This window comes from Vipera ursinii (assembly GCF_947247035.1).
Source record: "Vipera ursinii genome assembly, chromosome: 2".
NCBI lineage: Eukaryota > Metazoa > Chordata > Lepidosauria > Squamata > Viperidae > Vipera > Vipera ursinii.
In genome coordinates this window covers 30,881,317-30,953,405 of record NC_139513.1, presented here as the reverse complement: position 1 = coordinate 30,953,405, position 72,089 = coordinate 30,881,317, and positions in this window count along the sequence as shown.

Here is a 72,089-nt window from a genome sequence, read left to right as displayed (position 1 = left end):
CATAGCATAGCATAGCATAGCATAGCATAGCATGATAAGAAGAGTATTGATGCTTTTGAACTTTGGGTTGGGGAGGACTCCTATGAGAGTCCAGGTCCAAATTATTCTACTCAGGCACTTTATACAAGAGACTTTGGGTTCTGGAGAAGGCTATAATGCTGGGAAAGGTAGAAGAAAAAAAGAAAAAGAGGATAATCAGCAACATGCTGGATAGATTGAAGTCCTGAAAGTTGGGAATCATGGAGAAAAAGCTATCTGTGGGGTCACTAAGAGTTGACAGTGACAAGGTGGCACATAATCAATTAGTCAATCAATCAATGTTCTTGAGTATAATTAGCCCAGTATAAGCTAATTTCTATTGTGGTTATTCCTTATTTACAAATTATTAAAATTTCAGATCTACTGTAATTGTAGAATGACTAAACTAGGTAAAGGTAAAGGTAAAGGTTCCCCCACACATGTGTGCTAGTCGTTTCCGACTCTAGGGGCCAGTGCTCATCTCTGTTTCAAAGCCGAAGAGCCAGCGCTTGTCCGAGGACGTCTCCGTGGTCATGTGGCTGGCATGACTAGACGCCAAAGGCGCACGGAACGCTGTTACCTTCCCACCAGAGTGGTCCCTATTTTTCTACTTGCATTTTTACGTACTTTCGAACTGCTAGGTTGGCAGAAGCTGGGACGAGTAACAGGCGCTTAGTCTGCTACGCGGCACTCGGGATTCGACCCGCCAAACTGCCGACCTTCTGATCGACAAGCTCAGCATCCTAACCCACTGAGCCACCGCGTCCCTATGACTAAACTAGACTATTGCATAAAGGCATGACCAAGCCACGCAGTGTTTAGCATATTTGTATAACAACAATAACAACAAGAGTATTATCTTGTAATTAGCTGATTAACAGAGGTATTAAAAATAATTCCATCTGAGCTTGTGTTGTCAATTGTTCTAAAGAATAAGGTGACAAAATATTTGTTTTTAATGCCATTAGTTTTACACAGGGATACAACGAACAAAACTTATTGTAAAAATGGAGTGTTGGTGTCATGGTTCCAGCGTTAGTAAATTCTAATACCATCATCTCAAATTATAATGTTTTAGCAAAGCTCATGTCTGAAACTTAATATTCTAGACAGGTATCATAGGAATATGTTGAAAATAGGCAGGTGTTTTTAGAATTTTGAAACACTGCATTAATTCAGAATGCAGACTTTATGCAAATTATTTTTGCATAATTATGGAAATTAAAATTAATGTCTGGATGCTGAGCATTTTGGCAGTGTATTGAGGCCTTCCTGTTGGATAACTTTTGGTAAAGTACTTTTGTAAGACAAGCTGAACAGGAGGCATTGTATATACTGGGAAAATCAAGGCCATTCTCCATTACCTCTAAATAGACAGCTCATGTACAATGATATCAATTACTTGTTCAAAGTAATAAATCAGCTTGCATGTCAAGTTATTTTAGAAGAGGGAAATGACCAGTCAGCATTTTAAAAGACCATACAAGGAACAAAGTACCTTTGCATGACTCAAAGATGTAAAGTTTAACGTTAAACAATAAAGCAAAAACCAATGAGAAATGTACATATCAATACGTTAAATCAATGTTTCTCAGAATTGTAGGAGTTGAAGTCCAGATATCTACAAGTTGCCAAGGGTGAGAAGCACTGCTTTAAACCAATAAGAAATTGAGCTATGGATATTTTTAAGTCAGCGTTTCTCAAACTTATCAACTTTAAGACTTCAACACCCAGAATTGCTCAGCCATCAAGGATCAACAAATTTTAGCTGCCAGGTAGTGGAGAACCTTAGGGCCAGACTGGACAAAAAGACTGCTTGCTTTGCTTTCCAAAGACCTCAGAAACACTGCCATTATTTCCTGCATTTGCTGCTTCTGTTTCCTCATTTGCTAGCATTGGTTTTCCTAAGCATCTTTCTTTTTCTTTTGAATGCTGTTTATTTATTCCTCTGATTGTTTTAATATGTGTAGTAATCTTAGGTTGCTTTGCCTTCTGATTATAAATTTAATTAAAAAATATCTCTGTTTAATAATTCTTTAATTTCCTGTTCCTCCTTGTTTGTACCTGATTGTATTAGATTTTTCAGTATGGAAAGATAGTTCATCTTTTCGTCTTTGGCTGGAAATAAATTTTAGCTATCTTAAGGCAGCTAAACACAGCTATTAAAGAACTGTGATTCTTACCTGAAAGATACCGAGGAAGTACTAGCAATTTTACTACGGTTATAATTACAGATAGTCCTTGACTTATGACCACAGTGATGTTCAAAATTCCCATTACTAAGCAAGGTAGTTGTGTGAATTATGCTACGTTTTCTGCCATGGTTATTAAGTGAATCACTGCAGCTGTTAAATGATTCATGCAGTCATTAAGTGAATGTGGCTTACCCTGTTGACTTGATGGGAGCGGGCTGGGAATGTCACAAATGGCAATCATGTGACTTCAGGATGCCACAGATATGGTAGCTACTACATACCAGTTGCCAAGCACCCGAATTTTGACCATAGGACTGTAGGGATGCTGTGACAATCGCAAAGGTGAGGACCGGTTGCATATCACTCTTTTCAGTGTCATTGTATCTCCTAACTCTTGGGCCGTTCGCAGTCGGTGTTGACAGGAGGGCAGAGGTCCGCCCCGAGGTCTCTCGTTTGTGGAGTTCCTCAGGGGTCGGTCCTCTCTCCCCTACTGTTCAATATCTATATGAAGCCGCTGGGTGAGATCATTCGTGGTTTTGGGGTGGGGTATCATCAGTACGCTGATGATACCCAACTTTTTCTTTCTACCCCAAACCAACTCAGTGATGCCCTCCACGTGATGTCCCTTTGCCTGGAGGCGGTTCGGGTTTGGATGGAGAGGAACAGGCTCTGACTCAATCCTGCCAAGACTGAGTGGCTGTGCGTACAGGCATCTCGAGTGGATCATTCTATTCCACCTTTAATGATGGGGGGTGAGGTGTTACCCCCCGTCGATAGGGCTCGCAACTTGGGTGTCCTCCTGGATTCATGGCTCAGTTTTGAAGATCATATAGGAGCCATGACCAGGGGGGCTTTTGCCCAGGTTCGCCTGGTGCGCCAGTTGTGGCCCTATCTGGACCGAGATGCCTTGCGCACAGTCACTCATGCGCTCGTGACCTCCCGGTTAGACTACTATAACGCTCTCTACATGGGGCTGCCCTTGAGGACCACTCGGAGGCTTCAACTGGTGCAGAATGCAGCCGTGCGAGTTGTGATGGGGGCTCCCCGATACTCCCACGTAACACCTCTGCTCTGCGAGCTGCATTGGCTTCCAGTTGCCCTCCGGGTGAGATTCAAGTTGCTGGTGATGACCTATAAAGCCCTAAATGGCTTGGGTCCGGGATATGTGAGGGAACACCTGCTGCCGGCATCAAGTTCCCTTCGTCCTGTGCGCTCCCACAGGGAGGGCCTTCTCAGGGTGCTGTCGGCAAAGGATTGCCGGAGGGCGACACCCAGGGGGAGGGCCTTCTCTGTGGGTGCGCCTGCCCTTTGGAACCAGTTACCCGTAGAGCTCAGGACTGCCCCAGATTTTCGTTCGTTCCGCCAGGACCTGAAGACCTGGCTCTTTGAGCTTTCTGGCCAGGACTGAGAACTTTTAATTTTTAACCTATTGTAATTGGGGTTTTTAATTAGAGTTAAGGGTTTTAGATTTAATCAAGGATAATTTAATTTATTTTAATTTGTTATTAACTTTTGTATTGTTATATTGTCTTAATTGCCTTGTGAACCGCCCTGGGTCCTACGGGAGAAGGGCGGTATATAAGTTTAAATAATAAATAAATAAATAAATAAATAAATAAATAAATAAATAAATAAATAAATAAATAAATAAATAAATGGTTGTTAAATGAATGGCTGTAATTTGAGGACTATCTGTATGGTGAATTGTTCCCTGCATGTGAACATGTTTGTTCTAAAGGCTATACTAAAGTTCGGTAATACCAGCTTTAAAAATTTAATCCCCTTCTTAGTAAACTTGTCCTCACTTCTTTCTGTTCCTCTCCCTTCTGTTACCTGGGGATGCTTCTTTTGATCATTGCATCTTAAGGGAGTAAAATGCTAATTGACAAGCATTATTCCAGTTCAAAGGAATGTATATGAAAAGGTTTCATAAAATACTTCATTGTGGGAACACAACCAATTCCTTTCAAGTTTTCTAGCCAGAGCAAAAGCCATATACAAATACAAGGACCATAGCTATTCAGGTAACATCACAAGAAAAGGTCTGTTTTATTTTATTACATTTTCCATGCTTGATAGTTTGGACTCTCTCCAGTCACCCGCCAGCACCAGGTTAACATATATAGCACAGGTAGTCCTTTTCTTATGACCATAGTTCAATCCCAAATTTCTGTTGCTAAGTGAGACATCTGTTGTGAGTTTTGCCCCATTTTATAACTTTTCTTGCCGCAGTTGTTAAGTGAATTGTTAAGTTAATAACACAGTGAATCTGGCTTCCCCGGATTGACTTTGCTTGTCAGAAGGTCACAAGAGGTGATCCCAGGATCCCGGGACCCTGCAAATGCCATAAAGGTGAGTCAGTTGGCAAGGGCCTGAATTTTGACCATGTGATCATGGGGATGCTGAAACAGTCCTAAGTGTGAAAAGAAGTTCATAAGTCACTTTTTTCAGTGCCGCCGTAACTTCGAACAGTCACTAAGCAAACTACTATAAGTCATTATAGAAACAATGGATAATCGGCATTGATTTGAAATAGCTCTACCACAGTTTGCCTCCTGCCTTATCTTCAATCACTTGAGCTTACAGAAAACCATGCATGGGTTTACATTCCCCAAGGATTGTTTAGGTTACCTTCCTTGGGGAAAATTAAGGGGTGTGACATGAGAGCAGTGTTCCAACATCTCCAAAGAAGAGGGAGTCAAGCTATTCTCCAAAGCACCTGAAGGCAGAACAAGAAGCAATGGATGAAAACTGATCAAAGACAGAAGCAACCTAGAACTAAGGAGAAATTTCCTGACAGTTAGAACAAATAATCAGTGGAACAACCTGCCTCCAGAAGTGGTGAATGCTCCAACACTGGAAGTTTTTGAGAAGAGACTGGACAGCCATTTATCTGAAATGGTCTAGGGCAGACATGTCAAACTTGTAATGTCACGTGACATCGCACAACATATCGGGACGGTTTTGCTGTTGCTGGAGCTTGACTAGATGACCTCCAAGCTCCCTTCCAACTTTTTTATTACTATTACTATTTAAAAAGGGACGCGGTGGCTCAGTGGGTTAGGATGCTGAGCTTGTTGATCAGAAGGTCGGCAGTTTGGCGGGTCGAATCCTGAGTGCCGCGTAACAGAGTGAGCGCCTGTTACTCATCCCAGCTTCTGCCAACCTAACAGTTTGAAACATGTAAAAATGCAAGTAGGAAAAATAGGGACCACTACGGTGGGAAGGTAACAGTGTGCGCCTTTGGCGTCTAGTCATGCTGGAAGCTGCAATTTCTTGATGTATTTTGCAAAGCTTTTGGACATACAGTAGTTCCCAGTGCCCTGATGACATAGGGTATCACTGTTACATATTTCATCCATAATTGCGCAGTTTCGATGGCCAAGTCATGGTATTTCATAATTTTTTTCAGTTCTTTTTCTTTGACTCTGGCATCTCCTGGTACAGCAATATCAATCAACTGTATGCTTCGGTTCTCTATGACTGCAATATCTGGCATGTTGTGTTCCAAATGGCAATCTGTCTATATTCGGAAGTCCCACAAGATCTTCACCCTCTCCTTCTCTACAACTTTTTCCACCCTATGTTCCCACGACTTTTCGAACACAGGCAAATCGTATTTTTTACACAATGCCCAGTGGATTAGTTTAGCAACTTGGTCATGTCTAGCTTTGTAATCAGTTTGCGCGATTTTGCTGCACTCATATATTAAATGTGAAACAGTTTCAACTTTGTCATTGCAAAGTCAACAATTTGGATTGTCAGTAGATTTTTGTATCTTCACTTTCATTGCACTAGTTTGTAGTGCTTGTTCTTGAACAGCCAGTATTAAGCCTTCTGTTTCTTTCTTGATGGTTCCCATCTTAAGCCAAGCCCATGTCAAGTTGTTATCACATTTTCCTTCAATGTTTTTCAAATGCTGTCCATGCAAAGCTTTGGTTTTCCATCTATTTAATCTGTCATCCAGCTGTTTTTCCTTATATTCTGCCTTTGTTTCTGTTATTTTTATAATGCAGCATGCAGCAATTTTTCTATACTTTGATTTACATAGTCATTCAATCTTCGTTTTTCTTCTTCTACAGTTTGGTGGATTTGCAGTAATTTATTATTATTATTATTATTATTATTATTATTATTATTATTATTATTATTCAGCAATGAGAAGACATATGAGAAGGGCAATACATTGTTATACAAAAGTAGCAATAGCAATAGTACTTAGACTTATATACTGCTTCATAGTGCTTTACAGCCCCTCTCTAAGCGGTTTACAAAGTTAGCATATTGCCTCCAACAGTTTTACTGACCTCGGAAGGATGGAAGTCTGAGTCAAGTTTGAGCCCTGTCAGGTTTGAACTGCTGGCAGTGGGCAGGGTTAGCTTGCAATACTGCATTCTAAGCACTGCGCCACCAGGGCTCCAGATTCCTGAACTGCTTCTTCGATCTTTGCTTTATTGTGAGTAGTTTCCACAAAATATTAAAAGATTTGTCTTCACAGTTTGATTTGTCTTTCACAAGTTTGTTTTCACTGGTACAATCAGTACTGGACAACTGAGTTGACGGATACACTTGGGGACTGAAGCTAGTATAGTGGTGATTATTCCACTGGTTGTGATAAATTTGCCAGCATCGACACAATCAAGGTCAGTATCACCTCCCATGCATCTCTCTCCATAGAGATGCCTAGAGTTGTACATGTACTTTTTTCTCCTGCAGTGTCAGTAATAGCATCTGCAGCTTTCCCTAGCTTGTCAGGTAAAATTGCTGGAATATACAATAAAGGCTAAGGAATTTGAGTTAAGGCATTTTGGCAGAAATCATCTAGCTTAGAGAAGATATAAAAGGTATGCTTAATGAGTATAGGCAGTCCTCAATTTAGGAGCACAATTGAAATCAGAATTTTCATTGCTAACTACAAAGCAGTTGTAAAGTGAGTCTCCCTTTATTTTACGATCTTGTTAAGTGAATCACTGCAGTTGTGAGTGAATCATGCAATTGTTAAGTGACTTTGTTTGTTGGAAGCCAGTTGGAAAACTCACAAAGGGCAACCCCATGTCCACCCCATTTGCAGCTATTGCAAATACATTCCTGGTATCAAGCTCCCAAATTTTGATCCTATGTCTGTGGGGATGCTCCAATAGTTGCAAGTGCAAGGACCAGTCCCAAATTACACTTTTCAGTGCCGTTGTAACTTCAGGAGTTGCTAAACAAATGGTTATTTATTTATTTATTTATTTATTTATTTATTTAATTTGTATACCGCCCTTTTCCCGAAGGACTCAGGGCAGTGAACAGGGCAATACATAATAAAAACAAGATACAAAAATTAAAAATTATTAAAAGTAATTAAACAACGATGCCCATAATAAATTAGTACAGATTAAAAGTTAAGTTAATTTATAAAACCCAACCCCATCCCATCAGGTCAGGCCGACTTGTTCAAAAAGGTGGGTTTTAAGATTGTGCCGGAAGGAGCGGAGATCAGGTGCCATCCGGAGCTCGACCGGAAGATGGTTCCATAAATCTGGTGCACCCACAGAGAATGCCCTCCCCCTGGGGGCAACCAGTCGGCATTCTTTGACCGGTGGCACCCTGAGGAGGCCCTCTCTGTGGGAGCGTACTAGGCGGAGGGAAGTTGACGCCGGCCGCAGGTGCTCTCCTAGGTATTCTGGACCCATGCCATGTAGGGCTTTGTAGGTCATTACTAACACCTTGAACCTCACCCGGAAGACAACTGGAAGCCAATGCAGCTCGCGGAGCAAAGGTGTGACATGGGAGTGTCGGGAAACTCCCAACACAACTCTCGCGGCTGCATTCTGTACCAGTTGGAGCCTCCGGGTGGTCTTCAAGGGTAGCCCCATGTAGAGAGCGTTGCAGTAGTCAAGACGAGAGGTCACGAGCACATGAGTGACCGTACGTAAGGCATCCCGGTCTAGATAGGGCCACAACTGGCGCACCAGGCGGACCTGGGCGAAGGCCCCCCTAGTCACAGCTACTATATGGTCTTCTAGGGAAAGCTGAGGACTATCAGTATGTTAATATACTAAGGCAACAGTCCAAGCCTATAAGTGATCCAGTTGCAGTTCATTATAACAGTCATGTTCTAAAAGTGTAATACCTTTCCAACATATGCATTCTAAGTTTCTTTCACTTCCTTTTCTAATTTTCTACAATGTATTTCTCTCATTTCCTCCATCCCTTAGTCATAAGGTATTGTCTTACCATGCATAAAGCTTGAAAAGCCAAACTATCTTCCTATTAATCAATTATTATTTTTTGTTGATCAACAAATTGCAGATCTTTTACCATGTTATACTTCCACCCCTCTGCTAATTGGATTTCCCCCCCCCCAAAATTAATGAAAGTGTAATTGGTGCAAATTTCACAGCTCTCTGTCTAGCATTCATTTTATTGAGCAGAAGTCCAAATTTTAACTCATTCTCTAAAGAGCCCAGTATCCTTTTGGGATGTGAGTTTTTCTTGACATTGAAAAAATGGCAGTTTGTTTTCATTCAAGCCATTAATAAAAACATAATATAGGTAGTCCTTGACTTACAACAATTTGTTTAGTGACTTTTTCAAGTGACAACAACACTGAAAAAAGCAACTTGTGACTGTTTTTTCACACTTACAACCATTGCAGCATCCCCATGGTCACATGATCAAAATTCAGACACTTGGCAACTGACTCATATTTATGATGGTTGCCATGTCCTGAAGTCATATGATCCCCTTTCATGACCTTTTGACAAGCAAAGTCAATGGGGAAGCCAGATTCACTTAACAACCATGTTACCAATTTAACAACTGCAATGATTCACTTAACAACTGTGGCAAGAAAGATCATAAAATGGGGCAAAACTCACTTAACAACTATCTCACTTAGCAATAGAAATTGTGGCCTTAATTGTGGTTATAACTTAAGGACTGTTCTGTCCCAGCCTACGCGAGTACTGCTCAACTGCTTACTCATGAGGCAAACCCCTTTGCATTGAACAATGTAAGAAAGTGTAAGAAAATATACCCCTTTTATTTTGATGTAGCTTTTATGGAATAAACTCCAACCAGTCCTTTAGCTGTTGAAACGGACGAGATTCAGTCTCTGAGTTCTCAGCAGGAAAGCTCAATGTTCAAGTCACTCAAACATACAGAAATCCGACAAACCTGGTTAAATGTCCAAGAATCCTGAGGCAAGAAATCCAATGACAGAAACACAAAGCCTTAGTATGAATGGTTGCCTTCAGCAACCAGCCCCTCTCATGCCTCTCCTCTTTATAGTCCAGCCAGGGGTTGGCTTCTTAGAGTCTTTTACTTTTCCTGGAGAGCTGCCCCACTGCCCTCCGTTGTCCTGCACGCCTTTCGTGTCTGCGCATCCGTGCTTCTGGAACAGACCTTAGCTGTTTCTCCTCTTCACTCAGTTCAGGGCCCCAAACCAGCTGTCTCTCTGCCTGAGATTGAGTAGATGGGCCCAGTGTCACATCTAGCTCTGAGTCTTCTTCCTCTACAGACTCCGATGTGAACCCAGGCAACCTTTAACCCTCATCTGAATTATCTGACCCAACTGCCAGATCCGCTGGCAGGTGAAAACTCACAACAAGGACCACCTGTATGTGTCTATTCCATAGATTGCGAGATACCTTTTTCCCAGCGGTGGGATTCAGCTGGTTCGCACCACTTCGGTAGAACCGGTAGCTATGTTTTTGTTTCCCAGGCCCGGGACGGACTTCTAAAAGCGGCATCCATACAGAGAACTAATTGTTCACATATCTGAATCCCACCACTGCTTTTTCCTCATCTGGCAAATGCATACATGTCTATGTCTACTTCCTCCTAGAAATAGCTTTATTTCACATTCAAACAGCATTGCTATTATAGAATAGAACAGCAGAAGAATGATATAACATGAATAGTTGCATGAAGTTACATATAATGCTACTTTTCAAGCGGAAAATATAACTAAATCCTCTTCAGTAGTAAATAACTTTCTGACAAGTTTTTTTTGTTCTAAAACAGGCATCTTTAAAATATTAGAACATAATTTGGTATGATATGTTCTTCCTTAAGAATGTATACTTTGAATAGATGATACCTACTGTACACAGTTTTTATATCTTAAAAAGTACAAGTTCGATAACATTGCCACAGTGTTACATCAAAAAATTGTTATAAGCCCAAATAAAAGCACAACAATACTAAAGAAAAAAAAATCAATAGCATATAGAAAAAGGGAACATAAAGTTTAATGTGCTAAATGTACAAGGCCCTGGCAGGTTGGGAGGTTAGAAAGAAGGCACGTAGACACCCTTCTTGAAATTAGAGCTGCCAAGATTGACAAGGTATTTTAGAAATACATTTGGACAATGGAGACAATACTGCAAAAACAGGTCTAAACATTAACTTAGAATAGTACAAAGGGCCATTGGGGCCTATAACTTTGAACAGCGAAATTGCACGAGTGAGAAGAAAGATGAATAACATACAAACTGGTAAAGGAAAATTTATTCCAACTATGTCACTCCACTCTTAAAAAACAGTCATTCATGCAAATTTAAGCCCCGTGAAGTCATACGGATTTTAAATAAGAATACTTAATCACCTACTTAATTCTCTTGCTGAAGTCACTGGATGGGCTTATTCCTCTAACTAGATCAACTTCTCTATCCCTACAAACATGGAGCTAAAGAATGCTAAGCAAAGAAAGTTGTACAAAAAACTTCCCTCTCTACCCCCCCCCATTACAGACTTATGACATTTATCCTTACTCCTTTGGGATGGCATTGACTGTCAATCTAAATAAATATTAAAGCAGTCAAGGAAAACAATTTTTAGAGATGCTTTCAATCCTGATCATACCGGTGATCTTTACAAGTTATTTTGTGGGTTTATCTCATAATATGGAAAGGATTGGCATCAGGTACCTGAAGATCATATCTATTTCTAGTGTGATACCCAAAATTATGGGAGATGTATAATTTGGCTAAAATCCCACTAGGACAGCTGTGTCAAACTGCTGGCCCGTGAAACTGCACCCACCCAATTGCCAGCATTGGCAAAAAAGTTGTGATATATTGCAACATGTCACATGATGTTACGATTTTGACACCCCTGCAATAGGGTGTCCAGGATCTGAAGGGTGTCTCAACCTAAGAATGTGAGTATCTGAGAATTATCCGGTTTCCAAAGGCAGTTAGCAACTGCAATACCACTTAGATTTATATACCGCTTCATAGTGCCTTACAGCCCTCTCTAAGTGTATTGCCCCCAACAATCTGGGTCCTCATTTTATCAACCTTGGAAGGATGGAAGGCTGAGTCAGCCTTGAGACCAGTCAGGATTGAATTCCTGACAGTGAGGAGTGAGTTAACCTGCAACACTGCATTGTAATCACTGTAATAAGTATCATTAAAAGATAAGTGCAATAATAAAGGTAAAGGTAAAGGTACAGGTTCCCCCGCACATGCGTGCTAGTCGTTTCCAACTCTAGGGGCCAGTGCTCAACTCCGTTTCAAAGCTGAAGAGCCAGCATATGTCCGAGGATGTCTCTGTGGTCATGTGGCCGGCATGATTAGACACCAAAGGCGCACGGAACGCTGTTACCTTCCCACCATAGTGGTCTCTATTTTTCTACTTGCATTTTTACGTGCTTTCGAACTGCTAGGTTGGCAGAAGCTGGGACGAGTAACAGGCGCTCACTCTGTTACATGGCACTCAGGATTCGACCCACCAAACTGCCGACCTTCTGATCGACAAGCTCAGCTTGAGCCACCGCGGCCCTAAGTGCAATAATACGTACCATGAAAAGATGGGGAAGAGGGGAGCACAAAGCATGGGGGAGTCCCAAAGGTGCTTTTCGAAAAGGCAACTGGAGTTTCTTTGAAGATGTTTCTTTCTCATCCAAGGAACTTCTTCAGATTCAAGCAAAAACAAAGAAAGTCCAGTCGTGTTTTGAAAAAGCACCTTTGGAACAACCATGATCTGGACGACTGAGAATCTTCATGTGCCAGAAAGAGGTGCAGTCTTCTCTTAATCTGATAGCGCCTCCAGAGTGGTGCAGCCTTGTTGGGCAAGGCCCTTGCAGAAAGTTAGGAGGGGGTTGGTGCTGACCTCATCCCAGGAGGGTACAATGTTCCAAAGGTTAGGAGCCACAGCAGAAAAAGCTCTTCTCCTAGACCCTGTCAGCCAAAAAACCGCATGCCCCCTCTTCCTGGATGGATGGGGCAAGCCAATCTCATTGGGGATGGGGGGGGGAGAGTGAGACGGTTCTTCAGATTTACTACTAATTATCACTATGAATTTTAGAAATGCCATGGAAAGCAAAGTGTCAATATGAGATCTTGTTCTATTTTTTTTATTATGAAGGAACAGAATGGAAATTGGGATTGTGACAATATTTAGATAAGACACAAATCATGTGGGGTTGGTCATTATATTACCCCCAAAGAGGAATGAGCACAGAAAACATTAAATAATTTAACAGTCATAAAGAAAGCAGTTGATACATTATCAGGACATAAGAGCTAACCCATTTTTAATGTGCCAGTGAAGTAATCTGAACTAAAGACATAGAGAACAAAAGAGCACATAAGCCTGCCGTTTACATTATGTGGATAATACATATGTCCATAAAGACACTGACAGACATTTTATGGCTTCCTTGCATTGTCGGGAATGATAATCGGGAAAGTATCAGCGTAATGTCAAGGAGACTGAGGTTTTTGTTCGCACTTTTAAGAAAATTATTACCAAGAATCAATATGTCAAGGTTTAAAAGTTTTTTTTAAAAAAGCATAGAACAAGGAGTAGAGAAAATGGATGAGAAAGTAATCACCCCTTAAATATGGCACCGATACATGAATCAATGGGGTGAAGAGTTGATGGGTTGCTAATGATCCAGGAATGCACAGCTGGTGGCTTCATGCGTGCGTTTGCTCCCCTAAGCTCTTCAGTGTAGCTCCAGGTAATTGTGTCCCCAAACTGCATCTTAATGTAACCGAAGAGGAAGATTATTACTTTTTACTTATTGCTCCTGGAACTCAAGCAATATACACTATATATAAGTATTTATACATATATGTGTATGTGTGCCTTGGTGGAGCAGTGGGCTAATGCCTCCTTAAGTAACACCAGCTGCCTGCAATTAGTGCAGGTTCGCATCCCACCAGGCTCAAGGTTGACTCAGCCTTCCATCCTTCCGAGGTAGGTAAAATGAGGACCCAGATTGTTGGGGGCAATTAAGCTGACTTTGTAATAATGCTGCTTGGGGGGTGTATGAAAGCCCTAATAAGCAGGCATATACATAGAATGAAGGCTACTGCTAAGCTTGTAAGCCGCTCTGAGTCTTCGGAGAAGGGCGGGATATAAATGGAATTAAAATAAAAATAAAAAATAAATATATACATATATGCATATATACATATGTATATGTTATGTATATGTACTGTATATGTATATGTTATGCATATGCATGTTTATGCATATATATGCATGTATATATACACACACACACACATACTGTATACACATACAATAAAGCAGTTATTGGTACATTGAATGTCATACCCAAAAATCTTGGATTATCTGGAGGGTGGACATTGCTGTACCTGTTGATAGATTAGATAAGCTTTATTATCATTTTTACTGTGGGCACAATGACACACATTAAAAATAAAATTTAGTTGCTTGCTTTCAAAGTGTACACATACATAACAGACATTTAAACATACTATATACAACCTACTGTATGTATAGACCTACACCCTTACAAATTAATATATAAATATTAATCACTGTCCTTCTTGAATACATAATGGAAAGAGAAAGCTTTATAGTTCACAAGGTTAATACTGTCTGGAACAAAACTGTGTCTGATACCATGGAGCCTCCTCCCAGAAGGTAACAAAGGAAACAGATCATGAAGAGGATGTGTAGTGTCCCCGACAATCTTATGAACCCTGCTCAAGCAACGCTTATGTGCTATGTCCTGGATGGAAGGGAGGGAACTACCAATAATCTTTTCAGTCATCCTTACCACTCTGCACCGCCTTCCTTTCTGAAGCAGTGATGCTTCTAAACCAGACTGTGATGCTGTATGACAGGATGCTCTCGATCTTCCCTCTGTAGAAAGTGGTAAGGACAGGGGAGAAGAGAAACAACGAGGGGGGGGGAATACAAAATACAAAGATCTGCAAATAGAAATATAATGACTGTGGCAAAAGAAAGCAGAGATAGTGCCCATAGTGACAGGTCCCTTGGGAGCAATCCCAAAACATCTGGAGCACCACTTGAGCACCATCAGCATTGGCAAAATCATGATCCATCAATTGCAAAAGGAAGCTTTACTCAGAACAGTTTACATCCTGCAAGGAGGCTGTTAACACGATCAAATAACATCTGCCTATCCCAGGTTCTTGGGAAGGACTCAATGGGTGGATAAAAATGCATAATCCAGCCTAAACATCTGCTGGATTGTGTGACCAACCATAACTATGCAGGTAGTCCTCCATTGGTGACCACAGTAGAGTCCAGCAACTTGACTGTTAAGCAAAGTGGTCACTAAATAAAACTACCTACCTTTGTTGAAGGTTGCAAATGCAAGGATCAGTCATAAAGTTACATTTTCATCAGCATTGTAAATGCAAATGATTACTAATAACAACAACAGTAGTAGTAGTAGTAGTAGTAGTAGTAGTAGTAGTACTCGTTGTCCTTGGTAAGGACTCTATAGGTAGACAAAAATGCCAAATCCAGTCTGAACATCTGGCTGATTGTATGATAATCAATAATAATAATATACTAAATGTATATGCTTCTTGACTCCCAGCAACTCAAAAACTCTATCAAGATCCCTTTTCATTTATTCTGGGAACAGAGTAAGGTAGGTTAGCCTGGAAATGACTGGCCAGAGTCAATGTTGTGCATCCATTGCTTGAATGGGCTTGAATCTGAATCTTTCTAGTGCTAGTCCCATACCTTTGTCTGAAATGGTCTAGGGTTTCCTGGCTGAGTAGGGGATTGAACTAGAAGACCTCCAAGGTCCCTACCAACTCTATTGTTATTGTTATTACCTTAACCCACACCAAGGCATTTATGGCCCATAGGCCACATCTGGCCCTTTGATTGTCCTGTCTGGCCCATGGTGGTGGTAATGGGCAGCAATGGGGGTGGGGAGTGGGAGGCAGCAGGGGGTCAGCAGGGGAGAAAGTGGTGGCTCTCCACAAGAATCCCAGTTTCTCATATGGCCCCTTGGGAAAACCAATTGCTCACCCCTATATTACACCATAGCACTACAGTCAATAGGAATAATAAAAAAAGACAAGATAATGGCTGCATCTACACAATCACTGCTGCCAACTTGACTTTTTTAACTGCCTTATTCTGATTTGTTGTTGTTAGTTGCAAATTCATGTCCAACCCATCGCGACCCCATGGACAATGTTCCTCCAGGCCTTCCTGTCCTCTACCACCTTCTGGAGTCCATTTAGGCTCACACCTACTGCTTCAGTGATTCCATCCAGCCACCTCATTCTCTGTCGTCCCCTTCTTCTCTTGCCCTCAATCTTTCCCAGCATTAGGCTCTTCTCCAGTGAGTCCTTCCTTCTCATTAGGTGGCCAAAGTATTTGAGTTTCAACTTCAGGATCTGGCCTTCCAAAGAGCGGTCATGGTTGATCTCCTGTAGGACTGACTGGTTTGATCGCCTTGCAGTCCAAGGGACTCACAGGAGTCTTCTCCAGCACCATAGTTCAAAGGCTTCAATTCTTTGACGCTCAGCCTTTCTTATGGTCCAACTTTCACAGCCATACATTGCAACTGGAAAAACCATGGCCTTAACTATACACACTTTTGTAGGCAGGGTGATGTCTCTGCTTTTTTAGTGTGCTGTCTACATTTGCCTTATTCTGATTATAGCATATATTAACAGCTATATTACAACTAATAAAGAGATAGGAGTATTAATCCTGAGGACCTTTGATCAATCCAATGTAATTTCAGAGAAGTTTAAATATACCAATAGAAGAGAATCTACTAGAAGATAGTGACTTGCCCTCCATGTTGGCGGGAGTTGAGATTGTTAGCACTGTGATGTAACCTAGCTGGGTAATCAAGCATCTGCAAGAAAACAACCAAGCTCAGAAACCACCAAAGACCACACAAATGTAAATGTAAATGAATTCAGTTTTGGGCTTTGATCTGACCCTGCCCTATTATTAAAATGCAGCATGTGGTGTTTCATCCAAGTCCCCAGTTCTTCAGCTTCCCCAAAACCTTTTCTAAGTCAAACATTGTTTTAACCTGGCATATGATATGAAATTAAACATTGCACTGTTTAAATCAATGTTTTGTTATTGCATATTCTGCGAACTCAACCAACTGCAGTTCAATATGTACATCATTGCACAGCAATGTGCAATGTGTAAGTCAAGCCTATGTACAGGCAATTGGATAGACAGAATCCTTCCGATTCTTGTCCACATTTAAGTATGTTAATTCTATGATAAATTCTAGCAAGTTTGAGACATGATTCAATTTAATTTTAAGCTATAATTGTCCTAAATAATAATGAATTGTGCATTAAATACCAATGTGTCTTAACTAAGAAGAAAGCTCCATTTGCGCAGAGGGATTTACGATGGGCCTTGAGGAGGCTTTCGAAACTTGTATTAATATGCCCTATAACAGGGGTGGCAAACCTATGGCACTCTGTGGGCACGTGCACCATGCCCCGGAGTTGGCAACTGTCCCTCTTCAACCAGCCGCCTGCTAACTCACCAAGGTCCCATGTGGCCGGATGCATCCCAGTATGGCAGGTTTCCTTTCCCCCTATCCCATCCCTCCTGGCCTTGCATGCTTTTCTTTTCCCGGGCACGACCCACTGCATTGCCTCCTCAGAGGCGGCTTCTTTGAACTGCTGGCGATGGGCTGCAGAGCCCCAGACTGTGCCAGTCAAGGGGCCGGCAGACTGTGGCTGCAGTCGGACACTGTCAGCCCCCATGTATTCGGTGGCCTCTGTGTGTGGGGGCCAATGGTGTCAGACAGCAGCCACCCCAGCCCTTGCCTTGCCCTATGGCAATGGCACCCCCACCCTGCCTTGCCTCACCCCACAGGATGAGCCTCCTGCCTACCACCCCACCTACCAGAGACCCCCTGGATCTCCCCCAACCCCACCAACCCCCACAGGTGTCCCTCCCCACAAGCAACATTGAGATGACCACACCCACCTTGGCCACACCCACCCAATCTGCCATCACCACCACAGCCACGCCCACCCAGTGGGCCATGCCCACCTGGCACCTGACGATAAATAAGTGGGTTTTGGGTTGCAGTTGGGCACTCAGTCTCTAAAAGGTTCGCCATCACTGCCCTATAACAATGAAGTAGACTTCCAGGAAACTCTGAAGTATAAGTTTATTGACTTACCCTACTTTGAAGGACTGACTATCTGCAACCTATCCATTCTTCAATATTGATCTGAACCTCAAAAGCAAATTTATAGAGGGAAATTTAAAGGTTTAGATAGGGAGGACGATAGTTCAAAATCTCTGCTGCATCAGTAGAACTTGTGGATTTAACTATTGGTGTGCAGGGCAAACCATGAGTATATAATAATGTATTTGACTCTGTATTGTCCTCTTCCCCATGGACACGTATGGATTCAACGGAGTAATATTGACAAATTGCCTAATTCTTTCTCTGATTATATCAAGAGAATCTGAGCCCCAAAAAGGGAGAAACAAGGAATGAAATGTTCAGTCCTATGGCAATCCTGTGATCCCTTTGTTCAAGGCTTACCATTGTCAGTGCAAGTTCTGTTAGTTTGTTTCATGCCTTAGTCTGAAAACCAACCAAAATGCATGGGGTAAAAGGAATAGCTAATGAAAACTCTCTGTCTTCAGATTTGCTACCTCAACAAAAGATAGTGATTGCTTTTGCAATTAAATGATCAAAATCAGCAGGAGGCAGGTGGTCCTTTTGAGAACAAATGGACTACCTTCCTCCTGCTCACAAAATACCGTATTTTTCGCATCATAAGATGCACTTCCCCCCCAAAGTGTGGGAGGGAAACAAGGGTGCGTCTTATGGTCCAAAGGTGATCAGTATGGCCAGCCCCAACCTCCACAAGTGGAAAGCAAGGGAGATTGCCAGGAGCGTGAATCGGCACGTGCTGAGAAATGCCAATCTCACGCTCCTTCAATCTCCCTTGCTCGGTTTCAGCTTCCCTTGCTACAAGAGAAAGTAGGCTGAAACGGAGCGAGGGAGATTGCCAGGAACGCGAATCGGCCGATCTCGCGCTGCTGCAATCTCCCTCGCTCCGTTTCAGCCTGCTTTCTCTTGTAGCAAGGGAAGCTGAAACCGAGTGAGGGAGATTGCAGCAGAGATCGGCCAATTCGTGTTCCTGGCAATCTCCCTCACTCCGATTCAGCTTGCTTTCGGCAAGAGAAAGCTGGGCCGCAGGGCCCCCTCCGCAGGTACTGCTCTAACACAGAGAGGGAAGGACAAAGAGGGAGGGAAGGGTGAAAGGAAGGAAGGAAAGAAGGAAGGGACAATGGGAGAGGGAGAGAGAGAAAGAGAGAGAAAGAGAGAAAGAGGGAGAGAAAGAGAGGGAGAGAGAAGGAGAAAGAAATAGGGAGGGAGAGAGAGAGAAGGAGAAAGAAAGGGAGATAAATAGAGGGAGAGAGAGAAAGAGGGAGAGGGAAAGAGAGGGAGAGAAAGAAAGGTAGAGAGAGAGAAAGAGGGAGAGAGAGAGAGAAGGAGAAAGAAAGAGGGAGTGAAAGAAAGGGGGAGAGAGAAAGGGAGAAATAGAGGGAAAGAGAAAAATAGAGAGGGAGAGAAAGGGAGAGAGAGAGAGAAGGAGAAGGAAAGGGAGGGAAATAGAGGGAGAGAGAGAAAGAAAGGGAGGGAAAGAGAAAAATAGGAAGAGAAAGAGGGAGAGAGAGAGAAAGAGGGAGAGAGAGGAGAGAGAAAGAAAGAGGGAGGGGGAGAGAGAAAGAGAAGGAGAGAGAGAAATTAAATTAGTAACATGTTTGTTAAGTGAATCTGGTTTCCCCACTAACTTTGCTTGTCAGAAGGTTGCAAAAGGCGATCACATGACCCTGGAACAATGTGACCATCATAAATATGAATCGATTGCCAAGCATCCGAATGTAAATCACATGACCCTGGGGATGCTGCAACGGTCATAAGTGTGAAAAATGGTCATAAGTCACTTTTTTCAGTGCCGTTGTAACTTTGAACAGTCACTTAAGTGAATCATTGTAAGTCGAGGACTACCTATACTTTATCATTTTTTTCCTTTTTTGGGGGGGTTTCAAGTTTTTGACACCTTGCTGGGCGACTGGTGATACTCGGACATTGCCTTGTCCTAAAAGTGGTACAATGGATGAAAAGGTTGAAAAGCCCTGTTTTAGTATACCGGTACTATTTGGTTCAGAATATTTTTTTTCTTGTTTTCCTGCTCTAAAAACTGGGTGCGTCTTATGGTCAGGTGTGTCTTTTTGGTCCAAAAAATACAGCAGCTAGTCAAGCTCCTTGGTGGCAAGAGATTCTTCAGTTAAACTAAGTAACTGGGTGGATTCAAAATGTAACAGATGGTTCCTTGATTATTAGGCCTTAATCTGTTTAACAATCAATTCCAGCACCTTAAATTGTGCCCAGTAGTAGAAAAGAACATAAGTACTTTTGTTTCTACTTGGAAACCACTTCTGGACTTTGTGCTTCAGGTGGAAAAAAGTGATACTATGATTTTGGGTTTTACTGATTAGAGTCCTGGGGTCTTCAAACTTGGCCCTTTTATGACTTGTGGACTTCAAGCCCCAGAATTCCTCAGCCAGGCACGCTGGCTGAGGAATTCTGGGAGTTGAAGTCCACAAGTCATAAAAGGGCCAAGTTTGAAGACCCCTGGATCATTAGACTGATGTGCCAATACAGAAATGGTTAATGCATACTACTATAGAAATGTAAAAAGTTGAGATTTGATTTTAATGTCTGATTTTACTGCAATCGAGAGAGTCAGAAGTAATGCCTTTTGTTTCTTCCCCTCCTTTTCTTCACACCTCCCCCCTTTTTCTACTATTTGCTTTTGTATTTTCACATTTTATGTTATAAATGAATAAAACTAATTAAAAAAATTGTGCCCAGTAAGCAGCTGGTAACCAGTGCAATGTAACCAAGGCTTTTCTAAGTCTGATCAGTTCAGGTATGGTCACAATTGGTGGGGCAATAAACATAGTAATACAACCACACTCCTCACTACAGCACTTACAATGACCACAGGGTTTAAGGAATCTTCCCAAAGTTGCTTGTAACCCCATTCAAAACAGGCTTCATTTCAGGTGGAGTCCAGATTTTTCCTTACCAAGAGCACTTACTTTAATTTCATTTGTTTCTCCCTTATTAGCCCATTATCAAATTTAAGCAAACATTCAGGACAGTGAATGTTTGGGATTGAATGACAAGGGACAGTTAAAGCTGGCTGCTATTAGCTTGTTGAGGTTATCAGGAAACCTTTGAGGGCTTTGGTGCCTATGGACATGAGGATGCTTATTTAAAGGGATTACTTTTTAGCAGACTGATATTCTTGGGGGAGGGTGTAAGTTAGTATTATTTCATATTAGGAACTGAAGAGAAAGGATCATTTTTAGGAATTGCTGATCAGTTGATTCACAACCAGCACCCTAGCAGTTCACCCAACAGAGATACAGAATTCAAAAACTGGGTTATATCTACCCCACACTTAACACATTATTTTCAGAGGTTCCATATCAAACCTTAATATAAGGCTGCTCTACATGTAATGATCACACTGGACAACAAAGATTTTACTTCTTGAACACATTTCATATATTTTTGGCTGCTTAACACAAAAATAACCTGTAATTTAACCTGTCAAATACCATTTTATAGAAATTGTCTGTTTTTATACAATAGAAATGTATACCTTTCAGTACCTATTGGCTATGCTGCACATATAGAGTAAAAGAAACATTCAAAAAATGGACTGTTGTTGAAACAGCATCCAGTATACCAAGTACAACTGGAGTATCTATGGAGATTGAAAAGAAGTGACTCTCTGCTGCTTGGAATGCAACTCAGATATACCAGGCTTGGTCATACCAAGTAATATTGTTATATATGTGAATGGGACAGCTGTGCAAGAGTCACATTACATGAAAAAGAAATGGCCACTACGAAAGAATTTGGTTCCAGGACAAAAAAACATGACAGATGAACCATTTGGTTGCCCTGACAAAAATACTTTTGACTCTGCTTCACATGAAACGTGGACTGATGAAAAATGTCAAAACAATGAACAAGGAAGGTGAAAGGTTTTCTTATTTGAGATAGATGTTTCCCAGAATAACCGATGCCAAGATTAAGGAAGGCATTCTTGTTGGTCCATAGATCAGATATGTCATCAGTGACAAGCAGTTCAAAGATCTGCTAGTGAGGCCAGAGAAAATCACCTGGAAAGCAATCAAGGAGGTCACTGAGAATTTTTTTGACAATCACAGAGCACCAAAGTACATTCAGCTGGTTGACAAACTTCTTACAGCACACAAGATCATGAAGTGCAATGTGGCACTGAAGATTCATTTTATGCATTCACAGCTGGACTTCTTTCCCAAAAATCTAGGTGCAGTCAGTGATGAACATGGTGAGTTCAATCAATGTTCATCAGGACATTGCCACCATGGAAAATTGGTATCAGAGCAACTGGAATCTGTCAATCCTGGCTGACTACTATTTGGACACTGCAGCGAAATGCATTGGACATTGAGTACAAATGAAACCAGCACTTTTAGCTTGTTGAACTCATGCAGCAGGTTGGAAACATTATACATTTATCTATCTATCTATCTATCTATCTATCTATCTATCTATCTATCTATCTATCTATCTATCTATCTATTTATTTAATTTCTATACCACCCTTCTCCCGAAGGACTCAGGGCGGTGTACAGGGCAATAAAAATACAATAAAATACAGTATACAAAAGTTAAAAATAAAATTAAATAGAACTAGCCCATTACAATAAATAATTAAAAAATACTAAATAAAATACCGGTACCCCAAACCATTAGACCAGGCCGGCTTGTTCAAATAGGTAAGTTTTCAGATTAAATTAAATACCTTATAGTCATTAAAAATTAATTTCATATTTCTCAAGATTCCTATGTGAAATGGTCATTTTTATATTTGTGTTCAGTTCAAGAGGTCGATTATAATCACCCAAAAATTTTCAAGAAGCATAAATTTGAGGGGGAAAAATATCCAGTGTCATTAAACGCTATTAAAAATGGAATCTTTTGTTTCAGGCTTTCCCATATTCCCTAAGCTATTTAGAAAAGCCATTCACTCAGCCAAATGGATTCCTTATGCTTTGCATTCTTTTCAGAGGTTTCATATCAAACTGTAGAAAGAAAAATCTTCATCAGGGTCCATTCCAAGCCGGGAATAGGCGAAATGGAGACTGCTTTACAAAGAAGGTTGTAGTTTATTGAAGAGCAGAACCAGAAGACATGTGGCTCTGGAAAAGCTGACCACATGTAGCAGGGAGTGGTGGGTTTTTATACCTTCTTGGGCTTTTGTGTTTGGAGTTGTTCTTGTGGCATGAACTTTGACCTGAGGTTCAGTGTGCCTTTTTGATATTCTGATGGTGGTGGGTTAATCCTATTATGTCCTAAAGGTCATATCCTTCTTCCCTGGGGCTGTGACTGATGGCTATGTCCTGTGTTAGATTTGTTTGGATGAGAGGCTGTTGTTTCTAGGGAACTTTGTCTTTCTAATTCCATCAGCTCTAAGCTTCCTGGCTAAAGTCTTTCTGAAAGGATTATCAAATCTGCATTTCTACTAACCTGGTTTCTGCTTAGGGGAGGGAGACTTGGGGCTGTCTTTGCCTAAGATTTTTCATTATTCCTTTAGGGAAATATAATATTCTGTCCTTTTAATATCCCCCCAAAATATTTCCTTCTCTAGGTGGTTGGGTGCTGACTTCCAACAAAACCTTAATATAAGAATGTTCTACATCATCTGAAGTCACTGCCAGGATCATCTGGATGTTATATTAACTTTATTTTACATTTTCCAGATTCCTCTTGGCTTTAGTAACCCTTGTACTTCCTTGCCCTCTGCAAGTAGCCCTGCCTGATTTCCATCCCACATCTGTTCCAGTGCACTGTGGTGTGCATTCTTTCTTTCTCCAGAAGTTAAGCAAGATGACCTGAGAGGCATTTAATTAAATTATTTACAAATTTGTTATTAATCCCTGTGGAATTAATCAGATACATCTCAATACAGCCCAAAGTTATATCATCTTGTATAAAACATATCCCAGCTCGCAATCCTGCTTGCTCTGGTTGGTTGTTTCTCTCTCTCTCTCTCTCTCTCTCTCTCTGTTTTAAAATCCACAACATTATTCTTTGCACCTTCTTTGGTTAAATGATTGACTCTGCACTGCCTGTGACATGTTCTATTTGCTTATCGCTGAAGAGTTTAGATTTTGTGCGAGTCTCAGGAGGAATTCAGGAATGTGTTTCTTTTCGCTCGATTGAAAACAAATGTAGAATTTTACTGAGCTTTCAAAGACTGGTAAGCATCCCATCTGGGAAATGTGGCTCAGATATCAATAGGAGAGGCAGTTTTCTCCTCCCTCTCTTGCTCTAGGTGTCCTTGATTTGAATCCTTGGAGGTTACAATAACTCTCTCAAACCTGAATGAAGCAGCTGCTGTGACGGCAGAGTGAACAATGGAAAACTTGCAATGCACTTCTTAATGAGTCATACTTTAGTTAAAGCAGAGGTGGGTAACTATGGCCCTTTTATGACCTGTGGACTTCAACTCCCAGAATTCCTGAGCCAGCCAAGCCTAGCCAAGGTGCAAAGAATAATGTTGTGGATTTTAAAATAGAGAGAGAGCAAACCAGAGGGAGCAGGATTGCAAGCCATGCTGGTTTAGGAATTCTGGGAGTTGAAGTCCACAGGTCATAAAAGGGCCATAGTTCCCCACCTCTGAGTTAAAGGATCAGAGAGGATTTCTTTTTCCTTATTTCTAATGGATATTTAGATTACTAGAACAGAACAAAGCCGAGTCTTGAAGAAGTTGCAGAAAAGGCCATCCACCTGTTGAAAGAAAAATGAGGTCCAGTTCCAAGCTGGGAGTAAGACACTGGAAATAAAATGGAGGCTAAGATGCTGGAAATAAAATGGAGACTTCTTAGGAAAGAAGGTTCTTGTTTATTGATGAGCAGAACCAGGGCTTTTTTTCTCATAGAACGCTCAGAACGGAGTTCCGGCACCTTTTTTGGATGGAACCTTGTAGGGTAGGCAAGGCGGGTTGTATGACATGTGTGAGTTCCGGCACCTTTTTCTTTTACAAAAAAAGCACTGAGCAGAACCAACAACATGCAGTTCTGGGACAACTGACAAAATGGAGTTGAAAGTGGGTGGGTTTTTATACCTTCTGATTGAGATGCTCCAGCGTTTGTGCAGTGTAGTGAGCCTCATGTCAGTGGTGATGGGTTAATCCTATTATGTCCTAAAGGTCATGTCCTGTCCTTAGAATTTGGGTGGGGGAAATGTAAATTCTTAATCCCATCAGCTGTGAGGCTGAGGTTGTTTTGCTTATGAATACTGTGCCCCAGTCTTTCTGAATGGATTAAAAAAACATCTCCATTTCTAAAGATTGGCCTCCTCAGGTTTCCTGTAGCAGGAAGACTGGGGCAGATTTCTGTCTTTGTTAAGATTTTTCTCCATTTCTCCTTTAGGAGAAATATTATATCCTGCCCCCTTTTTTTTAAATATCCCCCCAAATAGTTCATTCTCTAGGAGGGGAGTGCTGACTTCCCACACACCCATTTTATCTGAAAGGACTTTCCTTTCCTTTCCTTTCTTTGCCTCTCTTTTCAACACTTCTGTTAGGCATATGGTGTTAGCCTACAATGTTGGGTTGAAAATATATTAACCATAATGCTATGTCTTTAAGAAGTTAATTGGCCAATGGGTGTGTAAGTGTTCTCATGGCCATAAGAGGAAGCTAGGAACGTAGCTTCTCTCTCTCTCTCTGAATTCACTGATCTCTACTATTACTGTTTTTGCTCTGCTGTTGGTTTACTACTGTTGTAATCTGAACTGTGTATTGACCTCTGGACCGGTAGGAAGACTTTGTAGTTTGGATTACTCCTTGGACTGTTGCTATTGTTTACGACCTGGACTGTTTATTTTTGACTGTGCACTTTTGTTCTTACACCACCTCAAAAGTAAAATACTTTTTGCTTTTACAACCCAGTGTACTCCTGTGTGTGACTCTTGCTGCTCTCAGTACCCTTCCTTGTCTGTGCAACTCTTTGGTAGCACAAGGAGACCTCTGCACAACAAATTCCTTAACAACTTCCCCATACACACACAGCACCATGCTCCATCATGATTCTGCTTTTCTTCAGAGCCCTACGAAGCAGGATTTTCAGGTGTTATCGGAATTCAAAGTGTTTGGTGGACTTCTGGGGAAGAACTGGTGATCAGAAGATGGCACTGCTAAAAGCTTCAATTTAACTTATGTGTTGTCTCCAAGTTATGACTGCAATGGAGTCTGCCCATAACAGTTGTAGCTCATGATGGTTGTAAAGGAGGTCAGTGACGTGACTGACCTGATTTTATTACCTATTTTGCAGTGGTTTTTTAAGCAAACTCCGGGGTCATTAAGTGAGCCATTGGTTCACTATGGGCACACTTTTGTTGAAAACCAGAAGTAAATGCTGCATTTTGGCAAAATTATTGTACAATAGGGTCATGTGACCATGTGATACTGAAATGGCCATAAATGTGGCCTGGTTGCCGAACACCTGAAATCCAATTACATAACTGGGGGTGGGAGGGCTTCAAATCCCAGTCCTATGTCCTTTTCAGATAGGTCCATCGGAACTTTAAATTGTCATTAAGTAACCATCATATGTTGAGAACACCATTATTTTTCTTTCTTTGCTATTTTTTCTTTTTTTAGTTTGCTTTGTTAATTTTTTTAGCTACAGTTTTTAATAAAATTGCTATTAAATATGAATGCAAAGTGCTTCATTTATTTATTGGTTTGCATTTTTTAAGCTCTTCCAACAAGTTCAGGTAGTCCTTGACTTACAAAAGTTCATTTCATAACCATTCAAAGTTACAACAGCACTGAAAAAAGTGATTTATGACCATTTTTTACACAACCATTGTGTCACGGTTCCGACAGATGAAACTCTTCAAAGAACTTCAAGGCATTGTTTACCTTAAAGAATCTTTATTTGAATAGCATAAGCACTAACATAATCGAAGCCAAAAGCTGAGTTCCCCTCCCCTGAGCACATAGTATCAAAGCACAATTCCCTCCTCCAATTAATAGTCATAAATTGCTAAGCACATTTGATTTGTGCTTAGATTGTAAGCCGCCCTGAGTCTTCGGAGAAGGGCAGGATATAAATGGGATTAAAAAAAAATCACATTCTCCAATTAGTTTGAAAGGCAGGCTTTCCCTCCAGTTCTCCAGCCTGCCAGTTCTTATCATCTCTTATTTCAATAACCTTGGTTCACACACTAGGTTCAGTATTGTTATGTCTAGCTGAACTCTCATGCACATTCCTCCCCCCAGTATTATCTAACACTAGCTCTAAGAGTAAAACAAAAGAAGAAAATGGTTGCATCTCCATCTGTTGTCAAAGCAAAAACATTCAATGTTAGCAGCATTAACACATTGCAGTGTCCCCATTGTCACATGATCAAAATTCAGGTGCTTGGCAACTGACTCATATTATCATGACCCAGGGTCATATGATCCCCTTTTCCATTTGTGAAATTCCTTTTGTACTGAAAGAGCCTGAGGCTCTTGTGCATTTCAGCTGTAAGAAAACTAAATGTCTAGCTAAATGTTTGGCATTTATGAACACCCTCCCCACCCCCCAGCATCAAGGAGAAATGTACTCTGGTTAAGGAGGGAGACTTGAAAGGCCTCTATGTGTCTTTCTTAGTACATCAATTACAAGTCGGAACTGTGGGATTGGATTGAGGAAAGATTTTTGTATAAAACTAAATCTCTTGGCAAATAAATCAGCAAAAAGCTCAATTTTCTTTTGTTTCAGACGCTAGTCTCAGGCACTGTTTCACGATTATTTCAGTCTTTTCTGCATTTGCTTTTAAAAACTCTTTACTCACATAAAATGCTCTTGCATGCAAAGCATGGCTATCTAAATACAGTATGACAAAAAGGCTTCAGGTTTTGTTTTTTCTTGTTTTTTTTTTTCTTGCTTAGAAAAATTCTGTCCTTTGCACTGAACAATATATACTGTACATAGTTCTTGACATATTACTAGTATGGAGCCTAGCCATTAAAATTCTTTTTCAATTTTCAATGAAAAAAATATCTAATTTATTTACTTTTATGTTTTTTTCTATGCATGTCAATGCTTTTTTTTTAGTTTATAATATAAAATACAAAAACACAAAAGCAAATAATAGGAAAAATAGGGGAGGGGAAAAGGGAAGTGAAAAGTGTAGAGAAGAAATGAAAAAGGAAAAAAAAAATCAGTCCAGAGTGTTTAACCACCTAAGAGCTTTCCAGTAAACATCCCCCTAGAAGACTACCCAAAAGTCAAGGGTGTTTTTTTTCTTTGCAAACAATTCTTGAGCTAAGAAATCACAGCTCAGTAAGTATTTATAATTGCAGAAAGTCAACAGTTTTTAAAACAAATGTAGTTCTCACCCTATAGTAGATTGTTGTTGTTAGCTGCGAAGTCATGTCTGACCCATCACGACCCTATGGACCACGTTCCTCCAGGCCTTCCTGTCCTCTACTATCTTCTGGAGTCCATTTAAGCTCACACCTACTGCTTCAGTGACTCCATCCAGCCACCTCATTCTGTGTCGTCCCCTTCTTCTCTTGCCCTCAACCTTTCCCAGCATTAGGCTCTTCTCCAGTGATTCTTTCCTTCTCATTAGGTGGCCAAAGTATTTGAGTTTTAGCTTCAGGATCTGGCCTTCTAAAGAGCAGTCAGGGTTGATCTCCTCTAGGACTGACCGGTTTGATCGCCTTGCAGTCCAAGGGACTCGCAGGAGTCTTCTCCAGCACCATAGTTTCAAAGGCCTCAATTCTTTTGCGCTCAGCCTTTCTTATGGTACAACTTTCACAGCCATACATTGCAACTGGGAAGACCATAGCCTTGACTATACGCACTTTTGTAGGCAGGGTGATGTGTCTGCTTTTTAGTGTGCTATAGTAGATAGCCCAGTGTATTTTCTTTCCTTTTTTCTCAGCTGTTCTCTATTTGGGTAGAAGTCACTGGGGTTCAAAGGAACAAGTTGTTCTCTATTTCTGGGCATCTTGCCAATTTTGGAGTCAATGCAGTAGTTTTATGCTCTAATCCTCCACTAGATGTCAGTAGCTATTCATTTTCCAACTTTTAAAACAAAGAATTATTTTCTTGTATTTTCATCAATACCCTTTCTGATGTAAAATCTTAACAGGTTTCATAATTTTTAGATTTATCCAGACTGTAGTATTATTAACTTCATTTCAATATATTTCTGTCCCCCATAAAAATTAATTCGCCACTTTTGTCTATGGCAGGGTGGGGGTACATGCCCCTCCCTTCTCACTTTGTGAAGATTTTTTGCTTCTTGGTAATCTTTTCCTGGAAATCAGGAGAGTAAAGAGTAAAGTCCAGGGTATGAGTCATCCCTGAGAATTTTCCTCACTCTTCTAAGGCAGCAGGCCCTGGTGATGTTATCCAGTGGTGTCAGGGGACAGCCCACAATGTCTTGTGCTGTGCTCACCACCCTCTGTAATGCTTTCCTATCCGCGGCTGTCAGACCAGCATACCAAACCACAATACAGTACAAGAGGACGTTCTCTATAGTAGACCAGTAAAAGAGGGTCATTAGCCGTTGTTCTACCCTGTTCTTCTGCAAGACCTTGAGAAAGTGAAGTCTCTGTTGGGCCTTTCTGGCCACCTGGGTTGTATTAACTTTCCAGGTAAGATCTTCGCAGAGATAGACTCCCAGAAATTTAAAGGAGGAAACTCTCTCCACACAGTCCTCCCTGATGTAAAGTGGGGCAGGTTCCTCCTTTTTCCTCCAGAAGTCTAGCACCATCTCTTTTGTCTTGCTGATGTTCAGTTGCAAGTTGTTTTTGCAACACCATATGGATAGTTTTTGTACCTCCCGGCTGTATGCTGTCTCATCCCCACCTGTAATAAGACCCACTATGGTAGTATCATCTGCGAACTTAATTATCGCAGTAGATGGGTCAGATGATACACAGTCATATGTGTATAATGAGTACAGGTAGGGGCTAAGCACACAGCCCTGTGGCAAGCCAGTGCAAAGCTTCAGGGGGGTGGATAAAACAGACCTGACCCTTACTGTTTGTAACCAGTCCCTGAGAAAGTCTTGAATCCAATCGCAGATGGACGGGGAAAATTTCAAGTCAGTCAGCTTTTCGATGAGAGTGCTCGGCAAAATGGTGTTGAAAGCCAAGCTATAATAAACAAAAAGCATCCTGACATAGCTTCCAGGTTTCTCAAGATGACTTGCTACAGAGTGTAAAGCAGTAGCTATAGCATCGTCTGTCGACCTGTTCCCCCTGTAGGCAAATTGATGTTTATCGAAATCCAGTGGGAGGCATGTCCTGAGATGTTGGAGAACCAGTCTTTTAAAGCATTTCATGACTACAGACATTAATGCAACAGGTCTGTAGTCATTCAGGCACTCAACTGCAGTTTTCTTTGGGACTGGGACAATGGTAGCTGCTTTCAAGCATGATGGTACACATGCCGTTTGCAAAGAGATGTTAAAAATCCTTGTCAGGACCCCTGCTAATTGGTCGGCACAGTTCCTAACCACTATCCCCAGCACCCCATCTGGGCTTGCGGTTTTCCTGGGATTCACAGCCTTCAATACAGTTCTCACTTGGTTTTCAAATAGGGTGAGTTGCTGAAAATCAGAAGACTGGCCAACAGAGGCTACGGGGTCTGGTCTTTCCACCTCGTAGTGAGCGAAGAAGATATTCAGCTCCTCTGCCAATGAGGCATCGGTGTTAACCGTGCTCCTTGTACTGCCCTTGTGGTTGGTTAAGTGCTGCAGTCCCTGCCACACTTGCCTCGGATTGTTGTCTCCTAAGTGGTTCTCCACCTTGTGTTTATATTGCTGTTTCGCCATCCTAATGCCTCTTCTGAGATTTGCCCTGGCCTCTCTGTATGTGTCCCTTTCCCCTTCCTTAAAGGCAGAATCCTGGGCTCTCACTGTCATTCTGCGATCATTGGGGGGGCTCCTTCTTCGTCGCCTCTCTGGGGCAACTGTAGACCCATTTAGGGTCCCCTGGCAGGGCGAAACCAGCTGTGGGATGTGGAGCCCCTCAATCCATCGGCCATGTCACTACGATGCAAGATCGGAAGTCTCCCAAATTCCCTTCCAGTCATAAGTTGAAAACTACCTGTATGGAGAACTAAATGTGTGGGATGTTGGTTTTACAGAGCTGTAGACAATCCCTTAGTTAACCCTAATTCAAAAGCCCTCTATGGACATATTTATGAGAACTCACTACTACCATCTGGCAGCAGGACAGTTCGCCACAGGGACAACTTGCCATGGGCCTGGGCCTTCTACTCTGGGTTCCAAAGTTGCCTAGGTTTAAGAGAGGCAAAAAAACTTTTTTCCCAAAATCTTTATTGCCTTGTCTTTCACTGCCCTGCCCTACCCCCAAAGGTAGCTAAGCATGAGTCATTTTTACACAGAGAGAGAAAGAGAGAGAAAGAGAGAGAAAGAGAGAGAAAGAGAGGGAGAGAGAGAGAGAGAGAGAGAGAGAGAGAGAGAGAGAGAGAGAGAGAGAGAGAGAGAGAGAAAGAGATCATTCCAAGCTTGGGGACTTTTATTCGCATCCGGGCTGCCAAGCTGCCAGTTTGTGCCCGGGCTTGAGGAGGACCTCTCCTTCTGCATGCTGCACTGGACCCTGATGGCTCCCAGGCAGGGAGAGGGGCAAGCAGAGACAGTGACAGGGCAAACTTGCTCCTGACAGCCATCACACCAAAGCTCAATTTCCAAACACATCATCACCTTGCTTTCTACTGCCACCCCTTCCCCAAAGGTGGATTAAGTGAGAGTCATTGTTCTGGGCTAAGTCATCCTGTCATTGTCCCTGCTTGCCCCTCTCCCCACCCAGGAATCATCAGGATCCAGCCATCAATTCGTCAGTCCATCCAACTGTCTGCCTGTCTGTCACATTTATTGTATAAGACTGCCCATCTCACAGAAGCAACTCTGGATGCCATACAAAAATTATGTAGGAGGTCATTCCTATCTATTACAGACCATAGGCTTTTTGAAGCAACCATGAACCTATTGTCCTGCTTCTTCTTGTAAACCTATGGATACATCCTTAAAAATTAGAGTTACTGCAAAATCTCAGACAATCCAACATGATAGCTCTATAAAAGAGCATCCTTTTTTTTTTTAGCAAGACCCAAGTTTGATTTAGGAAGAGAACCTGTGGGAATGTCATCTGTGTTGATTCCCAAAGATCAAACACACACATAATCATCTTGTCTCCCCTTTCTGCAGCTGAACATAAACAATAACCCCAGTGCTTTTATGTTGAATCTGAGAACATATTTGTTGTTGTTCCTGACGTATGACAATTGCTTCAGAGATATTCCTCTGTGTCAGTGCTTCTCTGAGAGAGAATGAGACTTAACAGGAACTTCAAAAAACCATGGTGATTATTTAGGGTATCCATCAAGAAAAAATATCTCTTTTCAGGAATGTGTGTTCCACTAGATTAGGGTTATTGATCATTCGCTCGCTCCTCAAGTAGTCTACAGATGATTTTAGAAATCTAAAACTATTCCTCTCTTTTGTCTGGTGTTATTACCACTACAAAGTATAATGTAATTAGTAGACAACAAGGATGCATTCTAATTGTTCTAATAAATTATGCTAAGTCTTTGCACATGTTATTAAACTTTAATAAGAAACCAGTGAATAATAAAAAGCCTGTTTCTATTGTGTGTTTATAAATGTACTCATATATGTTACACATGTGCATAAATACATGCATCTACACACATGCAAACCTTTTGATTAAAAACATAACAAGGCAAGTGGAAAGTCTTAGTATTTATTTGAGCAAATAGTTTTGGAAGACATCCTCTGAACTTTGGCACCAGGTCATAAATATCTTTGGGGAGTCTGTTGTAACATCAAACAGTTGGTAAGCAATGGGTTACTTGTACTCCCCATCCCCATTTTTCTCCTGAAATGCAGAGATGTTTCAGAACTGATTAATAAGGATGGGATTTGTTTTAAGTAGGAGAAGTAAAACATACAAGTCTTTGTATGTGTCCTGGGCTGCTCTACTGTTATGATAGTCTTTCATTGCTCTGCAATACCAGTTTAGTAATGGTAGTAATACACAGTTGCAATTTATTTATTTAGTGCTGTTTAATTTACTTTCATCCTTTATTACCATGTATTTAATCCCAGTGTAGTACATCAACCTCTCTTAGACAGTGATAGATTTATTGCTTAGCATGTGGTATTCTTGATATATTGCCTCTCAACATGGTGGCATCATTTAGCTTCAGGACTAATAATCCATGACTGATCCATTCACATTGAATTTAACCAATCGGTTGTATTTTGAAAAGCACCATGTGGGGTAATAAAACTATAAGTGAATTACTCATCATGCAAATGTATTACTATTTTAAGGGACTACCAAAAATGGATGTTGTGAAACAACTGTGAAGAATGAAAGGAACTGAATTTTAGTATATCCACAAAATGAACTGTTTAAAAATGTGGGTTTCTTTTCTTTTTTTTAAAGTAATGACGTCATTGACATAGGCCTCATGAACTATTAAAGCCCTTAATGAGACTTGGTCTCATGTAGTCTTCTTTTCCTGTCTCCACAGGAATACTGTTGGTTTTTGGCAAAAAACATGATAAATTGCTGTCCTGTGACACTGTAAACTGCTGTAAATATGGACCGGTTGTCAAACACCCAAAATGCAGTCAAATGACCATGGGGGGGGGGGAGATGTTAGAACTTTGTAAGCAGATCATAAGTATTTTTGGGGAGGTCTGTCATAACTTTCAATGGTTTCTGAGCAACTGATCATAAGTCAAGAATATTGGTACTCCCTTGCTTCTTTTGAAATCTTTCAAATCTATGACTAGTTTTAAGTACTGAACGGATGCTAATGTGGGTGTCAATCAAGGTCTCAGGAGACACAATTTCATAAAAGGGTGCTACTGCAGAAAGAGCTCTCCCCCTTATAGAGAGCCCCCTTACTTCCTTTGATGGAGGAAGGCCTGGAGGAAGGCCTCAATAGAAGATCTTATCTAACCTGATCCTAAACTATAGGATCATCTAACTTCTTTTTCTAACCTGATCCTAAACTATATTGGACTTTAAAGATCAAAGTTAACACATTGAATTGGGTCTAGAAGGCCGCATAGAAGGCAAAGAAATAACACAATATGGTTGATCAATCAATCCCAGTGAGCAATCTAACTGCTTCGTTTTGAACTAACTGAATGATCTGGACTATTTTCAAAGGGAGCCCTCCAGATAATGCATTGCAATAATCCAATTGGGAAGTCACTAGAGCGTGAATAACTGTTGTGAGGCTGTCTCTGCCCAGGTAGATTGGTAAATTCACTGAAGCTGACAAAAGGTACTTCTGAAATGGGCAAATCTATTTTTAGGGGGTGGCTACTGCAAAGGGGAGATCTGCAGGTATTTGAGTGCCATTTTCAGGTCTAAACCAGCAGTTCAAATTGCACCGAGAAGTCTATTGAAAGAAGACATTCCGCCTGAACCACAAGTTTGTCATGTTCTCAGTGGAAAGTGCAGCTTAACAAACAGGATGCACATTTTGTACCCAACTGCAACTCTTGTGTGGATGTCAACAGGGACCCATTTGGGAATATGTTGTGATAGCCTAGGCAAGTGATAATGAAAATCTGCTTTGCAAGAAGGACTGTAAGGTGTACATCATCTGAAGTTTATTTATTTATTTATTTATTATTTATTATTTGGATTTATATACAGCCCATTTCCCAAAGGACTCAGGGCGGTTTACAGGGCAATTAAAACAATACAATATACAAAGTTAAAATAGAATTAAATTAAATAGCCCCCAAAATTAAAAACTAAAAATCCAAACCCTCAGTCCAGGCCGGCAAGCTCGAATAGCCAGGTTTTTAGGTCCCGGCGAAACGAGCGAAGGTCATGATGAAGGCCCTTGCAGGCCATCTCCTCCTCTTACTGAATGACAGTAGCTATGAGTCTAGGATGACAACCAAGATATAGAACTGTTCCTTTAGGAGTAATATTTGAAGAGATAGCATTAAGTCTTGTAGAGACCCTTGATGCACAAACAGCATTTCAATCTTGCTTGGGTTCATCTTCATCTTGTTTTTATGCCATCCAGACCCTAACCGTCATAAAAAAAAAAACTTTTAATGCAGTTTGGCCCAGTAGACCATAGTATGGGGCTGGACATGGTTTTGGTGGTTTTATCTGGCTAGAAACCTAGAGCTGTGCGTTCTTGTCCCACCTTAGGCAGGAAATGCAGTTTGATGGTTTTGGTCCAATCACCAGAAGACTAAGTTCCAGTCCTACTTTAGGCATGAGAGCTGACTGGGTGACTTTAGGCCAGTCATTCTCTCAGGCCAACACGTCTCACAGGGTTGTTGTTGTAGGGAAAAGAGAAGAAAGAAGGATATTAGGTATGTTCACGGTCTTGGGTTATTTATAAAAAATAATAAAAGCAAAATATAAATAAAGGTAAGTAAATTAATTAATCCCTATTGAAACCAGAGTAGCAATGTACAATTGGGTACCATCAGTGTACTACCATAAAATGTAGATGCATAGATACAGTGATAAAACAAGTTCCAGAAAGATTTGAAAATTATATGCATGCACAACACACATAGAAATGAGTCTCCATACAATTACCATGGAAGAAAGCAGTAGCCATATCTGTATTTCTTAAGTTGGAGTTGAATTAAGAAATAAACTTTTACAGGTACAGCTTAACTTCTTTTATATTATATACGGTGCACTTCTTGTTTTTATTTTAACTCACATTAAATGAGATTATTCGAGCCAATAATATGATGATTTGACGCTGCTCAGGTGGGTAGTTGTAATTTCAGCATGTGAGTTTCTTAGCTATTTGTTTTTTATTGAATTTGTGGGCAATCTTTCTCTTACATAGTAGAAATATGAGAAAAATAGAAGTAGTCAGGCAAGTGAAGAACATATTAAACAATATAGGTGTGTGGGAGGAGTGTGTGGAAGGGAATCGTAGATGAAATTAATTCCATAACCTCCAGAGATAGGTAGCTATTAACAGCATGTGTGATTAACTATACTTGAGTTACTTGAAGACTATCCCTCTAAAGTAAATTTCTGTGGACTCCACTGAATATATGGCCTCCACATTTGGTAGATCAATCTCATATATTTGTTGCCTTGGATGATCCGGAATCAGTGGCTGTTTCAGAGTGGCGCACGATAAGTATTTATATAAACATACTGTACATTGCACTTAATCACTGAGTTGATACATCACACTTGTTTATCATGTTTTGCCACACTGGCTTCTGTTTTCATATCTTACTCTCATAAACTTCACATATTGCAGCAGCTACAGCAGACATGTCAAACACAAGGCCCGGGGGCCGGATCCGGCCCGTGAAGTGGTTTCATGCGGCCCGTGAAGCCATCCTGGAAACAATGAGGGAACGGCCCCTGCTGCCTTGGCCCTGGCCCAGAGACCCTCCTCCTGCCAGAGACCCTCAGATCTGTCCCACTCCTACCCAGGCCCCCATAGGCACCCTTGATGCGAACGATGTAGAGCTGGCCACGCCCACCCAGTAGGCCGTATGCACTCTAGCCACACCCACCCAGTAGGCCACGCCCACCCAGGCCATACCCACCCGGCCCCCTTGAGGGCAACCGCAATGCTGATGCGGCCCTCAATGAAATTGAGCTTGACACCCCTGAGCTACAGCATACATGTGGCTAAAGCAAGCCTAAACAACCCTCATTGTATTGCAATGTATGAGGCTGGCTTGATAAGGCTGATTTTGCAAGCTGTTGAACATGCTGTTTAATCAAAATAAATGCTGCCCCCATGCTTTAATTAAAAATAAACTACTCCTCCCCCAAATTTAACATAACAAAAGGGGACCATTTCCAGCCACAATACACAATATCCCAAATAAAATCTTATCTGTGGTGAAATCTCCAGCTAGACTGAAGGAAGGGGTTAAGAGAGGCAGGAGTTTGGAGTCATCATGCTGCAGGAAGTGATAAAGGTGTGATTCCCCCCCCCCACTTCAGAATTCTTCAAGCCTTATGTTACCATTCGCAAGGGAATGCAGTCAGTCTGGCAAGATTGTTGTAACATAGTTGATCAACAAAAAATTTCACATCTTCACTTATATTTTACAAATATAAAATAATCCCGATATTGTAACAGAGATTAAAAAACCCGTTTCCCCCTTAAAAAAAATCTCCAAACCTCCTTATTTTAACTAAAGAATAACAGTTAAGTTTAAATCCAGTTTACATACTATAAAATTAGGTCTACATAAATTAACTATATGCGAAAAGACTTTTAGATCATATCCATTGTAGGAAAATCCCGTAAGATATCAATTAATCAAAGAAAAAAAAAATACCCAGAATAACAACATATCCCATTTTATCCCTGATCAAATAAACCTATAGTCCTTTTCTTTTCTTTTACATAGTCTTTTTTCTGCAATCTTATTCAGATAGTTAATAACCTTTATTACAAATTTCTTTATTGCCCTAAACAGTCTCTTTTGTAAATCCAACAAAGGGAAATTATTCCAATTATTCTCTGGGATTCTCATTTTTATTTCCTTCTTGATTTTTAAAACTTCATATACCTGAATACTCTTTTATTCAAGGAGTTCATATTCTCCTCAAGTAAATTTTTCTGGATATTTCTTTCTCTGATATCTTCATTTGGTAAGAGACTCTTCTCTGAAAGACACAATATGGGCTCTATTTCTTGAAGCAGATCTCTACGCAGTTCTTCAAAGATGTCTCTAAGCACCATTATAAAAAGCTTGTCTTATGACTGCAGATGCAAAAAACGGTTTTTCTTTTTCCAAAACTATAATTTATTTAATTGAAAAATAGTTTCAAAATCTTAATATTCAAAGTCCAAAACTCGAATGTGTTTTGAGCCCTTAGAACTTTCTGTAGTCAAAACCTTACCTTACCTTTTGTTCTTTATTTTAAGTTCTTAGAAGTTATAAAAGTAAATCTTTATATTCTTTTATTGAGAATTAAGAGCATTCACTGATCCCGTGTTTTCAATCTTGTCATTTTGAAGGTGTCTAACTTCCTTAAATTTATTCATAAACCATTTCTGAGAATAGTTAGCAAGGAAAGTGCACAAACTTAATGACCCTGAGGGACCCCAATATGCAGCTAGAGCAAAATGGTCAATGACCCTGTCTCCCATATCGCTCTCTTGCAATCTCTCTGTGAGGAAAAAGAATCACTATAAAGAGAAACAGTTTGGGTGATCTCCTATCATTCTCTTTAATCCAGAGAAGATCAAAGGGAAACAATCTACTTTGATTCCTTTGTACAAGACTGCAAATTGTCAGCTTCACTGTCAGTGGAGCTGTCTCCTGCCAGCCAACTCTGCCCGGAAGCTTCTATACCATAGTCTACATTGATAGGACATACAATGGTAATGAATAAACACAAACACTACATTTTTCAGAGGGTAAAAAAAATGGGATATAATGGCTTTCTGTATTTCATTCAAAATATTGGTCACTTTTTATAGAGAAAGATAAATATAGATTTTTGGAATCTATGTTTTTCACATGAACATTTTAGGTGCATGAAAGACACATTTGTACAGTTAAGTTGTACACTGTTGTCAGAAGCAAACAAAGATTATTTTTGTAGCACCTTTATAAATCTAAATATAATAGACCTCAAGAGGAGGAAAATATTCCTTACAGTCATTAGCATTTGATCATGTAAATGCAGGAATAGTTTTAACTGTCTTTACAATGTGTTTGATTGATGCAATGGGTTTCAACAGCCCCATTGGGACATCTATCTTAATTCATTTTCCATGTCAGTGCTGGAATAGAATCTGTCACCAGTCTCTTGCCAGTAAGTAAATGCCAAAGCAGTGCAAAAGCATTTATTTTCAAAATGGAGATTTTATTCTACAGGGTAATCCGTTTTCAGCTCCTAACTTTCTCTTTATGATACCAAGTCTTTTGGTTTGGTTTGGTTTTTCAATTGGAGTAGACATATTTGATGTTTGGAATTAAGCTGCTTTTTTTTTTTAGTTCTGGCAGTCAGTCTTGAAAAATGATGATAGTAATGAATCAACTATAGAGCTCCCTTAGATGATATATATCATTTGTTTGCCTGTGTTCCTCAATTTTGCTTCTACTACTTTTTGCCTTCAGGTACTTTTGGCCACCAAATGAGAAGAGAGCACTCACTGGAAAAGACCCTGATTTGGGAAAGATTGAAGGCAAAAGGAGAAGGGGAATGCAGAGAATAAGAGGGTTAAATAGTGTCATCAACGCAGTGGGCATGAGTTTCAGCAAACTCGAGGAGACAGTGGAGTATAGGAGACCTGGTGTGCTGTGGTCATGGCAGAGGTCTCCAACCTTTTGAGCACCAGGGACCGGTTCCATGGAGTGCATTTTTTCTGCGGACCAGAAGGGGAGTGGTTTCATGTACCGTCCTGCTCTGGCAGGATGCTCCGTAGGTGGGGTGGCACTAGCACCGGCAGGATGCTTGGCGGGCGGGGCAGTGCTAGCACTGGCGGGATGCTCGCCACTAGCGCGAGTGTGGGGGGTGTGAGTGCATGTGCATGTGTACGTGCACTGGCCATCCCTTCACACGGCCCAGTGGCCGAGCAGCTGTGGCCCGGTAGTAGGCTGTGGCCCACAGATTGGGGACCCCTGGTCCATGGGATCACAAAGAGCTGGACATAACTTAGCAACTGAACATCAAGACTACCTGCCTTCTCCTTGTGGATTGTCTTGCTGAACTAGCTTTTCCTCTTTCTTAAAAATTCCATGCCACCTTTTACATCTTACCAAAAGCATGTTAGTTAGGACACATGTAATAGTGTTCAAAGTTTTGACTAAAAGGAATGAATAAAAAGAACTTTCCATTTACAGGAAAAAAAGTCTATTTGCAGAAGGATGCTTTTGAGACATGGAAGGTTAACCTCCTATAAGCACAATTCTCCTTCCTTCCATGAGCCAAACATGCTGGATGAAACCTAAGAATAATTTGGCTCTAGAAAAAAAAATATTGAATGCAATCCATTATATTGTATTGGTTGTCAGGTGATTGTGGAGATGTATTAAGATTTTCTTTAGGAAGGAACAGCCACGTTTATTAAAAGGCTCATAGAGGAAAACAAAAATTATGACAGATATTAAGCAGGTTAGAGATTATGACATCAAAGCAACAGCATTTGCCAGTGAAAAGTGAAATTAAATCCTTCAATTTTCCTTCTTCTCTGTTTCTGGATGCCAAGAGAAGCAAAACTGAAGAGGGCATGAGGGCTCATTACCTCCTTTTTTACAGTTCCTTTTTTTCATGAGTTTATTGTAATATAAATCAGAAGGGAAGGATGAAAGAAGTGTAAAGTAGAAATAAAAAAACGTAGCTCTTTTCAGCACAGTAAAATAGAAGGTACAGTTACAGGCTCAACGTTTTGCTTTGCATTGCTGATAGATACAAGCCATTTCTATAACAACAAAGTTAATCTAATCATCAGAACTTAACTTCAGATTTTCATTTTTTTTTTCCTGATTCAAGTATAGTCCAGAAGCAGTTTCTAAGTAGAAACAAAACTGGATTAGTTTATCTCTTTATTCAAAACAATTTGCTTTGCCATCTCTGCCAACTCTAGCACTTTTTCCATCCATTCTTCCATTGTGGAAATTGACATGTCTTTCCTTTATTTTTTCCCAGTTCCTCCAAGATCAAGATAGCCAGGATATCTGCTGTCTAGTTTCTGATACAGGACTATTTTCTGCTCTTCTATCTACGACCAACTTTGCTTTCTCCACTAAAGCACACGTCGCTCCTAAGATCCTGGTACAGTAATCTGCTCCAAGAGGTAGGTTTCATTGGTTCTCCTTGCTGAATATGTGCCACAATCTCCAGAGAACAACAACTTTGTCAACTATACGTTCCATATAAGAGAACTGTGTCTTTAATTGGAAGAAATGATCTCAACAGAATGTATTTGTGTGCAGGTAATCCTTGACTTACGACCGCAACCGATCCCAAAATTTCCATTGCTGAGCAAGACATTTGTTAAGTGAGGGTTGCCACAGTTGTTAAGTGAGTTACTGCAGTTGTTAAGTTGATTGTTAAGTGAACCTGGATTTCCTGTTGATTTTGCTTGTCAAAAGATAGCAAAAGTTAATCACATGACCCCGAAGTCAGAAATACATGCTGGATATCAAGCATCTGAATTTTTGACCCTGGGGAAGCTGCAACAGTCGTAAGTGTAAAAACGGTTGTAAGTCACTTTTTTTTCCAGTAAATTTGAACGGTCATTAAACAAATGGTTGTAAGTCGAGGACCACCTGTCTACACAAAGGGCTTCAGACTCTTTTCCTGTGCACTGCAGCTTATCTTCATGTTTCTTTTGAAAAGCAAGAAAAGTAATTCATATTCTTGTGTTAAAATGTCTTGGTATTTATGTTTCAAGTATTTTTTTTCCACTCCAACAAAGAGATACATTAAAAAGCAGACTCACATTTTCTCCTTCTTCATAGTGGTCTTACTGGAGTGTATCTTAACTATTTAATAGGTAATAAAACAGCTCTTTAACTATATATGCTTAACTGAGTTTCTGCTCTTTGGTGTTGCATTAATTATAGTCATTATATTGACACGAGAAGAATAATGACTTTAATCCTCTCTAACTTGATTCGATATGTTCTGAAGATCCGTTTGGTTCTTTAAGATATTATTTTGGAATTTTGATTTTCAAATTTTATGGTTTTCATTTTACTGCTTTACTATAAAAAGAGGGAAACGGGAAAATGAACTAAGAGATGGAAAATTTAAAAAAAAAACAGAGAAACGAACAAGCAAGAAACAGAGAACAAAATATTACATTAAATATTTATTGAGTATTAAATATTAATAGGCATTAAATATTAAATCATCCTTTCTTATTTTTAAACACATCATTGAACTTGACCACATGGAATAATATTGATCAGTTCTTTCCATAATATTGATAGACACTGCATAAATCTGTTCATACACTCTTTCCAGAATGGAAGATAAGTTACAGTTATTATCATTATCTGACTGTCTCCAGGCTGGATAAATCAATAATTTTACATATGCTAAACCCTAAGGTTTGACTATGTTATTTGAGAATGCATTTATATTTTAAAACCACCCTAGACAACCTGTGACTTGTTGGCTCATAAACTCAGAGATATTTCCTTACCTTACCTAACAGAGAAACAGAATGACCAAGGACAAAAAAACAACAACAAAAACTCCACAATCAGAATGGCAGCAACATCTGACTTCCTGTAAGCTTGACCATGGTTGACCACTTTCTGGTAGCCAATGGTGGGACCGGTCTACACACCTTACCAAGAACTAAGGTAGAACTGGTCTATCTGTTCTCCAGAGGCTGAAGAAAGGGCCAGTCTACACAGCTCCAGAGGGATAGTGCAACACTGGTTTATTGAACTTTGGGCCGGCAACACAGAATTCAAATTTCAATCCCATAGAAGTCATGGATCCAGACTTTGGGTGTGTTTGAGATATCATAGTTCAAAAATTGTTACCCTATGATGGATTATTTCACCCAGCTAAAGATTGCAGATATGAGAGTTTTGGTAGTATGTAGATTAAATTTCATAATACCTCCTTAGCAACCTAATGATATTAAACCAAATATAAGTAATAATGGAACAAGTTCATATTACCATTAGTGCAGGGATCTTCAAACTTGGCCCTTTTATGACTTGTGGACTTCAATTCCCAGAATTCCTCAGCCAGTGTGCCTGGCTGAGGAATTCTGGGAATTGAAGTCCACAAGTCATAAAAGGGCCAAGTTTGAAGACCCCCTGCATTAGTGTGTTATGCCAGCCATTTCTAATATTACATGAGATGACCATGAGATGTATTAGAATACTTTTTGTGCTCAATGATATCATTAAGAATATAAGAAACATACTTAATAATTTTCAGACTGTTAGATGTTGATTTGTTAATAAAAGGTATTCCAACTGTTAATTCAAGTATTCTTCTATACCACTAGTGATGCTATTTGTTTACTGAAAAAAAATTGAATTTAGAATAATTCAAGACACATTCCAATAGTGATCACAGTGTTAAAGTTTTAAATACTGCTAATGCATATGGACTAAATTGGGAAATCAAGAGATGTCTTAACTTAATTTATTACCCTTTCACAGTTTTATGCAATCCAGATTCCTCTTGCAGTAACTCCAGACATTTGAAAACATGACTGGCAAAGAGCTGATATAAAATATTAATACCCCTGTTTGCCCATGATGTCTCCCTAAAGCGATTTATCTGCTATTTTCAAACTGTGATTATCACAGAGTATAAATTCATCATCTGAACAGGGATTGACATTATACTTCCATAAGAGCATCTTCTGGATGTCCTTTGCACATTTAAAATGTGCCTTTTCAAGCAGGAAATGTAAATAATTTAAAGGAAAAAGAGCTATTGCTAAAATGGAGCCAAACTCTTGCCTTAATATCAGAATAATCCCATAATAGCTTTCTAACTGTAATGACTCTTTTGATTTGGTTACTAGCATTCCACAGAGAAATAGAAGTCAATTTATGACTGTATGGACAAAGATAAAGCAGAAAGTCAGGAAACTCAAAACTTCCACTATAGACTCGAATCAAATAAAATTGGAAAGCCTGGCTTTGCAGCATCCTGTCACCCTATTATGAGTCCATCCTTTTGTATATGTATCATGATGGCATATGCTCATATATACACAAGAATTGAAGCTGATAGGGCAACACTGTTTTGGTAATTTTGAGGAAATTCTGTGGACCCCCAAGTTCTGAGATCTCACTTCTGCTTTAAAAGTAGAATCACTGAGAGTGAATGGGTGACCATATAAAATCTATATCATCTATCTGTCTGTCTAGCTGTCTAGCTGTCTCCCCTTTCTGTCCATCCATCATCTATCTATCTATCTATCTATCTATCTATCTATCTATCTATCTATCTATCTATCTATCTATCTATCTATCATCTATTTATCTATCTATCTATCTAAAATTTCTTCATCTAACCCAAGATGAAGCCTTCCTCCTATATAAAGTGCTTATGTTTAAACTCTCAAATGTCTCTAGCACTGACTAGTTTTAGCTTCACAGAACTGAAGGGAAGGTGAGAAGCAGCTAAATGAATATTAAAAATAGAAGAGAAAGCTCTACTGGAAATGGGAGAGACAAATCAAACTTCAAATTATAATAGTAATCTTCATAGATACTATGAGTCTTTTGTAAATCAGTGGAACTGCTCTTAGCCTTTATACAGTTTGTTTCCCAGTGTGTGATCTTCCAATTATATTTATGGCAAAATATCTCACACATCATTTGTTCAACTGAAAATTCAAATGTTTATTGCAGTGTGCAAGAGCATTAGAAGTAGTTACTTGAATAAATTAAATGATTTAAGGCTATAGCTTTGAAGAGTCTAATTTTTATGCATTAAATAATTTTTATAATCCAGCACGGAGAGGAGAGAAAAAGTGCATATACATTGTTAGTCATAACATTTATGACCTACAGTACACTGTTTAAATATCAGCAGTCTACCCAGATCCCTTCTGTACTCTAGTAATGCCTTCTGTACACAATGTTTAAATAACATTAAGATTTCAACAGCATAATATTAAGTGATATTATCCATCTTTAATTTCATTTAATGCAGATGGCTATATCATTTGGAACTGCACAGTCTGAATTTTTAGTTTTCCAGATATTTTAATGTTTCCTTGCTTTACGCAGTTCTATTGAAACCATTCGAGTCTTTTCATGTGAATATGCAATTAGGACATTCTAAAAAATGCATATGATGGGAGTTAGTAATTCAGGAAGGCTCCTTTGGGTATTCGGTAATTGTAATTGAATTATTCCTGTAAGCCCTGCTATTATTATTCTTTTTTTTAATGTTACACTTATTGGAGGGAGAAATTGTGGGCATGTTAAATAAAATATCAAGATTCCTTACCTTTTCCTATAAGCATTTAACAGAACCTTGACGGTACCTCTGACAAACCCATAGAAACAAATGCAGGCTTACAACTTTTATTGCTCAGCAAAAGCCCTATTTATTCATACATTCACAGACCCATTCATATCTATCCTACTTAAAGCTTAGCTGCCCAGATTAGGTTTGTGTTTCAGAAGCTGCCAAAGCTAGTGAGATGCTAGAGACAGCTTACAGGTGTCATGTGTTTGAATTTCAATCTGTGTTACACTTTTTCCAATGTCTGGTCCTGGCGATTATCTGTCATTAATTCTAAAATCTACACAGCCACACTTCTCTAATGGACTCATAATAGGGTGACAGGATGCTGCAAAGCCAGGCTCCCAAATTTTCTTTAAATCAGGTATCGGTACACAGCATAAAAATTCAGTAGGGTTATTGAATCAAGCCTCCATACATTTGTCCTTTATTATAGTTTTCAGTTCCAGCATAACTAATTAGAGGTAGGCACTGGCAATCAATATAATTTTCCCAACCAATATAAGCAGCAATGCTATTTAAATCAGTAATAAGATAGTTATTTATTATTATTTATTATTTATTAAACTTATATACCAAGAGTTGTCTCGTTGCGCCTTGATTCCAGTGATTTCCCAGTGAAAATATTTCCCAGTGAAAAGTTTGTGAAAGAAAGGGCAGGCAAAATGAAGTAAATTGTAGAACAGAGAAGCCACTCTTACCTGTCACATGCACGGTTCACATACTTCACACGGAGTTCCTCTTCCTCCTATTTTATGCCTGAAAAGAGACTCCAACCAGCTGGTCTTCATCAATCTTGTAATAGAATATTGCTACAATTTAGAAGATAGTTTGGGGAGAGGTCCAAGTGTTTAGGGTCAGTTCTGGATCATAGAAGTTTGTGTTCCTGGTAGTTTTATCTATCAATCAAACTTGAATTTTATAGTCTTTGGTCTTTCATTATTTTAGTCCATCCTGTCATACTGTTAGATTTCCAAGCACCTGGACATTACTGTATAGATCATTAAACTCATCCATCAGGGTCAGTTGAAGAAATAATTTGCTGGGCAAGCCTGAAAGTAGGTTCAATTCCACTCAAATCTGGATTCTTTCTGAATCAGCTAGTCTGCTTTTCTTTTTCTTTCTTTTTCCTTTTTTTTGTAGGTCCAAATCACCCTTCTAACACACTACAGCTGTGACAAATCAAAAATGACACATGGAGTTACTTAAGACTGGTTTCCTTTACTTTATCCTATAGACAGAATCTTGCCAGACAAAAACAACTCTTTGCATAACTACAGATATACCCTGGGAATAGCTAGGAACCAGGTTCATTGTAGAGTTGACAATATCTTTTTCTGAAATAGTTTACTGTTATGTTTGATTTGGGAAAGTATGATCTGGACTCACCTGAAATACTTTTTCCATGTGTATAATAGTAAACTGTGATTTGTGTTAATATTCCAATGATTGTGGCATGATTTGGTGATGAACAGTCAACTATTTTATGATTGATTGATTGATCTGAAATGTTGAAGATGCTCTGAAACTTCACATTCTTAGACCATAGCTGTGATTTTGCAGATTTTAAGATGACCTATAATCCACTCTGCACGATATGCAAGGAACTCATCCTATGTACTGATACCTTTGTCTTGTAAGCCAGCATTCGTTTTTCTGCATTGATGTCTTTTAAGATTTTAAAACAAAACTGTTAATCTGAATACTTAAAATGGACATAGGGAGTGGCTTCCTTCTAATCCATTCCACTCTTATCCAAAGAATATTTCCTATTAGCTGCTTTTCAGCAAGAACCATAGTCAGATCAATCATGAGAGGAACATTTTATTGAACACATTTTAAACCTCTGAAGAAAAAAAAATGGAAATGACGAATGTCAGATTCCACTAGAAAGCAGGTGGTTCAAATAAGTAGATTGTATATGAAGATACAGAATTATGCAACTATTTATGCTTGTGTGAATGACAGTGAATGTGAGTGGTGTAACCATCAGGCTCATCCTTATTGTATATTTCATATGGAAAAACTACAGACAGATGTAAGGGAAGGTTCTAAAGAGACCGTCAATATATTGTAAATCAAGAGAACGTTACATTAAAGCATTACAAGCTGTGTACAGTGTTAAATATGTTAATATCCGATCAACGATTTTCCTTTTTATTTTTACTCTATTGTAGGGATGCATCACTTAGCTAAAATCTGAATCAAATTTGAGACATGAATGCTGAGACATGGTTCAGTTCGAATTTGAAGTTGGAAGGCAAAAAGATTCAATTTGTTTCAATTTGATATTTGGCTTGATAAAAGATCATATCATAAACTATAATAGGAAAACATGAAAGTGCCTCCAGATGCTTTATTTTTGCTATAGAAAAATTTCAAGCATGCTGAACCCCTTTGTATTAATCATACCACGTATGGACCAAATAAATTCAAGATTTTATGGCAAATACATTCCTGAGATATTTTCTTTGTTAGGTTTTAGGTTTAGGTTTTATTTAATTTGTATACCGCCCTTCTCCCTAGGGACTCAGGGCGGTTCACAGGGCATATATAAATAACAATACAAAAGTTAAAACAAGATTAAACCAATGCCCAGTTAAAAACAATAATACAATTCTAAAACAACAATTTAAAACCCATAATCCCCCATCAGGCCAGACCAGCTAATTCAAATAAGTGGGTCTTCAGGCCGCGACGGAAGGTTCGGAGGTCTGATGCCATCCGGAGCTCCACCGGCAGTTGGTTCCATAATGCCGGAGCGCCCACAGAGAAGGCTCTCCCCCTGGGGGCCACCAGTCGGCATTCCCTGACTGGAGGCACCCTGAGGAGGCCCTCTCTGTGGGAACGCACAGGGCGGAGGGGAGTTGACGCCGGCAGCAGGTGTTGTTGTTGTTGTTGTTGTTGTTAGCTGCGAAGTCGTGTCCGACCCATCGCGACCCTATAGACAACATTCCTCCAGGCCTTCCTGTCCTCTACCATCTTCTGGAGTCCATTTAAGCTCACGCCTACTGCTTCAGTGACTCCATCCAGCCACCTCATTCTCTGTCGTCTCCTTCTTCTATTGCCCTCAATCTTTCCCAGCATTAGGCTCTTCTCCAGTGAATCCTTCCTTCTCATTAGGTGGCCAAAGTATTTGAGTTTTAGCTTCAGGATCTGGCCTTCTAAAGAGCAGTCAGGGTTGATCTCCTCTAGGACTGACAGGTTTGATCGCCTTGCAGTCCAAGGGACTCGCAGGAGTCTTCTCCAGCACCAGAGTTCAAAGGCCTCAATTCTTTGGCGCTCAGCCTTTCTTATGGTCCAACTTTCACTGCCATACATTGCAACTGGGAAGACCATAGCCTTGACTATACGCACTTTTGTTGACAGGGTGATGTCTCTGCTTTTTAGTGTGCTGTCTAGATTTGCCATGGCTTTCCTCCCCAGGAGCAAGCGTCTTTTAATTTCTTGGCTACAGTCCCCATCTGCAGTGATCTTGGAGCCCAGGAAAATAAAATCTGTCACTACTTCCATTTCTTCCCCATCTATTTGCCAGGAATTGAGAGGGCCAGATGCCATGATCTTGGTTTTCTTAATGTTAAGTTTCAACCCAGGTTTTGCACTCTCCTTCTTCACCCGCAACAAGAGGCTCTTTAGTTCTTCTTCACTTTCTGCCATTAGAGTGGTATCATCTGCGTATCTTAGGTTGTTGATATTTCTTCCGGCAATCTTAATTCCAACTTTTGTTTCATCTAGCCCTGCCTTTCTCATGATGTACTCTGCATATAAGTTAAATAGGCAGGGTGACAGTATACAGCCTTGCCGGACTCCTTTCCCAATTTTGAACCAATCAGTGGTTCCGTGTCCAGTTCTCACTGTTGCTTCTTGGCCCATATATAGGTTTCTCAAGAGACAAATAAGTTGGTCTGGTACTCCCATCTCTTTAAGAACTTGCCACAGTTTGTTATGATCCACACAATCAAAGGCTTTAGCATAGTCAATGAAGCAGAAGTAGATGTTTTTCTGGAACTCCCTAGCTTTCTCCATGATCCAGCCTATGTTGGCAATTTGATCTCTAGTTCCTCTGCCTCTTCGAAATCCTGCCTCTACTTCTGGTAGTTCTCGATCCACATACTGCTGAAGTCTAGCTAGTAGGATTTTAAGCATGACTTTACTAGCATGAGAAATGAGTGCAATGGTGCGATAGTTTGAACATTCTTTGGCACTGCCTTTCTTTGGAATTGGAATGTAAACTGATCTTTTCCAATCCTGTGGCCACTGTTGAGTTTTCCAAATTTGCTGGCAAATTGAGTGTAGCACTTTTACTGCACTGTCTTTTAAGATTTTGAATAGCTCAGCTGGAATACTGTCACCTCCACTAGCTTTGTTGTTGCTCAGCTTTTCTAAGGCCCACTTCACTTCACATTCTAGGATGTCTGGCTCGAGGTCAGTGACCACCTCATTTCAAATCTTTGTTATGGTGCTGTAGTGTATGCAGCTAACATACACAAGCCAGCAGAACAACAGGAGGCACGGAGCTGGACAGCTCCAGGCTATAACCGCAAGTGGCGGGAAAGCCTGGTTCAAACAGGTTTGACAGCTCCGGGCTATAACCGTACTGGCGGGAAGCCGAGGTTTAAAGAGATTGGTTACCTGCAGTAGCAGGAAGCCCAGGTTTGAATCCATTGGCTGGCATTCACCTGGGCAGGTATAAAGCATGCCAGGTAAACCCTTGTCCCAAGCAAAAAATCCACCTAGCTCTATAAAGATCTGCTACATCTACCTCCCTGGTTGTTTTCGTCTTCCTTGTGACCTGCGATTTTACAGGTGCTCAACCAGCTTTTTGTGCCTTGTTAAAACAAGGATAGCAGGGATGAGCAAATGAAAACACTTGTTGCCTCAAAATTACCTGACAGAACTTTTAGAGAACCTTTGCAAAAAGTGTCCTATTCCAAGTTTGAAAATAACACATCCAGAAACTACTTATTGAAAAAAATAAAGTTTCCATCTTCCTCTGATTTTTTTGTTTTTCAGGGTTGATAACCTGTTGGCATGATTGATTCACAGGGCATTCTCCAGGCTAGAGAAGACACAGACAAATAAATGTGAGTGGGTGGAGCTTCAGTTGCAAAATTGTGGACACATCTTGACTTTTGTGGATCATTTCACCTGCCATTCAACCAATCAACCCATCTCAGGGGTAGCTAACTTTGGCTCTTTAATGACTCGTGGACTTCAACTCCCAGAATTCCTGAGCCAGCATGGCCGGCTCAGGAATTCTGGGAGTTGAAGTCCACGAGTCATAAAAGAGCCAAGGTTGCCTACCCCTGATCCATCTAGTTTTGACCATAAAGAAAATCTTGAGACTCTCCAAAAACCTTTGAGATTCTCCAGATTTCTTCTCAAATCTCCAAATTCCTTTCAAATGTGCTCAAACAGAATTGTAACTCTAAAATTCACTTTGAAAGGGTGAATCATCCCTCCAGAGCTTCAGTTTACTGACATTTACTATATCTCTGTTAAGAGTTTTCACAGAGGTTTGGGGAAATGGAAGTTTTATTTTTACAGAATTTGGGAAACTGAATCTTTTAGTTTATTGATTAGGCAAAACTGATAAGAGGAATATTTGTTATCCTCTAAGAATTAATGCAACATTCAAATGCCAAGTCTCACAAAGTAATCTGGGGGAACATAAAATCACCCTTGCCTTTTACAGAATTATTTATAATTTTATTTTTATTAATGTTTAAGGCAAACATTAATCACAGCCATATTACATTGTGCTATGGTTTCAGTAATGATCATCTACCCACTTAGTCCTCATCATAAAACATCTGGTGATGTACCCTGCTGGTTTCATTCAGCCAAGGCTTTGTGTGAATTTTTAAAAGTGCTCCACTACAGAATACTGTTTTTGGGGGTAGGGGACTGAACATATTGTTAACACATTTGGGATCTGTTACATGATTGTCAGCTGCAGGAGCTACTTCACAATACAAATGGGCAGTGAGTGAGTCACTTAATTAAAAAAGAAAGAAAGAATGCACAGATGAACATATTTCTGATGTTAAGCTCTTAAATCTGAAGCTGAAACAAAGCATATTGTATTTGGAGCAAGATAAGTTGCCTCTCATATACATGGAATAATTAAGACAATCTGCAGCCAAAATTAAATGTAATCAAAATGTAATGCCTCCCTCCACTATCACAAATCCTGCTATGCCGCTTCATTGTGGTGGCGATTGGGGTGTTCTTGGGAAGGAAAAGCAAAGAATGCTGGGAGCGCAGGCCAAGAGTATAAGCTACCAACAGGACAATCAAAGACATAAAAACATTCCAGATGCCCAGTTAAAAAAAGCAGGTGCTTGTATCAAGCAGCAGCAAAAAGGAAGATGCTGGAAGTGGACCATCACTTAAAGACATCATTTCATACTGTGTAGGAAGAAGGCAATGGTACTTAACCAACTACATGGATGGAGAAAGTAAAGTGTGGGAAGTCAGCCCCCCTCCAGAGAAAGAAATATTTTTGGAAATATTTAAAAGGCAGAATATATTTCCCTAAAGGATTTTAAAAGCAGAAACCAACCTCGCCCCCAAGTCTTTCTGTCCCAAACAGAAACCAAGTCTGCAAAATGCAGATGTGATAATCTTGTCAGAAAGACTGGAGTCAGGAAACTGGGATTAGGAAGAAAGATCCCTAGAATCAACAACCTCTCACACCAAAAATCTAAGAGTCATCAGCCACAGCTCCAGGGAAGCAGGATATGACCTTTGGGACATAATAGGATTAACCCACCACCATAGAATACCAGAAAGACACACTCAGACTCAGGTCAAAGTTCATGCCACAGGAACAACTCCAAACAAAAGCATCCAGAGGATATAAAAACCCACTCCCTACATGTGCTCTCTCTCTTTTCTTCCAGAGCCATCTTCCTGTCTGGCTCTTTTCTTCAATAAACTGCAACCTTCTTTCTAAAGCAGTCACCATGTTGTTTATTCCCGGCTTGAACCATGATGAAGACTTTTCCTTCAACAAAAGTCATTAATGATATCGTTCCAGATGAAAGTCCCTTCAGGTTGGATGACATGTGACATGTTACTAAGGAAGAACTGAGGATCTTTTGGCGTGCTGATGGTGTATATGGTGCAGTTAGATTAAAGACTTCTGGCCATCCAGTTTCTGATGTTGCCACACAAGATAAGAAAATCTGAAACTTAAAAATACAGAATTGCAATGAGAACATGGAATGTGAGATGTATAAACATGGGAAACCGCAACCCAGTGAGAAAGATGAAATGAACTGACTATACATTGACAGGCATCAATGAATTGAGATGGACTGGAACCAAGGAAGAAACCAAAGAACCGAAAAAGAAACTATATTGCTTTCATAGTCAGGAAAGATGTAGCAAAAAGAGCATAGAGAAACTGAATTGATTATATTATTGATACAAGAGCTCAGTTATAACAGTACATAAGTGACCAGTGGCTGATTAAAAGAATTTCAACCTCTAGTAATGAAAGTCCCAGGTGAAATAAAGGTAAGGTAAAGGTTCCCCCGCACATGAGTGCTAGTCGTTTCCGACTCTAGGGGCCGGTGCTCATCTCCGTTTCAAAGCCGAAGAGCCAGCGCTTGTCCGAGGACGTCTCCGTGGTCATGTGGCCGGCATGACTAGTTGCCAAAGGCGCACGGAACGCTGTTACCTTCCCACCGTAGTGGTCCCTATTTTTCTACTTGCATTTTGACATGCTTTCGAACTGCTAGGTTGGCAGAAGCTGGGACGAGTAACAGGCGCTCACTCTGTTACGCGGCACTCGGGATTCGACCCGCCAAACTGCCGACCTTCTGATCGACAAGCTCAGCGTCCTAACCCACTGAGCCACCGCGTCCCATTCCCAGGTGAAATAGGACTAATTAAATATAAAGGAGACAATAGGTTCAGCAAAAAAAAAAAAACCTGAAGTGCTGGGTATTTTCTTTCTTTTAGGATCAACTATGAGCAGTAAAGAAATCAGCAGTCAACAAATATACCGCAGGCTAGCATTTGGCGAAATAGCAATGAAGGCTTTAGAAAAAGTGTTTTCTGGTGAGACCGGTCTATCCCAAATATGGGACAGAGCAGACTGCTTCTACTTTCGCCTTTCAGCTCCAATCTGGGAGCCTTCACAGGCAGTCACTTCTGCCTGTGTGTTAGATTTAAATTTACTGACAAAGAATTAAAGGGAGACTACTATAGCTATTTCGAGCTACTTAGCTTTCATCAACAAGCCATAACCTTCTGAGATTCAAACCCAGGCCACTTGCATGTTAGGGAGATGTATTAACTTCTAGGCCACAGGCTCTCCTCACTTTGTTAGGGAGATTAAGTGTTTTCTGGTGAGACTGGTCTATCAGGGCGACCTGGTCTACCCTAAATATGGGACAGAGCATATTGCTTTCTCTTTGGAAAAGAGATTCGGATGTCAATAAGTAGTCCTCACTTAACCATGGTAAATTTTCATCTCTAAGTGACAAGGTCATAAAGTACGATGCCATGTGACTGTACTGCTTAGCGATGGAAGTGGCAGCATTTCCAGCTGCCATTGCAAAGTGAATCATTGTGAGTCATTAAGTGAGGATGGCTGTTTCTAACCTCCTGCTAGCTTCCCCACTGACTTTGTGGGTAAAAAAGGTCACAAGTGACCATGGAGAGTTGTGCTATCATAACTGCTAAGCAGCCAAATTTAAATACCTGACTGTGGGGATGTTGCATCTCACATAAGTACAAAAATCAGTTGTAACTATCACTCATTCAGCACTGTCGTAGGTTGCAATGGTCGCTGAATGACTGGTCATTAAGTGAGGATCACCAGTACCAAAATCAGAATCATGCAGGCAATGATTTTCCCTGTGACACTTTATAAAAATGAAAGCTGGATTTTGTAGAAGCGAAATAGAAGTAATACCAACACTTTCAAATATTGGAAATATCAAATATTCTTGTGCTAACACGGATAGCCAAGGAAACAAATAAATGTCATATAATAAATTACTATAGAGTTCTCACCTGAGGCATAAATGACTAAGCAAAAATTATTATATTTTGGACAGAATGTATGAAGACATCTTGAGAAGTCTACAATGCTGGGAAAGGTGAAAATAAGCAGAAGAAGAGGACAACAAGCAGTAAGGAGGAAGGACTCAGAGTGGTGAAAGTTGCACTGTTAGAAAACTGGAAGACCACCCTGAAGACATTATGAATGTGTGGTTGCTAAACGTCAATGCCAATGCACTGTTGGAAAATTCAAAGGCCAGGTTGATGACACATAATCAGATCAACTGTAATTTGGAACAAATGCCTCTCCAGACCACAAATAAATTTTAGATTAATACTTTTTTAAAATATTTGTTTACCTTTCAGTAGGAATATTCACTTTTCTCATTCTGTGTGCCTGTAGGTGAGGCATAGGTCTGTAGGTCTTTATGTCTTCTTGGGATTTTAGCATTGACTACTGCTGATCGTAGGCTTTGAATCTCTGCTCCTACTGTTAATGTGGAATCATTTTCTAGCTACTCTTCCTCTTGGCAGATGGGTTGGCCAACTAGATGCATGTTTGTTTACAACAGGATACCGATCCTGTTACAGTAGGATTACATCCCAAAAATTGGAATAAGAGCAATGCATGCCGTTTCACACAATGTTTGTGTTTAGACATAATGGCTTTGTTTGTATATGGCGTTATTAGTTTAAACTAATTAGTTTATTAGTTACAGTGATTAACAATGATTTATTCTATGAAAACAAGCCCATCCCCCATTCTCTTAATCAGCATGTTAGGAAGTATATATTAGAAATATTTGTTTATATTATAGATAGGTAGCGAGGAGATTCAAACACTTGAACAACCGGTTCTCTGTTGGATGATGGTTCCGGAAGTCCATTCCGGGCTTGGGCAATGCAAAATTAGCTACTGGTTCTGCTGAACTGGTGAATCCCACCACTGTAGATAGTGTGTGGATAACTTTTTTATCTTCTTCTTTCTCTCATTTTCCCCTCACCTACCTCGTTATTTTTATTTATTTATTTACTTGTATCCTGCCCTTATTATTTTTTACAAATAAGGCAGCAAACATATTCAACAAACCTTCTTCCTCCTATTTTCCCCACAACAACTGTGTGAGTTGGATTGACCTGGGAGAGAGTGATTGGCTCAGTCATCCAGCTGATGACTTGAGCTCATGTCTCCTGCTTTCTAGCCAGATGCCTTAACCACTAGAGCCAGGGGTAGGCAATCTTGGCTCTTTTATGACTCGTGGACTTCAACTCCCAGAATTCCTGAGCCAGCCAGCTCAGGAATTCTGGGAGTTAATTTAATTTAATTTAATTTAATTTATTGAGATTTCTATACCGCCCTTCTCCCAAAGGGACTCAGGGCGGTTCACAGGGCATAAATATAAATGACAATACAAAAATTAAAAGACAATTAAATCAATGCCCAAATTAAAACAAGAATAATAAAACAAGCTTATAAAAACCCATGTACCCCCATCAGGCCAGACCCGCTAGTTCAAATAAATGGGTCTTCAACCCGCGACGGAAGGATCGGAGGTCTGATGCCGTCCGGAGCTCAACCGGCAGTTGGTTCCATAATGCCGGAGCACCCACAGAGAAGGCCCTCCCCCTGGGGGCCACCAGTCGACATTCCTTGACAGGAGGCACCCTGAGGAGGCCCTCTCTGTGGGCGCGCACAGGGCGGAGGGGAGTCGACGCCGGCAGCAGGTTGTCCTCGAGGTATCGCGGACCCATGCCATGTAGGGACTTAAAGATCATAACCAAAACCTTGAACCTTACCCAGAAGACAACTGGTAACCAATGCAGCTCACGGAGCAAAGGTGTAACATGGGAGTACCGGGAAACTCCCAAGACAACTCTCGCGGCCGCATTCTGTACCAGTTGGAGCCTCCGAGTAGTCTTCAAGGGAAGCCCCATGTAGAGAGCATTACAGTAGTCTAGGCGAGAGGTCACGAGCGCATGAGTGACCGTACATAAGGCCTCCCGGTCCAGATAGGGCCGCAACTGGCGCACCAGGCGAACCTGGGCAAAAGCCCCCCAAGTCACGGCCACTATATGATCCTCCAAAGTGAGTCGTGAATCTAGGAGGACTCCCAAGTTGCGAGCCCTATCCACAGGGGGTAAAAGCTCACCCCCCATAGAAAGAGATGGAACATCCCAGGTGTCCCGGGAAGCCGGAATGTACAGCCACTCAGTCTTGTCAGGGTTGAGTTGAAGTCTGTTCCTCCCCATCCAGACCCGAACCGCCTCCAGGCAACGGGACATCACAGCGAGGGCATCACTGGGGTGGTTTGGGGTCGAAATAAAAAGTTGGGTATCATCAGCATATTGATGATACCCAACTCCAAAACCACGAATGATCTCACCCAGCGGTTTCATATAGATGTTGAACAGGAGAGGCGAGAGGACCGACCCCTGAGGAACTCCACAAGCGAGAGTCCTAGGGGTCGACCTCTGCCCCCCTGCCAACACCGACTGCGAGCATCCCAGGAGATAGGAGGAGAACCACTGAAAAACCGTGCCTCCCACTCCCAGTCCCCTGAGACGCCGCAGCAGGATACCATGGTCGATGGTATCGAAAGCCGCCGAGAGGTCTAATAGGACTAGGACAGAGGAATATCCCCTATCCCGAGCCCTCCAGAGATCATTCACCAGAGCGACCAATGCCGTCTCCGTGCTGTGCCCGGGCCTGAAACCCGATTGGTAAGGGTCCAGATAATCCGCTTCGTCCAGGACCAGAGGGAGCTGATGCGCCACCACACTCTCGACAACCTTCGCAAGAAAGCAAAGGTTGGAGACTGGACGAAAGTTGTTCAATACAGCTGGGTCCAAGGCAGGCTTCTTGAGGAGAGGTTTCACCACCGCCTCCTTCAAGATGGTGGGGAAATAACCCTCGCTCAAAGAAGCAGATATAACCGCCTGGAGCCAGCCTCGTGTCCTCTCCCTAGCTGCATAAACCAGCCAAGAACGGCACGGATCCAATAAACATGTGGTGGAACTCAGCTTCCCCATAATCCTGTCCACTTCATCAGGGGTCACAGAATCAAACTCTTCCCAGATAACATTGACAAGACCGCCCGTGTCCTGATCGCCAGACTCTGCCCAGCTGGAGTCCAAACCGGTCCGAATCCGAGCGATTTTATCCGACAGATGTTGACTAAACTCCTCGGCACGACCCTGCAAGGGATCCTCCCTCACCTCCTGATTAAGAAGGGAGCGAGTCACCCTAAACAAGGTGGCCGGGTGATTATCTGCGGACGCGATGAGGGTGGAGAAGTAATTACACCTCGCCTCCCTCATCGCAGCGAGATAAGACCTAATATAGGTTCTTAACCGCAATCGGTCGGGTTCAGATCGGCTGGACCTCCAGCAGCTCTCTAGGCCCCATTTCCGACGCTTCATCTCCCGGAGCTCCGCGGAGAACCATGGAGCTCGCTGGGATCTGCGCCGGGTCAGGGGCCGCAAGGGTACAACCCGGTCGAGTGCCTCAGTGGCTGCCCTTTCCCAGGCTTCCACTAAGGCATCCGCCGAGTTGTGAGCAATGGAGGCAGGTGGGGACCCCAGCGCCGCTTGGAATCTATCAGGATCCATTAGGCGTCTGGGGCGGTACCATCTAGTTCGCTCCGTACCCCCACGGCGGGGGGTGGCAAAATGGAAGACCAGCCGCAGGAGGTGATGATCGGTCCATGACAGGGGCATAATAAATGGAGAGCCCCCACCAAGATCATCCAACCACCGTCCAGATAAGAAAATCAGGTCAAGGGTGTGGCCTCCCTCATGAGTTGGTTCAGAAATTACCTGTGTCAGGTCCATGGCCGTCATGGAAGCCATGAACTCCCGAGGTAGCTCAGATGAGCCTCCCAGGGATGGTAGATTGAAGTCTCCCAAAACTATAAGTTTGGGAAACTCAACCACCAACCCTGAGAGGGTATCGAGCAGCTCGGGCAGGGCTGCCGCTACGCGACTAGGCGAAATGTACACGAGCAGCAAGCCCAACTGCGCCCCAGAACCAAATCTCATAAAGAGAGACTCACACCCGACTATCTGAGGAACGGTGGTCTCCCGCGGACATAAGGTCTCCCTAACGATCACCGCCACACCCCCACCCCTACCCTGAGCTCGAGGCTGGTGTAGCACCCGGAAGCCTGGTGGGCAAAGGTCAACCAAAGGGACCCCACCCTCTGGGCCCAACCAAGTCTCCGTGATGCAAGCCAGGTCCGCATGCTCACCCTCAACTAAATCCCTAACAAGGGGAGCTTTGTTAACCACGGACCTGGCATTCAGGTACACCAGCCGGAGTTCAGGAGGCTGCACATCCTCGCTCCCGGAACCTCGGGAAAGAAGCAGAGGGTCGGAGCGCCTCACCGCTTGCAAATAGCGGAGACGGCCCTCCCGGTAACGATATGGCCCCCTGTCTATCCGCCTGCTGCCATTCCCCGTCGTGGGAATTGGTAATCCCACGACCCGCTCATGAGCCCCGGAGACAACGACCCCCCGTTCTCCCCCCGCGCGGTCAGACCCAAGTCTGGCCTGAACTATGGTTGATTGGCCGCCCCCCATAGCCAGACAACCCCTATCTCCCACCCCTCTCCCCAACCCCGTAAAATTTTTTGATAAAAACATAATCAGGGGCCTCTTATTAAATTTATGTTGACGGCCCCTGCCCCTGCCCAGCCATCTCTCAGAGACCCAAAACTCGGGCCCTTCATCGAGGTTAGGATTTAAAGAGGCGGGTCGCACCCAGGCGAGGGGGGCACCCCTGAGGGCGAGCAAGTCCGTGCTAGTATATTGTCGCATGTTAGTCCAGCAAGTCCAGAATAGGCAGTCCCGGAGGTGATCATGTCCATAGGAGGGTCGAAGGCCGGAAAAGAAAATATCTGGATCCACACCCAACTGCACTGCCACTCAGCTGGGTGCCCCAGTAAACAGGTCACCCCGCCCTCTCACGACAGGTTACAACTCTGTACCTGGGGGTGGTCAAAGATATACTCTGGGTAGGCATGCCCCATAGAGCTCCCACCTCTATGGGGCTGCAGATGTAAAAGTCAGCCACTCTCCCACCGTGGCTGGTACCCAGGACCGACCGAATCCAAAGGGGAGAGGGGGAGGTAGGCAAAGTTATATATTCAGGCAGAAGGGTAGACGGGCCAAAATGGAAGAAATGGTCTGAAAGCGTCACCGCCGTTAAAACGGTCCAAAACCGGTGTAAAGACCGCCTGTTGCTCCATTGAAGCGGTTCGAAGACGCCGTTGCCAACACAAGCGGTCCGAGGCAGCACAGCAAACATCATCGCCACTGGGATAACTCTCAGTCGCCCTCTCCGCCGCCAGAACGGCCCGAGGACAACAGCGTCACCAAAAGCAGCCTGATGCAGTCTGGGGTAAGATGGAAACACCACCGCTGGCGAGAGGGGCCAAGAGCCCGAGAAACATCGCAGCCAATCACCGGCCTCCACAAGCGGCCCGAATAGGCCAGAAAACGCTGATGCCGCCGAAGTGGCCCGGAAACAGGTCAAATGTTGCCACTCGGGCCAGGAGGCCCCAGGAATGCCACCGCTTAGTGCTGGTCGCTGAGAACGGCCAAAGCCCACTGCTGCCGCCGTCGTCGTTGCCAGATGCAGGCCATCTCCGCCGTCGAATGCGGCCCAAAGGGACGCCGCCACCAGCGCCAACGCCCACGCCGTCGCCACCATCGCCGCCGCCATCGCCGCCGCCAAGTCGGACCCACAGGCGACTCTCTCGGCAACCAAAGGCAGCCCAAAGATGTTAAAGGCGGCCCGAAACGGCCCGGGGAAGCAGGAAACGCCGCCACCGAGCGCGGCCCGAGAAACTGCCGCCGCCAGCACCGAGGCCGCCGCCCACGCCGCCGCCGCCATCACCGCCACCCGAACGAACCCGCAAGCGTCCTCCTCGCCGACCAGGAACAGCCTGAGAACACCAAGCAGCCCAAACCGGTCCGGAGCAGCAGGGAACAATAGGGAACGCCGGAGGCGGCCACGAACAGCTGAGGCAGTCCGGAGAAGGCGGCCACGAACAGCTGAGGGCGGCCCGGAAAAGGCAAGCGGCAAGCGGCAGAAGGCAAACAAAGGTGACAGATGAAAAAAAAAAGCAGGGCTCGCAGGCTACCGACTGTTCTCTGCCCGTTTCGTCAGCCACTAGCTGCCCCGTCCCCCAATCCACATCCCAGACAGCCCGAAGGCTCCTGAGGGGCTCCAAAGGGACGCCTAGTAACTGGAACTCACGGAGCTCGATCAAGCATGTCTGCCATCTTGGCCGGCTAGGTGGTATAGTTGAAGTCCACGAGTCATAAAAGAGCCAAGGTTGCCTACCCCTGCACTAGACCAAACTGTCTTTCTTTCTCTAGGGACTGGGGGTTTTTTCTTAATTTTTTTTCTGCCCTTTTAAACCTAACTTTCAGGAAAAATCAGACTTGGAGTGCCAAGCTACTTGAAATTGCACTGTAAATAACCTTGACTTTCTTCCTGATGAGAAAGTGAGGGTTACTTGGCATAGGGGTTTGAGGAGAAGGACCGTTCCTGTGTGCTTCAGAAATTAGCTTCTGCCAACAGAAGCTAATTTACAAGCATTTTTCTGTGCACATTAAGTCCATCTGAATTCATAATCAGCTAAGCAGGTTCAGACAGACAGCCCCAAAGGCATTTAAAGTGTCCAAACAGAGTAATTTGCCCTAGGCAGTAGTACCCAGTGCCAATTTTAAAGTAAATGTGGGGTGTGATCCCAACCTGCTGCCCTGGGAGCTGCCACATTTTGGTATTTCCCTTTAAGGAGGTGAGAAGAACGTTATTTAAAAGCAAGTGCCCCTTTTTCCTTCTCTGAATCACCACAATTGATTGATTAATGTATCCTGTCACCCTTAACTACCTGGAGAACCAAGAACAAGGGGCCAGATTGTATTCACAATTAGGTTGTTTAGTTGTTTAGCAACGGGCTTTGGATGTTGGGGCAGAAATGTTTGCGGGCTTTCTGTTTCATCTCCTGTGTTCTGTCTATGTCAGCCTTTATCTTGATACCAAGGTAAACATAGGCTTATCTTTACTTCAAAAAAGAAAGCTGTGCAAGCTAATAATCCCTTCTCACAACTGGCATCTCGTAGCTGTACCATTTAGGCTTATGTACCATCCCACAGTGCTTTACAGCACTCTCTGGGTGATTCACAATGTAAGCATTATTTGCATACTGTCCTCAACAATCTGGCTCCTCATTTTACCCACCTCAGAAGGATGGAAGGCTGAGTCAACCTTGATCCCTTTCAGGATTGAACTCCAGGCTATGGGCAGAGTTTGGGTACAATACTGCACGTTAACCACTGTGCCATCAGTACTCTATCTGGTAGTATTGGTACCTATTTTTGAGAGACTTATTACATGCCCTCTTTCCTCCACCCCAATTGTCAGGGGGGGGGTCAACAAAAAGCCTCCACATGCTTCCTTTCATTGCTTTTGTGAAGCCTGAATGCCATGTAGAAGACCTGGAGTTCCTCTCCAGGAGCTCCTATGGCTTAAGTCCTGTTAGTTAACACTTCAGGACTTCTCTCCTAATGCAAGTGAAGGGGAGGCTGGGGAGAATCCAATCCACACACTGACTCTAAATAGTACATACAATAACTTTGTTGACCAAACACAGTAGTGTACTTTTTTGTGTTGACTACCTTTTGCCCATTGACTTTTGGCTGTCGGTTTTGTCCTGTTTCAATTTCCTATTTAAGTGAAATTTGAGTTATTTAACTTTTAGTTAAATACAGTCAGTAAAACCAAGACCAGGAGCTGACTGTGGCTCAGACCATGAGCTTCTCATTGCAAAGTTTAGGCTTAAACTGAAGAAAGTAGGGAAAAGCATTAGCCCACTCAGGTATGAATTAAATCATATACCGGTTGAATATACAGTAGAGGTGACAAATAGATTTAAGGAATTAGATTTGATAGATAGAGTGCCTGAAGAACTATGGACAGAGGTTCGCAACATTGTACAACAGGTAGCATCCAAAACCATCCCAAAGAAAAAGAAATGCAAGAAAGCAAAATGGCTGTCTGAGGAAGCTTTGCAAATAGCTGAGGAAAGGAGAGAGGCGAAAGGCAAGGGAGAAAAAGAAAGATACACCCAATTGAATCCAGAATTCCAAAGAATAGCTACAAGAGATAAGAATGCCTTCTTAAATGAACAGTGCAAAGAAACAAAAGAAAACAATAGAATAGGGAGGACCAGAGATCTTTTCAAGAAAATTGGAGAGATGAAGGGAACGTTTCATGCAAAAACGAGCATGATAAAGGATCAAAATCGCAGGGACCTAACAGAAGCAGAAGAGATTAAGAAGAGATGGCAAAATTACACAGAAGAACTATACAAGAATGAGCTTAACGTCCCTGATAATCACAATGAGATGGTCACTGACCTTGAGCCAGACATCCTTGAATGTGAAGTGAAGTGGGCCTTAGAAAAGCTGAGCAACAATAAAGCTAGTTGAGGTGACAGTATTCCAGCTGAGCTATTCAAAATCTTAAAAGACGATGCAGTAAAAGTGCTACACTCAATTTGTCAGCAAATTTGGAAAACTCAACAGTGGCCACAGGATTGGAAAAGATCAGTTTACATTCCAATTCCAAAGAAAGGCAGTGCCAAAGAATGTTCAAACTATCGCACCATTGCATTCATTTCTCATGCTAGTAAAGTCATGCTTAAAATTTTACAAGCTAGACTTCAGCAGTATGTGGATCGAGAACTACCAGAAGTACAGGCAGGATTTCGAAGAGGCAGAGGAACTAGAGATCAAATTGCCAACATACGCTGGATCATGGAGAAAGCTAGGGAGTTCCAGAAAAACATCTACTTCTGCTTCATTGACTATGCTAAAGCCTTTGATTGTGTGGATCATAACAAACTGTGGCAAGTCCTTAAAGAGATGGGCGTACCAGACCATCTTATTTGTCTCTTGAGAAACCTATATATGGGCCAAGAAGCAACAGTGAGAACTGGACACGGAACCACTGATTGGTTCAAAATTGGGAAAGGAGTCCGGCAAGGCTGTATACTGTCGCCCTGCCTATTTAACTTATATGCAGAGCACATCATGAGAAAGGCAGGGCTAGATGAATCAAAAGTTGGAATTAAGATTGCCGGAAGAAATATCAACAACCTAAGATATGCAGATGATACCACTCTAATGGCAGAAAGTGAAGAAGAACTAAAGAGCCTCTTGTTGCGGATGAAGAAGGAGAGTGCAAAAGTTGGCTTGAAACTAAACATTAAGAAAACTAAGATCATGGCATCCAGCCCTCTCAATTCCTGGCAAATAGATGGGGAAGAAATGGAGGTAGTGACAGATTTTATTTTCCTGGGCTCCAAGATTACTGCAGATGGAGACTGTAGCCAAGAAATTAAAAGACGCTTGCTCCTGGGGAGGAAAGCCATGACAAATCTAGACAGCACACTAAAAAGCAGAGACATCACCCTGTCAACAAAAGTGTGTATAGTCAAGGCTATGGTCTTCCCAGTTGCAATGTATGGCAATGAAAGTTGGACCATAAAAAAGGCTGAGCGCCAAAGAATTGAGGCCTTTGAACTATGGTGCTGGAGAAAACTCCTGCGAGTCCCTTGGACTGCAAGGCGATCAAACCGGTCAGTCCTAGAGGAGATCAACCCTGACTGCTCTTTAGAAGGCCAGATCCTGAAGTTGAAACTCAAATACTTTGGTCACCTAACGATAAGGAAGGACTCACTGGAGAAGAGCCTAATGCTGGGAAAGGTTGAGGGCAAGAGAAGAAGGGGACGACAGAGAATCAGGTGGGTGGGTGGAGTCACTGAAGCAGTAGGTGTGAACTTAAATGGACTCCAGAAGATAGTAGAGGACAGGAAGGTTTGGAGGAACATTGTCCATAGGGTCGCGATGGGTCGGACACGATTTTGCAGCTAACAACAACAACTTTTAGTAACAATATAGGTAACATAGTGTCATTGTTGGAAAGGGAAAAGCCAAGAGAGCTTTCTGTCTCTCAAACTAATTAATTTTAAGATGTGCAGACATCAACTCCCAGAAATCTCAGAGTTGAGGTTCACACTTCTTAATGTGGTTGATATTGAGAAACACTGCTCTAAAGTAATAAAAGGACTAGTCTAAAGCTAGTCCCAACCTTTTGGGCAGGGACCGGTTCCTTGGAGGACGGTTTTTCTGTGGACCGGGGGGCATAGCTTCACACACAGCCTGCATCCCATGTGTGTGCATGGATGGGACTTGCTTGCTTGTATGTCGCAGCTTCTACCAGGCCATGTACTGCTGCTGGTCCATGGCCAGCGGGTAGGGACCTCTTGTCAGAACCCATTCTTACAGTGGGAAGGGGGGGAATCCATTTCATTTCTTTCTATTTCTTACTGAGGGTTCTGCCATTCTCCTGAGGGGGAGGGGGAAGGCTCTGCGGGCTGTGTCTCTGCTTTGCTACAATGTATCCTTTCCATTATTCCTACATACTTGGTCTTTGAACTGTATATCCCTTGATGTTACCTTGGGGTGAGAAAGGAATGTGCCTCTGGCCATCTGGCTTATCTCTTGCTGTGGAAGGGAAGATGCGAAGACCCAACAACATCATCACAAGCATGGGATCGGACTCCATTATCAGCTCCTTTCCCATAGCAGACTTAACACCTGAGGATTGGCCTATTCAAACTGACCGGATGAACCATTGGGGTGGGGTTTGCTTGGGACTCTTTTAACCTATTGATCTGAGTGGAAAATCCTCAGATCCTGCCTATTATGCCTGCTATCAACTTCTCCTAATAAAAGTTCCTTTTGGAAGAAACTGCTCCAAGAGTCCTGCTTTCTTAGGATGAGGTTTGGAAGTGGGCCCTAACAGCCCTAGTCTAAAAGATTCAAACCTCATCTTGCAAAAAAGGGGGGGGTTAGAACAGTATGAAAAAAGACTATACTTTTTTGTATTTTCACTTTACAGAAATAATGGGAGCAAAGGGAGACTTGACAGAAGTCAATAAAGTCATGCATAGTAGAAAATGTAGGCAAAGAGAGATATTTTTTATCTTGGGGTCATCAACTGAAACTAAATATGAGAAGAATTTGGCACCAGTATAAGGATTATTTTGTATAACACCTGCTTAAACTAGAAAATCACTTCCATCAGATATTTTCTGAAGAGAACTAGACAGATTCATAGAGGATTAAAATATAAATGGCTACTATGCTTAATGGCTATCTACCTCTTAAATCATATGCAGCAAAGCTTACTATAAATCAGTCTTTTCAAATCAGGGCCATGGGCATCTATTCTGTGAGATAACCTATGTATCTTTCCTTATTTATACTTTTACAAGAAGCATTTTGTCATTTTATTTAAACTAAAAGTCCACATTGTCAATTATTCTGCTCAAAGAGCTGTGTGAAGTTATGAGCTGTTGCCTGTATTTTTATCTGACAACAAAAAACAAAGAAGACAGGTAACCTCCAATCCTATTTCAGGCTACAAATGAACAGAAATAACTACATTTATTTGGGTCTTCTGGGATCACGCAACGAGGCAGCTTCTTGCGGGCCACTTAGAGCTAATCTGGGGCCAAAAGATGTCTATTCAGTCTACTGACTTCTAAGAAACAAACAACAAATCACCCACATTCCTTCCCTGAATAAGTGATATCAATTTTAAGCAGTTATCTTTGTCAGAAATGCATCCATCTGTGACGCACTAGATGTAACACAACTTTTCTTCATGAGATACAGCCCTTTGGGTCCTTGAATAGGGCTATGGTGATCCTTCTTAATCTTCCTTGCTCCAGAAATGTATTTAGTTTCTTTGGGTTTTTCTATGCCATTAATCATCTTCATTGCCCATATCTATATCCTTCATAACAGTGGCAACCAGGACTTGACATAGTACACATAGTTTTCTACTTACAACAGTTGGTTTAGTGACCGTTTGAAGTTACAACGGCATTGAAAAAAGTGACTGTTTTTTCAGCTTATGACTGTTGCAGTAACCCCATGGTCACATGGATCAAAGTTTGGATGCTTGACAACTGACTCATATTTATGATGGTTGCAGTGTCCCAGAATTACATGATCACCTTTTGTGACCTTCTGACAAGCAAAGTCAATGGGGAAACAAGATTCACTTAACAACCGTGTTACTAACTTTACAACTACAGCGATTCACTCGACGATTGCGGCAAGAAAGATTGTAAAATGGGACAAACTCACTTAACCATGGTCTTGCTTAGCAACTGAAATTTTGGACGCAATTGATATCATAAATTGAGGACTATCTGTACTCCAGCTTAAATCTGAATAGTGTAGAATAAAGTGGAGGGGGTTATTTCTTCTGACTTGAAAACTGGAGATCCTTTCCTCAAGTACTGTTGTGGAGGCAGTTATCCCCCTCACTCTCTGCCCATTTTAACTTCAGCATAAACTTTGAGACAGATGTACTTGAAAGAGAAATGTTGTCCCATTCAAAGTCAGAAAGTGAAGGCTGAACCTGCGTGGGGAAAAAAATTGTCTTCTCCTCCTAAACCAGACACTCTCCTTATGATACCACTCTAACTCAGATCACCCAGTTGGTTCAGGTCACAAATACAGATTTTGGGGGGAAGAGACGTTCATCAGAGATCAGTAGAAATGTTTAGCTACAGCTTTAAAAATGTAGCTTGCTTTTTTTTTTAAAAAAAAAAAAAGTTTACTTTAAAAGAGCCTTGGTGGAGCAGTGGGCTAATGCCTCCTTAAGTAACACCAGCTGCCTGCAATTAGTGCAGGTTCTCATCCCACCAGGCTCAAGGTTGACTCAGCCTTCCATCCTTCCAAGGTAGGTAAAATGAGGACCCAGATTGTTGGGGGCAATTAAGCTGACTTTGTAATAATGCTGCTGGGGGGGGGTGAAAGCCCTAATAAGCAGGCATATACATAGAATGAAGACTATTGCTAAGCACATTGATTTGTACTTTAGATTGTAAGCCGCCCTGAGTCTTCGGAGAAGGGCGGGATATAAATGGGATTTTTAAAAAAAATGAAAAGAAAAAAGAACCCAAATCACAAACAGCTATGACATATTAACATTTGGAAACACTATCATCTGACTAAACTAGTGCTTGATTAATGACCTCTTAATAAAATGAAGTTCTTGCTAATCTACATGAATATGACTTTCAGCCCTCAAAGAGTTGTTTCTTTAGCTTCATCCTCCATCAACTTAATGTTATCCTCTGGCAATCTGAATTATGCAGCTGGGATGACTCTATGAATTCTAAACTTGATACATAGACCAAGTCAGATTATCTTTAGGCACCTCCAACCTAAGCCTTTCTGTTAACAGAAATTTAACAGTCATGGATCATGAAACAGCTGTCCAGCCTAGTGGCTCTTGACTTCAAAGAGGTGTCAGACTAAAGCCAGTACTTCTGGCAGTTTCAAATCTGTCACTTTCTGGAGAACATGAAAAGGCAAAGTCAATTCTGAATATAGAGTTGTCACATAAATGCCTTGAGAAAAGACAAACAAATGTGCTGAAGAAGGTTATATCCTTTAAGTGAGGGCATCTTCTAAAGAGGGTTTTGGGATTTCCATGTCTTATATCTGACTTTCCTTGTGTTTTGGTATTGGAGTCTGCAGGGTATAAAGATCTGGGACTGAAGCTTCATCTTTGGGACCTCAAACAGCATCTTTAAAAGCAACTGTTTTACTGAAGCTTCTGTTTTTCTTCCATACTGCTCTCTCTTCAATTATTCTGTCTGCAGTAAGGTAAAGGAATCCCCCGTTGTGTCTGATTCTAGGAGGGAATGCTCATCTCTGTTTCTTGGCTGAGAGAGCCAGGGTTATCTGAAGACATTTCTGTGGTCATGTAGCCATCATGGCTATATGCCAAAGGTGCATGGAATGCTGTTACCTTAGCACCAAAGTGGTACCAATTTATCTACTTGCACTTGCATGCTTTTGAACTGCTGGGTGGGCAGGAGCTGAGATAAGGAATGGGAGCTCACCCGTTGCACAGCGCTCAGGTCTCAAACCTGGCCTATCAGTTTTCCAGCTGAGAAGCTCATCATCTTTAACTGCTGAGCCATCGTGCACCCACCCCTGCACAAAAGCATAAAACAGAAACTGCCAAACGCTTTGCTAAACCAAAGTGAGAAATTATACTTAGCTCTCCAGGGTGCAGTTAGAACCTAGAAGTGTGTTGCAGCTTGGCTTGAGGGACAAGCAGGGGTCTAAGTGGTATTGGTCATGCTAGGAACAGCCGAACAGCATTACTTGTACATGTGCTATTCTAAACTAAACAGCACTACTTGTATACATGCTGTTTTAATGATAAGAAATTCATAACCAATCCTTCTACTGTTGTTTTGAATTCTTTGTGTCCTGAGGTATAAAAATAGAATTCCGGTCTTGCTCAGCAACTTTGTTTGCTAATGGAAAAGCCCTGATCAGAAATGATAAAGTGACAAATTTCCACTTTCCTCAACTCTGCATGATTGTTTGGCCTTTGTGCTGGGTAAACGAACCACAGATTGGCTCATGACCATCAGGAGCAGCAAAGAAAAAAAAACATTATCCAATGACACCATCCCATGAATGGAACGTAAGTCTGTAAGGGCAGCATTTGCACAATGAGCTCACCTTACAGTGGGTCATTTTGCCATCATTCTCTGCAACAGACACCACTGGTTCCCATCCTAGATAAATGGGAAAGACCTGAAATAAAACTGGCATTATGCATTATACATTATAAAACTATAATGGGCGTTAGTTTGGTATGGACAAAGTGCATTGTGTAAACTATTTAGTAACTTCTAACAATGTTTCAGCCTATCCAGTTATCCCAATCTAAAAATCTTACGGGGTACAAAAAAGACAGAAAGGAATTTTGGGTGTGAATACAACAACTATTACCCCATGATAGGTGCTAACAGGTTTCTGTTGTGTCTGTGAACAAAAATAGCTCATGCAGGTATAAGCCCTCACCTTATAACCACAACTGAGCCCAAAATCTCTACTGCCAAGTGAGACATTGGTTAAATGAGTTTTGCCCCATTTTATGACCTTTCTTGCCACAGTTCTTAAGTGAATCACTGTAGTTGTTAAATTAGTGATACGGCTGTTAATCTGGCTTCCCCATTGACTTTGCTTGTCAGGAGATCACAAAAGATGATCACATGATCCTGGGAGACCGCAACCATCATAAATGTGAGTCAGTTGCCAAGCATCTGAACTGTGATCATGTGACTATCAGGATGCTGCAGCAGCTGTAAGTGTGAAAAACAGTCATAAGTCTCTTTTTTCAGTGCCATTGTAATTTTGAATGGTGATTAAATGGACTATTGTATGTCAAGGGCTACCTGGATATGGAGCTATAGTATAATGTTGTGGGTTTTTTTTTTTCATTTTGGTTCAGAATATGCAAACCTGTTGCTATTTGTAGAACATAATAGCTTAACCAAGGTGCTGTGCCAATCGTGGCTTAGCTCAATGAGGGAGACAGTATCTGATGAAGCCTTTTGAAAGAGGAAGTTGCCTTAAAGATTCTCTAAAAGCAAAAGAATGAACAATAAGTTGCAACTCCATTGCTGTAAAGAACAAGCACAAATGCTTTCATTTAATATTTCAATAAATGCAAACTAATTTCTTGGAAATGCAATTTCTAGTAAGTATACATGCACATCTACATATCTGCATGCACATATTGAACTGCAGTTACATGATTTAAGAGAACTGTAGCTTTGTCAAGTATGGAAACTTAGTGACAAAATCAAACAGGGAGTATACTTGGCTTTTGATTTTCAAATTCTATTTAACTGGGTTTATCGTCAAAAGAGCTTTGCAAAATACATGAGGAATATCCCTACTGTTGAGGATAGGAGTTGCTGTATTTCTGCTGTCTTTTCTTTTTCCCATTTGGAACAGGCATATCTTGGAAAACCAGAAGGCTGCATTTTGGAAATGCAGAAGGAGTAAAAAGGAGGAGATGATTTCATAAAATGTGTAGATGATGATGATGATGATGATGATGATGATGATGATAATAATAATAATAATAATAATAATAATAATAATAATAATAATAATAATGCTACAAAAAACTGCGCTACTTGGAACATCTTACATTTTAAGGAGGTACCTGGCTGATACCTAGGATGCTGGCAGCAACCCGTGTCAGCCATCAGCACCAGTCAATTTGAATGTTCAGTTGATTGAGGTTCAAATAATAATAATAATAATAATAATAATAATAATAATAATAATAATAATAATAATAATAATAATGCTACAAAAAACTGCGCTACTTGGAACATCTTACATTTTAAGGAGGTACCTGGCTGATACCTAGGATGCTGGCAGCAACCCGTGTCAGCCATCAGCACCAGTCAATTTGAATGTTCAGTTGATTGAGGTTCATGTAATAATAATAATAATAATAATAATAATAATAATAATAATAATAATAATAATAGTTGGAAGGGACCTTGGAGGTCATCTAGTCCAACCCCCTGCTCAGGCAGGAAACCCTATACCATTTTAGGCAAATGGCTGTCCAGTCTCTTCTTAAAAACTTCCAGTGTTGGAGCATTCACCACTTCTGGAGGCAGGTTGTTCCACTGCTTAATTGTTCTAACTGTCAGGAAGATTAGACATAAGGTTTTGGTCTCTGCTTCAAAGAGAGAGATTGGGACATTTTAAGAAAGATACTTTTTTTCTCCCAATTATGAAAAAAAAGTGTCTTCTCACTCTCATGCTTTGCTGAAAGGTAGAAAGGGGGATAAGCAGTCAGAAATATAATCAGTTACATTGAAGTAGGCTGGTCACATAGCAAGAGGAATTGATGTTATAGAATGGATCCCAATTGATAAAAAGTTATAGAATGGATCCCAATTGATAAAAAGTGTCCATAAAAGAGACCTAAAACAAGATGGAGTGATGACATCAGCAAGTATTGAGGGCCCAAGGAAAGCTCAATACTGAACTTTTTGGAAACATGCAGAAGAGGCCTTCATTCTGCAGTGAATAGAAAATGGCTAGAACGGTGACGACGACATTGAAATAGGTTTTTTTTTTTTAAATATATCAAATGTAGCAGTGTGTGTTATGAGAAAACTGACATGAAATTACAGAATCAGAAATTGAAAAGAACAGTTTTGCTACTACAATAAAATGTGTGGAATTAACAAGTAAAAATGTTGCCCCGTTCAATATAAGAATAGTTCTGTTTTGAATGATGTGATGTACTCCATTCTGATATGAAGAGAGGCCTAAATAAATTTTGCTATAGAGAGAATATCCATAGATTTTTTTTTAAAAAAACACAATGTTGTACTCAGTTTTTCCAGCAGAAGCTTGTGCTTTTGATCTTTGCAGGCCAAGAAGGGGCTTTATCATGAAGCCATGCTAATGAGCATTTGGAGACTTTAATTTATGATCTATCTGATGGCATTGCAGAGAATTGGGTATGAAATGTATGTGATTATGTCGACATGCTGAAGAATAAACCAGCTGCTATTTGTTCTGCAAGTATTCAGAGAACACCCTCTTGCTAATGGCCCAGAGCATGATCTGGCATCTGGTAAACTAATGCATTGTCATCTTTACAGTGAAATTTGCCACAAATCATTAATGAAGCCAACAACCATTCCAGTTCTGATGTTGTCTGAAAATACGCCAATTACTGTAAAAGTGCTTCGATAAGCAGCATGATTGAACGATAGTAACTGGAGAGTAACTTGTTAGCACAAACTCCTGTTGCAAAGACAGTAATGAACTGCTCATTCCAGCACTTGGCATTTTCTTTTTAATCAGCCAAGATGGTTAGATTGGATTATTTATGTTGCATTTTGCATCAGCACCTAAGGTAGCAAATAGAAAAGCACTTACTAAATGTGTTCGCTTATGACATTCACTTATAATTTCTGCCTGTTATAAGAAACTAGCAATCCAATCCTTAAAAAAGGTACGCACATTGTTAAATAGCAGGTTCTTTGGCGCAGGAATGAAGACGAGGTAACTGAGTACAGGAAACTCATAGTTTATTTCGTGCAGTAACTGTACTGAGCAAATGGCTGCAACTAGCCGCAATATATAGTCTAGCCCCTAGGCGGCAGCCAGTAGGTTTGAAACAACCATTGGTGCCCAGGGATAGCCAATTATAGCGCTGGAGACTGGTAGTCTGGGTTGCTGGAGAGCCGTTAGCTGGTCCAGCAACCCAAGTGATCTTACTAATGAGCCCAGTACATAACACACATCTTCCCATATTACTCCTGTGCCAATATATGTATATATCTGTGTGTATGTTTGTGTTCCCCACATTTATGGAGGTCATTGCTTTCCTGTTCAGTCTAGGGTTTTTTTTGTCTCAGTTATGATCCTCGCAGCTCTGAAGAGCAGGGTCCCAAACTATGAGAATGATCTCTCCTGGAAAGATGCAGAGTCCAGACAAAAATTTCTTAGTTGTATTATTACATTAAATCCACCTTTCCCAATGTTTCATTGTATTGTTTAA